Genomic DNA, 72,089 nt, shown 5'->3' with positions numbered 1-72,089 from the left:
GACTTTAGCGAGGCCTTTGATAATATCCTGCATGGGAATGCTATCAAAGCTTGTAGTGGGCTGAAAAATGTTAGGTGGAGTTTAATGCAGCCAAATGTGTGGTGTTGCAATTTAGGAGGAAAAAACAAGGTAGGACTTGCACAGGATAGGGCACTGAGGAGTGAAGTAGAACAGAAGGATCCCAGAATACAGATCTATAATTCCTTGAAGTGACGTCATAAAAAAGCGTTTAGCACACTGGCCTTCATAAATAAAAGTACTGAGTATGTGAGTTGGGATATTATGTGGAAGTTGTAAAAGATGCCGGTGAGTCCTAATTTGGAGTACTGCACGCAGTTTTGGTCAACCACCTACAGGAAAGACAACACTATGTTTGAAAGAGTGCAGAGAAAATGTACAAGGATGTTGCCAGGACTTGAGGACCTGAGTTATAGGAAAAGTTGAATAGGTTAGGATTTTATTCCCTGGAGTGTAGGAGAATGAGGTGAGATTTGATAGAGGTATACAAAATTCTGAGTGGTATAGACAGGAGAAATGCAAGCAGTTTTTTTTCCCCCCCAGAGGTTGGTGAGTCTTCAACTGGAGATCGTGGGTAAGGGTGAAAAGTGAAATGCTTAAGGAGAACATGATGGGGAATTTCTTCACTCAGATGGTGGTGACAGTGTGAAGTGGTGGACGTGTGTTTGATTTCAGCATTTAAGAGAAATTTGGATAGGTATAGATGGGAGGGGTCTGGAAGGCTATGGTCTGGGTGCAGGTTGATGGAACTAGGCAGATTAATAGTTTGGCACAAGCTGAAGGACCTATTTCTGTGCTGTAGTGTTCCATGATTCTATGACAAGCTTTTCACTGTATCTTGTTACTTTGAATCAGAATTAGCTTTAAAATCACTGGCGCATGTTGCAATTTTTTTTGTTTTGTGGCAGCAATATATCGCAATACATGATGGAAATACTGTAAATTGCAATGTTATTAAAAAATTAAATTAGTAGTGCAAAAATGGGGGAAATAGTGAAGTAGCGTTCATGGGTTCACTGTCCATTCAGAAATCTGATGGGAAGTATCCGTTCTCGAAATGTTGAGTGTGTGTCTTCAGGCTCCTGTACCACCACCTTCATGGTGGCAATGCAAAGAGGACGCGTCCTGGGTGAAGGAGGTTCTTAATGATGAATGCTGCCCTTTTGAGGCATCGTCTTTGGAAGACATCCTCGATGCTGGGGAATGAGTGCCCATGACTCAGCTGGCTGAGTTCACAACTTTCTGCAGCTTTTTCTGATCCAGTACAGTGGCCCCTCCATAGCACACCAGTGATGTAACTAGTTAGAATGCTCTCCATGGTACATCTGTAGAAATTTGCAAGTCTTTGGTGACATGTCAAGTCTTCTCAAACTTCTAATAAAATATAGCCACTGTCATGTCTTCTTTGTATTGTACCAATACGTTGGGCCCTGGATAGATCTTCAAAGATGGTGACACCCAGGAACTTGAAACTGCTCACCCTTTCCACTCAACGAGGACTGGTGTGCTCCCTCCACCATAACCAACTTCAGTGTGCTGAAACTGTTCTGATCATAACATGACCTCTAAATTCAGTCAACCTGATAGTGGATGTCAAGCAAAGTTTATGCATCATTCATCTTTTCAAGACAAGGGTATAAAACATTTCAGCCAAAAAACACTTATTTCTGTCCTGGAAGTAGAAGCTTTAAAGTAACCAAATGCACCAGGTCAGCCTGCAGAAATGTTGGTCTGGTTTTTGATCTCAACAGTGAAGGAGCACATGTTTGCCCTACTCGGTTTTGAGAATAAATTGTACTTGGGGATTTCAAGCACAGACTTGCTTTAATCCAGTGTCTGCTTCAATAGCGTCCACTGCAGAGGACCTGTGATGTTCTTCACATGCCAAACATCAGCAAGGCGCTTCGAACAATATGACTGTAGAATCCTCACGTTGACACTGAGAATCTAAACCATACAGCATCTATCAACTGGTGTAATTTCACATTGGACTGATGTGACGTCTGGTATCAAGTTTAAAATTAGCCATGAGCATCACACAAGTTTTGATGAGCAATAAGTCGACACCAATCGGTATTCAAAACTCATTGCCAATTAATCTTAAAAAGTTTTAAGTTTTTCAGATTACTTAACATTTGGATTTCTAACAACCTGCATTCCTTGAACAAACAGGGAATCTCAAATGCAGCAGTAAAGTGCACCTGCCACAGAATTTTTATCCCTTAGACTGTCAAAGAGATTCAGGAGTTATGTTATTATGCAGATACAGCAGGTATTAATTCAAACGAGAACCAATCTTCAAGAAAACCTGTTCTAATGTCAACTGTGATCAGTTAACAGCTTGAAATGAAAAGCACTGTTTTGCAAGTAAACAGTTCTATCTACGAAGCACTGGCTGGCCCACAGCAGTATGCTGCTTAAGAGATATGGTCTGCAAACTGATGTGATTGAGATAGTCTCGTACACATTCACCACACTCAAGACAATGGGGCTAGTTTAATTGGTCTACATCAAATCCAGCACCATTCAATTTATTCTGGCATTAACACATCAAACATGGCCACAAACATATTTGTTCTGTCTAACAATAATTGGGATATTTTGTATACTCAAAGAGTCACCCCTCACAACACGAACTTTGGGTGTCTGGGTTCTCTGTCCGCAAAGCTTATAGACCATCTCTGTGTCACAGCAAAGGTACTCAAACGTGCATAGATGTAATCCGAGTTATGGTGTACACCCATCATAAATATGGAACCATTTATTAGACACACAGTACTGAAGTCAATGATGTCGTTGTAGCTATTGAAATTGCCATCTTGCCTCAGGAAGGAGGTACAGAAGCCTTAAGGTCCCACACAAGGTTCAGGAACAGTTATTACTTCTCAACAATCAGGCTCCTGAACCAGAATGGACAGCTTCATTTACCTCAACTCTGAACAGATTCCACAACCTATGGACTCATTTTCAAGAACTCTACAACTCATGTTCTCAGTATTATTTATTTACTTTTTTTTTAATATCTGCACAGTTTGTCTTCTTTTGCACATTGGTTATTTGTTAGTCTTTGTGTAGTTTTTCATTGATCCTATTGTATTTCTCTGTTCTATTGTGAGTGCCTGCAAGAAAAACAATCTCAAGGTAGTATATGGAGAATTATGCGTAGTTTGATAATAAATGTACCTTACTTCGAACTTTTGAAGTTGCATTGAGTCACTTGCTGTTGTCCCTGTGTTTATGAGTAACAAAACTTAATGAATGTACTTTAATTTTGGAAAGAAGGTCTCCAAGAGAACGCCTGCTTATTGTGATGAAGAAAGACTTGTACCAATAAGCCAGGATCAGGGAGGCTAAAGACAGGTACAGGAGGAAGCTTGAGTGGAAACTCCAGCAGAACAACATGAGAGAGGTCTGGAGTGGGATGAGGACCATCACTGGGTTCCGGCAAACTAGCAACAGAGGAGCTGAAGGCAGTGTGGACAGGGCCAATGAACTTAACCTGTTCTTTAACAGATTTGACATTGTGGCCCCTGCCCAGCCCCCACAAGTCATCTGTTGTCGGCCCCCAACCAACACATATTCCACTCTCCCCTCCTACCCCTCCTCACAGTCCCCCACCCTGCTCTCATGACTATACCACTTCCCCACACGAAACCACCACAGTGGACTTCACAGCTGAACAGGTGAGAAGACAGCTGAAACATCTCAAACTGAGCAAGGCTGCAGGACCGGATGGTGTCAGTACCAGGGTGATAAAAGCCTGTGCCCCTCAGCTATGTGGAGTACTTCACCATGTCTTCAACCTGAGCCTGAGGCTCCGGAGGGTTCCTGTACTGTGGAAGACGTCCTGCCTCGTCCTGTGCCGAAGACGCCGCGCCCCAGTGGTCTCAATGACTACAGACCGGTGGCATTGACCTCCCACATCATGAAGACCCTGGAGAGACTTGTTCTGGAGCTGCTCCAGCCTATGGTCAGGCCACACTTAGATCCCCTCCAGTTTGCCTACCAGCCCCGACTAGGAGTTGAGGATGCCATCGTCTACCTGCTGAACTGTGTCTACGCCCACCTGGACAAGCCAGCGAGCACTGTGAGGGGCACGTTTTTTTGACTTCTCCAGTGCGTTAAACACCATCCGCCCTGCTCTGCCAGGGGAGAAGCTGACAGCAATGCAGGTGGATGCTTCCCTGGTATCATGGATTCTTGATTACCTGACTGGCAGACCACAGTACGTGTCCTTGCAACACTGTGTGTCCGACAGAGTGATCAGCAGCACTGGGTTTCCACAGGGGACCGTCTTGTCTCCCTTTCTCTCCACCATTTACACCTCGGACTTCAACTACTGCACAGAGTCTTGTCATCTTCAGAAGTTTTCCAATGACTCTGCCATAGCTGGATGCATCAGCAAGGGAGATGAGGCTGAGAACAAGGCTACAGTAGGAAACTTTGTCACATGGTGTGAGCAGAATTATCTGCAGCTTAATGTGAAAAAGACTAAGGAGCTGGTGGTAGACCTGAGGAGAGCTAAGGTACCGGCGACCCCCGTTTCCATCCAGGGGGTCAGTGTGGACATGGTGGAGGATTACAAATACCTGGGGATACAAACTGACAATAAACTGGACTGGTCAAAGAACACTGAGGCTGTCTATGAGAAGGGTCAGAGCCGTCTCTATTTCCTGAGGAGACTGAGGTCCTTTAACATGTGCCGGACGATGCTGAGGATGTTCTACGAGTCTGTGGTGGCCAGTGCGATCATGGTTTGCTGTTGTGTGCTGGGGCAGCAGGCTGAGGGTAGCAGACACCAACAGAATCAACAAACTCATTTGTAAGGCCAGTGATGTTGTGGGGATGGAACTGGACTCTCTGGCGGTGGTGTCTGAAAAGAGGATGCTGTCCAAGTTGCATGCCATCTTGGACAATGTCTCCCATCCACTACATAATGTACCGGGTGGGCACAGGAGTACATTCAGCCAGAGACTCATTCCACCGAGATGCAACACAGAGCGTCATAGGAAGTCATTCCTGCCTGTGGCTGTCAAACTTTACAACTCCTCCCTTGGAGGGTCAGACACCCTGAGCCAATAGGTTGGTCCTGGACTTATTTCCTGGCTTAATTTACATATTACTCTTTAACTATTGATGGTACTATTACTATTATTTATGGTACAACTGTAACAAAAACCAATTTCCCCCGGGATCAATAAAGTATGACTATGACTAAGCTTCAGTGCCTCCAGTGACTCAGTTCACAGTCACAAGACAAAGAAGTAGATTTTAAAGTACGTTGAGGCATATTCTAGACCTTAGGACCTAGTAAGTTGAAAGTAGTGGGTAGTAAATTTGGAGGTAAGCAAACGGAAGGGCACTTGGATAGTTGTAAGCCAGGACGTTGCAGAGATGTGGACAAAAAACAGAGAAGAAGAGCATTGATTTCCCTTCTGTTTGTCTCGCATTCTGAAAACTGGTCAGCTTTTCAACTAGGGACTTCGGCCTTGACTAATCCAGAGCAACATGAAAAGCAGGGACCAGTCATAGGGAAGTGCAACCAAAGAATGAGATCATCACTGAATGCATGGATTGAAATGACGCTGAAGACTCTTGACACATTTTAAACACATTACCAGATGGCACAGTACTGCCGTCAGCTGTTTCCTTTTGGGGGTTTAGAGGACAGTTCGCAGACCCTTGAGTACCTTCACATTGTCGAGACACTTAGTACAAGACATGATGAATAATTGATTTTATATATTTTTTCTAGTATGGTTGAAGATTATTGATCTGAAACATTAACCATATTTCTTTATCCATGAATATTGATCAACCTGAGTTTCAGCATATTTGCTGTTCATATTTCTGATTTTCAATATCTGCACCATTTTGCTTTTGTACATGCAGACACATAGTTTTGAAGCTTGAAGTGTGAAAGGTTATATTAAAAATTATATTAGCAAGATGTATATGGGGCAAACAACAAATTTAGCATTTCCAGGAATTATACTCAGTCTTCATCCACATAAAACACACTTAACCTTTACTGATTATTTTAACTGTAATATAGACTGCATTGAATCAGTTTCTTAAAATATTTCATCTTAAACCTCATTTATGTTCCATGTCAATTTTTGTGCCCTGCAGAAATGTAAGTAATTGTTAATGCAAGCTAATGAGAAAACTACTACCAACTATTAAAGAGATCATTAAGAATATCTTGTTCACATATATCAATTTATTTTCATTTATCATCTAAAGCTATCATCTGATTTAAACTCGGTGAATGCCAAATTTAAATTAAGATCTTCACTGTGTACTACTCCTCTTTTAATCTTGATATTAATTGGAGTGTTGAATAATCAAGGATGACATGATCTAAAAAAAATAATGAAAGCTCTTTTTACAAGCTTTAATACTGCACTGCTTTTGTGGACACCTGCTCCTATTTCTAAAACATTAAGTCAGAAAATGGAAGGAGGTCAAGGAAACTGTCTTCTGATGGAACTGCAAGACCTTATGCTCGATAATATAACCTTCTGTATATTGCACCATCTAATTATCAGACAGAAAACTATCCCAACAATAATCAGATTACATTATTTATTCTGCTGTGTTAAATACACAAGTTTTCTTAAACCAAAATCAATGTGTAGATATCCATTATCACATAAAAGCCACAGGTGATTATGTACTGCATCTATCAGAGTAACGTCACTTTATAACATTAAAGGCTCATACTGTATTAAGTGACAACTTTTAGTACAATCAGAAAAAGCTATAAATATTTTGTAGCTCAGGCAGTACGTGTGGGGAAAGGAACAAAAGTTAATATCTGATGTTCAATGCCTTTTTATATGGACTGGGAAAAGTTAGAAAAGAAGAATGGTAAAGGCTTGTTAATTGTGGATCATCTGTCTGGAGAAGGTATACAAAACAGAAGGAAATAATGATGATAGGAGAGAGAGTAAAAACAATGGTACAACTATGAGATACATACACACTGCAATTGATGGAAATCAGAAATAAAAGTGTGCTGGAATGAGATAAGTGATTCTGCAGATGATGGAAATTTTGAGTAATATTCACAAAATGCTGGAGGATCTTACTAACTCAGGCAAACTTTATGAACAGTCCACATTTTAGGCCAAGATACTTTGGCTTAGGACCCTCCCTTTCCAGTCCTGATGAAGGATCTCAATCCGAAATATTGACTTTTCATTTCCCTCCATAGATGCTGCCTGAACTGCCGAGCTCCCCCAACATCTTGTGCAGGGATAACTCAGGCATGATATGCAAAGAGAGAAATAGTAAACGACCTTTCATCAGAATTGATTAGCTCTGATACAAACTGGAAAGGCTAGTAAGCTGAAATTGAATTCTTGATTCAGTCCTGAAGGTTATAATATGTGGTCAGAAGATGAAAAGCTTATTATAATGAGCTGCTTTAGAAGAATGTAAACAGCCAAAGGAAAAAATCAGAAGTGAAGGTGGCCAGTAACTGAAGGCTCAAGGTCAAATGTGTTTCTGCAATTATACGGCACATAGTTAGTCAGCACTTGACGGAATAAGTTATAATGTTTTGGTCTTGTTATCTAAAGAAAAGGGACACAAGTATAATGAAGATTCACTATTGCTAGGATAGCAGGTTTGTCATACAAGATATCTTGTACTCTTGTCTTGACCTATATGGTCAGAGAACAGAAACATACAAAATTCATATAGGTTAAGTGCAGGGAGGATGTTTCCCTAGATCACAATCTCAGAATAGCTAGACCATTTACACTGAAATTAGGAGAGCTTTCCTCATTCAGATTGCAATGAAGAATACTTGGGAGTGTCTACTAGGGAGGATTGTGGAAGCTTATCAATGAGCTCATTCAATATCAAAAACTTACTAGTCTCCACTTTAAGGAAACGAAGGAAAACTGAGATATACAGAAAAATGCACCAGTACAAGTGAATCAGTGATTCACATCAAGATGGAAGGAAGATAAAGAAGTTGCTCTTCCTTCAGAGCAACGTGGTAAGTTGTTGTGTGGAGAGTAGGAATTGGCAGAGATGCAAAATGAAACCAGAGCACGTGGAACAGACTCTTCAGAATGCTGGATAGAAGGGAAAACATGCCTGTCAATGGTATCAATATATATGGCAACACAAGACTGTAGTTTGGAGCAAAACCTGTTGAAGGAATTGAACCAGGTAAGATATGTAGAAGGAAAGTACAGTCAATGTTTCACGACAAAACCCTTCATCTAGACCAGAGGTTCTTAAACTTTTGTTTAAATTCCATGGGCTCATTTGGCAGTCTGGTGAAGTCTATGGACCCTTCTCAGAATAATGTACTTAAATATACAAAATAAAATACTTAGAATTATAGAAGAAACGTATTATATTGAAACACAGCAAAATATTAAAAAGAACAGATTTGTGAAATAGTAATATATGCTTCTTTATTAGCACATTAAATAACAAGACTATACATTTAAAATATAGGCAAGTTAGAAATTAATTTTACTGTTAAGGGCTTATTAGTGTGAAGGCTATTGTTGCTCAATTTGAATAAGTATATTAAATTAGGGGGTGGTCTTTGACAAAGCAGGTCATGTTGGACATCCAGTTGGTTTTGATTTTTTGTTTCAGTGGTTACAAGTACTCAAGATCCTGATTCGCAGAGACGTGTTGTTTGTTGGCTACGTTCATAATTGAAGGAAATGCTAAATTTCAATTCGAAGTTCATGAAAATAAAGGTGCAAACTTCCTCCCCCATCCAGGTTCACGGACCCCCTGGAATCTACAGCAGACCCCCAAAGTGCCTGTGGACCCCAGGTAAAGAACCCCTCATCTAGACTGAGTGGAAGGGAAACTGTCAGTAAATATGCTGGATAATCCATTGGTGGGAGGAAAGCAAGGACAAGGGAAACCCTATCATTGCAGGAGAAAAGTGTGGGAATTGGGTCAGCTACAAAACGTTGCCCGACCTGCCAAGTGACTCAAGCGTTTCTGTTGTTTTTATTGATGTACATACAGATTCCTACCAGTACAGCAGACTGCAGTCAAAGGAAAAGGCAACATCACAGACATCAGAAGTTCGATTTCAATATGTTAGGGAATGGGGAGTCAGTGAAAAACAATAAAAAACATAAATGAGAAAGGACAGAATGTGGTTGTCAGGTAGGGAACGAGGAGAGAAATCACTTCTTGAGCTGATAAAGTGGTGACCGAATTTCAGTTGCTGTGGAGGTGGAGGATAAAGGTGTAAGGTGCAGAGGTAGAAATATGAACCACCAACAATTCATTTTGAGATTACAAGAACAGTCTGGTAGTAGATGTGAGTGTTAAAGCCAAATTCAAGTTTGATTGACTGTAAGTTTGTATCGATCTGAAACCACAAGGTTGTCATAACAAGCCTGTTTGTGAGAGAAGGGTGCTCACTGTAAGATCCTTCAAATGCATTAGCAGAATAGACAAAGTAATGTCAGCATCCTCTTCAAAATAACATACCCAGCTCTGTTCTTCACCAGGCTCAACCAGCATTTTTCATGCCAAACTCCAGATTCCCGAAACAAGCACTCAACTCCAATTTGTATCAGGGTAAGAAATTTCCAGGCGAACTGTGTGAATGCTTCAAGGATAATCTCAAAACCTCCTTGAAAAGAAGTCCAACACTCTCACCAATTTATGGGAAGCTCTGGCCTTTGACATTCAAAATGAAGGAACGTCATCCAGCACGACAGCCTGTTATCTTCGCATGCGAGCATGAAAAGACCACATGCAAGCAGCCAAAAGCACTGCAACATCATGCTTAACCATCATAGGCCAAAACACAAGGCCTGCACCATCCATAGCTGTATCAGATTTGGGCCAGCACTCTTTAGTCAACTCAGAACCCACAAAAAAAGGTATAGGAACATGTCTTCCTCAATCCCAAGTGGAAAATAGACGAAATTTCTCCATGGCTTTGCCAATATTTATCCAATCAAAGCCACAAATGAGGTAAATCCCCTCCCCCCATGTGACTAATGAACCTTGTATCTATATAACGGTTTGTTGTACAATATTTGTTTACCTTTTTGCAACATTTTGACGGAAGTCATTATATAAATGCAGTTTCTTACACAAGGGTTTAAGTGGTCACACTTACAGATCTATCTATGGTACTTGTATTTTGAGGAAAGACGACGACTGGGTGGGGGCTGTTGAAATAAAAAAAGGGTTGGGCAGGCTATTACAGGTACGAACGCAAATAAACAACAGTTTTCAAAACAACGAAAAACAGAAAATACTGCATAGAACGCGTTTTAACGTGAAGTACGTAACGTTAGAATGTAAGGCGTACCATTTCCAAAAACCCATGAGGGTAACTAGAATTAAACAATTTATACACCCTAAAGAAAAACAAACAAGATGCAAACTGCGCAGGTCAGTGTGAGGCCCTGACTGAGTACGTGAAATGCTGGGAAAAAAATTAAAATTCGCATCGCCACAGGTATTAACGGCCATCGACAAACTCACCTAAAGAATGGTCCTCTTTAAACATCCATTTCATGTTGCCCACTGTGTTGGAGTCTCGGCTTGGGGAAAGAAACAAACCCCGCTACAAGGTAACGCTGGGCTCGGCGCTGTATCCAGTTCAGGGGCGGCCTGCCGGTCTCAACCACCCGTCAGCACGGAGAGGGCCGTCTGCCGGGGCCCACCGTATCGAGAGAACTCAGGCAGCTAGCCAGTTTTCAGATATTTATATTATACATTTCACCATTCAATCTGTAAGGTGTTATTGCGGGATAGAGTCAAAAGATCTTTAAGTCTCGTACGATTGATTTGCTAGGAATAATGCACCCCTTTTAATGATATGGTTTGTTCTGGAACATGAGCTCAGCCGTCAAATTGCATCATTCCTGTAACTTTAAAAAGAAAACATTTTGAAACATTTTCTGCCCTTCAGGATGTATTCCTGAATCGGGAGGAAGAGTCTGGCCTGGGAATTCGATGATAGGAGATCCTCTTGTGCTGCGAAAATCAATTATTTGATGCAGCTGTCAACTTCCGCCGGCGATAAAAAGCCATTTAATCTTTAAATGCACGGAAGTCGCATTCAGGCTAAATGGGCACAAGATGACAGCTGGTCCCCTTTGGTAAAGGACATCAGGGCACGTGTTGGGTTTTTACAACAATCTGGTTTGTCTGAGTATGGCGAAGCAGAGTTGTGGTAGAATCGGAATCAGGTTTGTTATCATTGACATAAGTGGGGACATTTGTTGTTTTGCAGGAACAGTACAGCGCAATGCATACAAATGACTACAAAATACAATAGGAATATATTAAAAATAAACGAACAGTGCAAAAAGAAAGCAAAATAGTGAGGCAGTGTTCATTCTCCATTCAGAAATCTACTGGCGGAGGGGAATAAACTGTTCCTAAAATGTTCAGTATGCGTCTTCAGGCTCCTACACCTCCTTATTTATGGTAGCAATTGAGAAGGGGGCATGTCCGAGATGGTGAGGTTCCTTTGCAAGGGATGCCATCTTCTTGAGGAATTGCCATTTGAAGATGTCCTCCGTGGAAGGGAGGCTAGTGCCGGTGATAGGGCTGACCAAGTTTACAACACTCTGCAGCTCTTCCCAATCCTATGAAGGCATTGGAGCCTTCATAGCAGACTGTGATGCAGCCAGTCAGAATACCCTTCATGGTACATCTGTAGGAATTTGTAGCCTTTGGTGACATACCAAGTGTCCTCAAACTCCTAACATATCTGCTGGCGTGTATTCCTCGTAATTGCATCGGTATGTTGGGCCCAGGATAGATTTTCAAAGATGTTGACACCCAGGAAGCTGATACTGCTAACCCCTTCCAGTGCCGACCCCTCTTTGAGAACTGTTGTGTGTTCTCCCGATTTCCCCTTGCAAACCCTGTCATATTGGGTGTATATCCAATACAGTCTCTAACTTCACTGAAAATTGCTTTTTCGTTCAAGATAGTCTTCTGTAGGTCAAATCTAGACTGGATCACCAGTCTTCAACACCACAGATCTAACCCACAGCAGACTGCAAATCTCCTGGTTTATCCAGGGCTTTTAGTACAGGTATTTCTGCTGTGTTCTTGAAGACACAAAGTATTTATCCATAATTATCAAAGTACATGTATGTTGCAATATACAACCCTGAGATTTGTTTTCTTATTGGTGTACTCAGTAAATCCAAGAAACACAATCGAACCAATGAAGGGCACACCCATCAGGACAAACAACTGATGTGCAAAACAACAAAATGGGCAAACAAAAAAAATGTAATCATAATTAAATAAGCAATAAATGTTGAGAACATGAGATGAAGAATCGTTGAGAATGAGTCCATAGGTTGTGGGAGAAGTGCCCAATGTTCCGGGAGAGTGGGACTGAGATAGAACCAGAATGTCTGTGCCCCACAGTGAGTAAATCCTGAAGTCAATGTCACCACTTCTGCCTTTCCTTCAGATGTAAAATGGTATTTTCAACAATTTATTCTCTGACGAATTCTGAGATTGTCCTGAAATGGGAACAAGTTTGATTTTAATTAATTTATAAGTAGTGGAGTTAACTAATCCAAGGCAAAGATTTCATTTACATCTCCGTTCTGTTCTTACTTAGAAGTTGTTCTGCAAAGTACAAGTTTACGGTAACATTATACATAAATAACTGAATATCAATTATTGTTTATAACAATTAAATAGGTTTAAAATAACATTTACAATGTTTAATCTTTTCAGGACATCCGTGTTAACCACAAAATGATCAGTTGATAATGACCTCATCATATAACTCCCTTCTCAGTGAGCTTCATACGACTTTATTTCTACAGTCCTTCCGATAATTGACCTGCTATTTGTTTCTGCTTTTCATTGTTCCATAAGGCCTTTCACATCCTGATTGAATTGTCAAATTAAATGTTTGGATTGTCCGTACAAGAAATGTCAAAAGGATCTTAACACCTGTGTATGACTCTAGCCACACTTGTTTTGGCAGAAGTTGCCTTCCAGGACACGAATGAAGGATTCTTGATGCAGAACATGCACTCTTCCACATGCAGGCAGTACGGCCCGACCTGCTAAGCATGCCAGCATTTTCTGCTTTTGTATATATTGTTGTTTATTGATTGAGGTGAACAATCTCAACTTTATGTTGACATAACCACTATGAAATCAACACCCTCTGCTTTGTCACTATGAAGATAAAAGGCGAATAATTTATAAAGTCTTCCATATTCATTCATATGTATAGCCGATCAAGATAATGTTACAGGATTTGGCCATTTGAACGGAATAGAAAAACTGTGAATGAAATGAGTACCACTACAGAATTTACCGGACACAATCAACATTAACAGAAGCCTAAAATGATTAAAGTGCACTTGTGGCTGAAGTAGTATTTTATAAATATTCATTAGATGGGCTTAAGCTAAACCAATGAAACCCATTGAACAAACTCTATACTACCAATCATATGAATTAAAACAGAAAAGCTACCCACAGTCAAAAGCTTGTAGGCTTATTCACAAAGATCCTTAGAAAAGTAATTCTTCATTTTTAAATCTTTTTTATTAGTTATTATTGAAAATCAACAAAAAATACATTAAAGTAGTCAAATCAACATATCAATATGTACAATAAGAGTTAAAGTATCAAATAACTGATTAACCAATAATAAGAAAAAACAAAATGTTAAAACTATTTTTCTTTGGAAAAAAAGAAAGAGGGAAAAAAGAACCCCTACTAACTAAAACAAAAAAAAACCCTACTGACCGAAAAAAAACGAGAAAAAAAACCCATTGGGAGCACAACCCCAGAGCTATACGCCATACAAGCTTCCATAAAAGAAAGACATCAATCCGCCAACCAAATCCAATTACACAAGAATCAGAAGGGGACCATCTTAATTAACTCAAATCAAATGATAGTAGCGGGCAAAAGAACCCCACCTTTTCTCAAAGTCAAATCGAGGATCAAAAGTTCGACTTCAAATGTTCTCCAAACTAAGACACAACATCACCTGAGAGAACCATTGTATCAAAGTGGGAGCAGAGGCATCTTTCCATTTCAATAAAATAGCCCTTCTGGCCAATAAAGTAACAAATGCAATTACATGTTGGTCTGACATAGAAATACCGTGAATATATTGAGGAATTATACCGAACAAAACTGTCAATTTATTAGGTTGTAAATTAATTTTTAAAGCTTTAGAAATTATAGAGAAAATAGATTTCCAAAACTGTTAAAAGTAATTCTTAGAGCTGTCTTGTACTTAGTCCCAAACAGGGAAACGAATGTGATTTCAGACCATGCAGACAATAACTTTTATTGTACTTTTATGCTGCTTCGAAGGGCATGGCCGTTTCCCTACCTTCAGATGAAGCATCATGTCCCCAGGGAGAGATGCTCAATTTCCCAAGATATGCAAATGGCTTTCCAGTTTGTTACAAGAGGGAGTGGCCTAGCAATGCTGAATGTAAATTTGAAAATTTAATGCAGGTAACCAACCAACACATGTAATTAACAATCAAAGGAATAAACACTAATGCTGTTGGAAGAATCCAGAGTGCCACTCTTTCATTGTTCGGTTTTTCTTTTATTCTGTTTCCTTGCCACCTGATGAGCATGGATGGAGTTTGGAAGGCAGATTTCAGGAGTCTGGATTTGGCACGTGGCCCACTGGAGACAACAGATGCAGCCTTGATATAGAGGAGGTAGAGGGTCAGAAAAAATAATGGAGACACTGAGCGCTCGGTGTTTCCAACTCATTTCTTCTGATTTTCATTTCAACATTTGCAATTTCCTAAGTTTTCTTGATGTTAGGAATGTTGCCCTGTGAGAGGTTGCAGACGTTAATCGCTTTACAGCAGACATGGAAGCAGTAACACTAGTGTTATTTCTCCATTAGGGTGCCTGTTGGTAGTGTCAGAGGCATGCAGTGACAGAAGAAAATAACAAGCAAGTACACAGGTCATGGACTTGTCTCCTCAAGCCTGCCCCACCATTCAACAAGATCATGGCTGATCCAGTCCTACCTTCAGTATCACTTTCACAAGAGATTCTGCAGATGCTGGAAATCCAGAGCAACACACACAAAATGCTGGGGAAGCCCAGCAGGCCAGGCAGCACCTATGGAGAAGGATGAACAGTCAATGTTTCAGGCTGAGAGCCTTCATCAGGACTGGAAAGGGAGGAAGAAGAGCCTAGAACAAGGTGGGGGGAGGGGAAGGAGTACAAGCTAGAAGGTGAGGAGAAGAGATAAGAGGAGGGCCAGAGTGTGGAATAGAAGATTCAATAACAGATAATAGATTCAATATCACCGTAGTGGCAAAAATTGGTCCAAAATCAAAATAAAACAATTGCCACTGGCCCCTGACCCCGCGGAGTTGTTACACTGGTGCGACACGCCTGCAGCTGCACTGATTGCTCCAGAGAGTCAAATTCCCTATTCCAATCCTTTATCAGCAATTAGCAGATATACAATTAAGCATCACTGAGCATTATGTCCACAGCACCAAGCTACAAACTGTCATGAAATGAAGCAAGAATACGTAACTTATCTCCTTTGCATTGAACACACCCCCGTTGATTTGTCCAGTGACCGTAATAAACATAAACACACACAGAATTTCAGTTCATCCGTTGTCGACGTCGATGAGGACCTTGACACCATTATGATGGTGTTGAGACTAGCGCGTGATTTGGATTTAAGTGAGGGAGAGTTGCGCAGCGTCAGCCTCACTCTCTCTTCCCAATTCCCATCTGGATCCAGTGGCAAGGCAGAGTCGAGATGGCTGGAGATGGGACTAGGTGCAGTGGATGACCAGGACGTCTTCTGTGTCTTGTCCTGCTCTACATGTTCCACGACGCTTGCAGAGACCGCCTTCTTGACCGTTGGACCTTCCATTGGTCTCGTCCGCTCAATCCGCCAGAGTCTGTCTTCACATGCTGGGATAGACATCTCCCTGTCTCACCGAGGGTTTGAGGCCCGTTGGCTACCCTCACCTGGTTTAGCCGGCTTGTCGAAGCCGTTGCCCGGGGTGTGGCCACTGTCGCATGCAAACAGCTATGGGGAGCCACAGGTGAGAGCTGAGTGCAGGTGGGGACCAAAGGTGGACAAACCGCCCTGAAAAGGACGCAACACACATACAAGTTGCAGGTGAACTCAGCAGGCCAGGCAGCATCTCTAGGAAGAGGTACAGTCGACGTTTCAGGCCGAGACCCTTCGTCAGGACTAACTGAAAGAAGAGCTAGTAAGAGATTTGAAAGTGGGAGGGGGAGGGGGAGATCCGAAATGATAGGAGAAGACAGGAGGGGAAGGGATGGAGCCAAGAGCTGGACAGGTGATTGGCAAAGGGGATTCAAGAGGATCATGGGACAGGAGGCCGAGGGAGTGTCCCATGATCCTCTCATATCCCTTTAGCCAATCAACTGTCCAGCTCTTGGCTCCATCCCTCCCCCTCCTGTCTTCTCCTATCATTTCGGATCTCCCCCTCTCCCTCCCCCTCCCCTTTCAAATCTCTTATTAGCTTTTCTTTCAGTTAGTCCTGACGAAGGGTCTCGGCCCGAAACGTCGACTGTACCTCTTCCTAGTGATGCTGCCTGGCCTGCTGCGTTCACCAGCAACTTTTATGTGTGTTGTTTGAAATTCCAGCATCTGCAGATTTCCTTGTGTTTGCATTGAAAAGGACGCGGCATGTTCTCCCACCAGAGGTGCTACCCCTCCCTGACACCCCATACACCCCACAACACAGAATACAATGCAGACAGAGAACAGGTACATGGCTCCTACATTCCAGTCCCCTAATTATTATACTATAATAATAACAACTACATGCTACCAAGACACAAGAGACATGAAATCTCAATGTTTACACAAATATATTCTTTGGTAAGCAGTCTATCCTGGATTGCGCTCTTCTCCTGCCAAACCAGGTTGTCCCTCTTGACTGCATTTGGGAAATCTGTCTTGAAACGTTGCTGCCAAAGTTCATCCAAGTCCCATTAACTGGCCGAGTGCAGTCTTTTCCACCATCGCAGTCTCCTTTCAATGGTCCATTAACTGTCCAATCCAGCATTGCTCTGGTTGCACAGGGTCCATCATTAACTTAGCAAATCACTTGCAACATCTCCATTGCCTTAGGTAGATTCATCCCTACCAGCAGCTCAATTTCTGAATCAACTTCCATCAAATAAACATGATTCAGGTGAGACCATTCATGAAGATCTCTCTGACGAGGAACGTACCCTCTGTGGACAGGCATATGTTCCTGTGTATAGATGTTAGGTAGTTCACAATAGTTTTCACTATCCAAGCCAGCCACTTCCAATCCCGAAACAGCGTGGCTACCCACAATGTTCTCTTGAACCATGGTGTCAAGAGCATGCATGTTCCTTGTCGTGTGAAGTTAAGCTTGTTCATGAGGCGCACTGTGCAGAACACTGCTGTACTTCCTTGATCTTGGAAAGCTTAAGTAACCACTGTAGTGTTCTTAGAGTTCATTTGAAGTGGAATTACAGGCAGTTTACAATCATGATCACCAGCCCGAAAAACCATTAGATACCAGGGCGTTACTTGCTACGGTGTTTGCTTCATTCATGGGTAGTTCCGAATCTGCACTCTTTTCATCAGCTCCGGTCTCAGTTTCACTTTCCACAGTGGAGACAAAGCCTCTTCCTTTAGCTTGAATTTGTGACTCAGTTTTTTTTACTTGCTGCTGGCAATGTAGCTTTGTATACTTTCCCAAACACTGGATGTATAACAATCTTCACTTTGCTTTCAATAAAGTCTACAACATCAGTGAAATTAACCTTACGGTTGTGCCTTTCTTGCAGGTCAAACACCGCCGACCTCCGTTCTTTGCCAAGTTCATTGGGCAAGTTATCCCCAACAATCTTCACATTAGCAGGCATGTTCAATTCATGCATGGCCTGCACATCTTTCAAGCCATCACAACAACTTCTATGGAAAAGATTGTAATCTCGAAGGGCTTTCATATCTTCTGATTTGATATACTGCCAAGAAAGAGCATTTTCCACATAGGCCACAGAAATTACGTGCTCATCGCCAAAACTTTCCTGTAGTAAAGCTTGGACCATTAGATATCTTTGCTCCGGTCTAGCCTCCTGGCAACTTTTGACAAGCTCTTCAGGGTAACCTTTATCACCTGAATCACGAGTGTCATCATACCATAAATCAATGTTCCTACAAGTACCTTGTGCTATTGGATATGACGTAGGTTCAGAGAACCTCCTTGGTGCAGGCTGAGAATGAACCCTTGTGGTTCAAACTTGTGCTTCATAGACTTTGATCCTCGAATGTATCCATTTTGTCACTGAGTATTTTGGATTTTCTCTGTTCCACATCAACACAGGAACTCTCACTAGAGAACTGCTCTGCTGGAGCACGCTTAAAGAATTCCAGTCCTTTATTAGCAATTAGCAAACATACAATTAGGCATTATTGAGCATTATCTCAGCTGGCAGCAAAGATATGACCTCCACAGCCTCAAGCTACAAAATAGGCATGAATACGTAACTTATCCCCTCCCACTCATGTGACTACTTACCATAATAAACCCAATAAATGCTCAACTCACAATACATGGCTCCTACAATTACTTTTCTGGCATCCTCCCCAGAGCCACTGACTTCCTCATGGTTCAAATATCTGTCAATCTCCATCTTAAATATATTTAATGACTCCATTTCACATATTTTGGAGTTGAGAATAACAAAGCTTCAAGATGTTCAGAGAAAAGAACTTCATCCTCATCTTGTCTTAAATAGGTGACCCCTCATATGAAACCACAAATGAAAAAAGCCTCTCAGTATCCACCCTGTCAATCTCCCTCAGATTCTTACATAGTAAAGTAATACACTTCATCCCATAACCAAAAAATGCAGGACCACAGAGATCAATGTTTCTTACAGCCCTTTCATCTCAGGAATCAATGAAGTGAACTTTATCTGCACTGTCTCCTATGCAGAAATATCATTGCTTGAGTATGGAGACCAAAGCTATACAGAAGATATATATTGATATGGATAGAAGAGTGACTAACGAATGGAAATCAGTTGGGGGTGGGGCCTAGGGGTTCGAATGTTTCTGTATCCATTCTTTGTGATTTTTCTGCTTCGTGGATGCCTGTGAAGAGTAGGAATTTTGGGTTGTATACTGTATATATTCTCTGATATCAAATTGAACCATTGAACCATTAAATGGTTTATTTCCAAATTGGCAATTGGCAAACTGTGGGGTACCACAAGGATCATGGCTACAGCCCCAACATATTATAATCTGTATGAATTAGCTGAAGAAGGGACTTTGGACAACTTTTCTTGTGTTACAATGATAGATGGTTAAGAAAGTTATGAAAAGCATGTAAAGTACCTTAAAAGGAATATAGATAAGTTAAATGAATTGGAATGATAGTGGCAGATAGCATAGAACATGGAAAAAACATGAGATGATCTGTTTGGAAGAAAGAATGAAAAAACAAATTATTACAGCATTGGTAGCACCATGAACTACATCCAAAATGCTGGAGGAACTCAGCCAGTTAGGCAGCATCAATGAAGGAAAATGAATACTTGATGATTCAGGCCAGGACTCTTCATCACCCTTCATAGATGTAGGGTTACACCCGCACCTCCCTATTTTTATAATCTCTACCCCTCGCAGTAAAGGCAAACATTCCAATAGCTTTCTTAATTACTGACTGCCAGCTAACTCCATATATTAAAATCCCCAGATTTCTTTGTGCTACAGAAACACAAGGGAGACTGTAGATACTGGAAATTTGGATCAATGCATACAAAATGCTGCATTCCCTCTCAGCAAGGCAGGTAGGCAGCTGATTTATTTTCCCTCTCAGTCCTTCTCCTGTCTTCTCCCTGTAACCTTAGATGCCCTTACTAATCAAAAACTTATCAACCTCCACTTTAAATATACCCAGTGACTTGGCCTCCACAGCCATCTGTACCAATGAATTTCAGATAAACAACCCTCTGGTTAAACAAATTTCTCCTCATCTCTGTATCAAAGGGATGTCTTTCTATTCTGAGGCTGTGCCCTCTAGTCCTATACTCTTCCACTAATGGAAACAACCTCTCCACATCCATTCTGTCTAGGTCTTTCTTGAATACATCTACCTCAATACAATCATAATTGACAATTTACAAATTGAACTAAAAACCCTGTAAGTAAAGACAATTCAATCTCTATTTTCCATTACTTTTTGGAAGGAAGTTACAGTGTGCACATTTTAACAAATACCATTTTCAATGTTTACTTCTGGACATTTATTCATATTTGCTTTGCCATGAATCCCTGATCAGTAGGCATGCAACGTCATTGCTGCACATTATGCTCCACTCTGATATTCTCTTCCATTATTTATGACTAATTTCTATGCAGCTATATTCCTTATGTCCTGTAATAGTGAATTTTAGCTCAGGCTGGTGTCAATTTGGCATTGCACAAAACTGCAGGGTAGGCAAGGGCAAGCACGCTGTAGGAGTGGACAGAGCCAGGGGCTTGATCTTGAGGCTTTAGCTCCTTGAGGCTTCACTCAGAGAAAGCAGAGGAAAGAAAAGCTCATGTTTCTTTTGTCCTCTTTATATCTGCTCAGCTAGGGACAGTAGGGATGACAGGCAGGATAGTGAAATGCTCTTCTTGCGAATTGTGGGAAGGCAGGGAGACCTCCAGTGTCCCTGACAACCACTTCTGCAAGAAGTGCACCCAGCTGCAGCTTCTAACAAACCGTGTTAAGGAGTTGGAGCTGGAACTGGATAAATTCCGGAGCATTTGAGAGGCTGAAGGGGTGATAGATAGGACATACTGTAAGGAGAGGTAATTACACCCAAGGCGCAGGACACAGGAAAATGGGTGAGTCAGGAAGGGGAAAGGGGTTAAAGAACCAGTGCAGAGTACCCCTGTGGTCATCTCCCTCAACAACAGGTGTATCACTTTGGATACTGTTGGGGGGGATGACCTAACAGAGGAAAGTCACAGTGGTCAGGTCTCTGGCACCGAGTCTGCCTCTGTGACTCAGAAAGCAAGTGGAGAGAAGAGGCACCCTGTGGTGGTTGGGGATTCGTGAGTTAGGAGAATGAACAGAAGGTTCTGAGGGCGAGAATGAGATTCCCAGATTGCATATTGCCTCGGATATCCCGGATTGAGTCATCAGCATTCTTAAGTTGGAGGGTGAACAGCCAGAAGTTGTGGTCCATGTCAGTACCAATGACATGGGTAGGATGAGTGATAAGGCTCTGCATAGGGAGTTCAGGGAGCTAGGTGCTAAGTTAAAGTGCAGGAGCTCTAGGGTTGTGGTCTCAGAATTGCTACCTGTAGCCATGTGTGAGCAAGACTAGAATTAGGAAAATTACGGTTTAATACATGGCTAAGGAGTTGGTGTAGGAGAGAGGACATAAGATTTTTGGATCATTGAGCTCTCTTCCAGGGAAGGTGGGACCTGTACAGAAGGAATGGTGTGCACCTCAACTGGAGAGGAACTAATATCCTAGCAGGAAGGTTTGTTAATGCTGCACAGAGGAGTTTAAACTAGGGTTGCAAGGGGATGGGAACTAGAATGCCAGAACAGTTAATGGACAGGTTGTGGAGGCAGATGTTGGCAAGACCGCAGACAAAGTTAGGAATAAAGAGGTCGAACATGGTGCGACTAGTGTCCTGAGCTGCCTATATCCCAATGCAAGAAGTATTAAAGGAAAATGTGGATAATAGTGGTAAAGATGAGGTAGCTGGTTTACAAGCAGAGACAATGTGCAGTGAAGAGTGGCTGTTTATAGGGCAAAAGGTAGTCAACAGGATAAACTGCAACATAAAAGGTGGACAAAATCAAAAAGGGTGAATCCAGAATTGAAGGTGTTGTATCTGAATGCGCACAGTATATGGAATAAGGTAGATGAACTTGCATCACAGTTGCAGATTGGCAGGTATAATCTTGTAGGCATCATTGAATCATGGCTGAAAGATTATAACTGGGAGCTTAATATCCAAGGATAGGCAGGAAGGCAGAGGGGGCTGTGTTGCTCTTTTCTTAAGAAATAAAAGCAAATCATTAGAAAGAGGTGACATAGGGTCAGGGTGTGTTGAATCAGCTAAGGAAATACAAGGGTAGAAAGACCCTGGTGGGAGTTGTACACAGACCTCCGAACAGTAATAAGGATGTGGCCTACAAATTACAATGAAAGATAGCAAATGTATGCCAAATAGACATGTTGCAATAGTCATGGGGGACTTCAGTTTGCAGGTCGATTGGGAAAATCAGGTTGGTGCTGGATTCCAGTAGGGGGTATTTCTAGAGTGCCTGCGAGATGGCTTTTTAGAGCAGCTCATGGTTGAGTCCACTCGAGGATCGGCTATACTAGGTTGGGTGTTGTGCCATGAATCAGAGAGAGCTCAAGGTAAAAGAACCCTTAGGGGAAAATGATCACAAGATGGTCGAATTCACCCTGAAATTTGAGAAGGAGAAGCTAAAGTCAGATGTATCAGTATTACAGTGAAGTGAAGGGAATTTCAGAGGCATGAGAGAGGAGTTGGCCAGAATTGATTGGAAAAGAACACTGGCAGGGATGACGGCAGAGCAGCAACAGCTGGAATTTCTGAAAGCAAGTTGGAAGGCACAAGGTATATATATCCCAAAGAGAAAGAAGTATTCCAAAGGAAAGATGACATAACCATGCTAATAAGAGAAGTCAGAGCCAACATAAAAGCAAAAGAGTGGGCATACAACGGAGCTAAAATTAGTGGGAAGTTAGAGGATTGGGAAGCTTTCAAATACAACAGAAGGCAATTAAAATCATTAAGAGGGTAAAGATAGAATATGAAAGTAATTATTAAAGAGGACACCAAAAGTTTCTTCAGGGACATAAATTGTAAAAAGAGAGGCGAGAGTGGATACTGGACTGCTGGAAAACGATGCTGGAGTAGTAGTAATGGGGGACGAACTGAGTACATATTTTGCACCATTCTTCACTGTGGAAGACACGAGCAGTACGGTGGAAGTTCCAGGTGTCAGGGGTCATGAAGTGTGTGAAGTTACCGTAGCTAGAGAGAAAGTTCTTGGTAAACTGAAAGGTCTGAAGATAGATAGGTCACCTGGACCAGATGGTGTACACCCCAGCCTTCTGAAAGAGGTGGCCGAAGAGATCATGGAGGTATTAGTAATGATCTTTCAAGAATCACTAGATTTTGGAATGGTTCCAGGTGGCTGGGAAATTGCAAATATCACTCCGCTCTTCAAGAAGGGAGAGAGGGAGAAGAAAGGAAACTATAGGCCAGTTAGTCTGACCTCAGTGGTTGGGCAGATATTGGAGTTGATTATTAAGGATGGGGTCTCAGAGTACTTGGAGGCACATGATAAAATAGGCTGTAGTTAGCATGGTTTCCTCAAAGGAAAATCTTGCCCGACCAATCTGTTGGAACTCTTTGAAAAATAACAAGTAGGATAGACACAGGAGAATCGGTTGATGTTTTGTACTTGGATTTTCAGAAGGCCTTTGACAAGGTGTCACACAAGAGGCCGCTTAACAAGCTACAAGCTCATGGTATCACATTAAAGATTCTAGCATGGACAAAGCAGTGGCTCATTAGCAGGAGGCAAAAGGTGGGAGTAAAGGGGGCCTGTTCTGGCCGTCTGTCAGTGACTAGTTATGTTCCATAGGGGTGTGCTGGGTCCAATTCTTTTTACATTATATGTCAATGATTGGTATAATGGAATTGATGGCGTTGTTGCAATATTTGCAGATGATATGAAGATAGGTGGAGGGCAGATAGTTTTGAGGAAGTAGAGAGGCTATTGAAGGATATAGACAGATTAGGGGAATGGGCAAAGAAATGGCAGGTGTTGGCAAGTGTATGGTCATGCTCTTCGGTAGATGAAATGAAAGGGTTGACTATTTTCTAAATGGAGAGAAAATACAAAAAAAAAGTGCAAAGGGAGTTGGGAGTTCTTGTGCAGGATTCCTTAAATGTTAATTTGCAGGTAGAGTCTGTGGTGAGGAAGGCAAATGCAATGTTGGCATTCATTTCAAGACGACTAGAATATAAAAGCAAAGGTGTAACGGTGAAACTTTATAAAGCACTGGTGAGGCCTCACTTGGACTATTGTGAGCAGTTTTGGTCCCCTTATCTTAGAAAGGATGTGCTGACATAGGAGAGAGTTCAAAGGAAATTCATGAAAACAATTCCAGGATTGAATGACTTGTCATATGAAGAATGTTTAATGGTTCTGGGCCTGTATTCACTAGAATTCAGAAGAATGCTGTGTGACCTCACTGAAACCCATGGAATGGTGAAGGGCCTTGATAGAGTGCAGCGGATGGTTCCTATGGTGGGAGAGTCTAAGACCAGAGGACACAGCCTCAATAGAGGGGTGTCCTTTTAGAATAGAAATGAGAAGGAATTTCTTTAGCCAGGGAGTGGTGAATCTGCGTAATTCTTTCCACATGCAGCTGTGGAGGCCAAGTCTTTATGTATATTTAAGGCAGAGGTTGATAGATTCTTAATTGTTCAGGGCATGAAGGGATATGGAGAGAAGGCAAGAGATTGGGGCTGAGAGGAAAATTGGATCAGCCGTGATGAAATGGCAGAGCAGACGATGGGCCAGATGGGCTTAATTCTGCTCCTATACAGTGCCTACAAAAAATATTCATACCCCTCCCCAGAAGTTTCATATTATATTGTTTTACAAAATTGAATCACAGTGGACTTAATTTGGCTTTTTTGACACTGATCAACAGAAAAGACTCTTCTGTCAAAGTGAAAACAAATTTCTAACAAGTGATTCAAATTATTTACAAATATAAACCACAAAATAATTGATTGAATTAGTATTTACCCCTTTAAGTATTTAGTAGCTGCATCTTTGGCAGTAATTACAGCCTTGAGGCTGTGTGGATAGGTCTCTATCAGCTTTGCACATCTGGACACTGCAATATCTCCACATCCTTCTTTATAAAACTGATTAAGCTCTGTCAAATTCCATGGGGATCATGTGTGAACAGCCCTTTTCAAGTCCAGCCACAAATTCTCAGTTGGATTGAGGTCTGGACTCTGATTTGGCCACTCCAGGACACTAACTTTGTTGTTATTAAGACATCCCTGTGTAGCTTTGGCTTTATGTTTGGGGTCATTGTCTTGCTGGAAAACAAAATCTTCTTGCAAGTTGCAGTTCTCTTGCAGACTACATCAGGTCTTCCTCTGGGATTTCCTTGTATTTTGCTGCATTCATTTTACCCTCTGCCTTCACAAGCCTTCCAGGGCCTGCTGCAGTGAAACATCCCCATCACCATGCTTCACGGTAGGGATGGTATGTTTTTGATGATGTGTGGTGTTTGACTTACGCAAAAAATAGCATTTAGTCTGATGGCTGAAAGCTCAATTTTGGTTTCATCAGACCATAGAACCTTCTTCCAGCTGACTTCAGAGTCTCCCACGTGCCTTCTGGCAAACTCTAGCCAAGATTCCATGTGAGTTTTTTTTCCAACAGTGACTTTCTCTTTGCCACTCTCATATAAAGCTGCAACTGGTGAAGTATCCGGGCAATAGCTGTTGTGTGCGCAGTCTCTCCCTTCTCAGCCACTGAAACTTGTAGCTCCTCCAGGGTTATCATAGGTCTTTTGGAGACCTCCCTCACTAGTCCCCTTCTTGGACGGACACTCAGTTTTTGAGGACTGCCAGCTCTAGGCAGATTTACAGCTGTGCCATATTCTTTCCATTTCTTGCTGATTGACTTAACTATACTCCCAAGGGATACTAAGTGACTTGGAAATTTTCTTTATCCGTCTCCTGTCTTGGGCTTTTCAATAGCTCTCTCACCAAGTTGCTGAAGTGTTCTTTTGTCTTCATGATGTAGTTTTTGCCAGGATACTGACTCACTAGCAGTCGGACTTTCCAAATGATACAGGTATATTTTCACTGCAATCAATTGATACACCTTAGCTACACACAGGTCTCCAAAACACCTTAGCTACACACAGATCTGCATTTAACTAATTATGTGACTTCTAAAGCTAATTGGCTGAACCAGTGATGATTTGGTGTTTCATTTTAAAGGGGGTGAATACTTACATGATTATTTTGTGTTTTATATTTGAAATTAATTTTGATCACTTCGTAGAGATCTGTTTTCACTTTGACATGAAAGAGTCTTTTTCTGCTGGTCAGTGTCAAAAAAGCCAAATTAAATCATTGTGATTCAATGTTGTGAAACAATAAAACATGAAAACTTCCAAGGGGGATGAATACTTTTTAAAGGTTCTGTATCTTATGGTCTTACGTCTATCTATCTCAATAACACTGGCAAGGACAGGATTGAGATCAATGCATACACTGCAATGGATTAGGAGTATTGTGGTAAATTAGTTTATTACTGTCATTTGTATTCGCTCCCCCCGCCCCCAACTGAGCACATTACACGTAGCATTGCCATAAGCAGCATCTATCATCAAGGACACCCACCATCCAGGTCATGCTCTCTTCTCACTGCTGCCATCGGCAAGGTAATACAGGAGCCTTAGGTACCACACCAAAAGTTCAAGAACACCTATTACCTTCAACCCTCACTTTCCTGAACCAGTGCGGATACCTTAAGAGTCATAGAGTTGACGAGAAGTCCAGCACTGAAACAGGCTCTTTGGCCCATCTAGTCCATGCCAAAACCATCGAAACTGTCTACTTCAACCTGCACCTGGACCAAAGCCCTCCATACCTCTACTATCCATGTACTTATCCAAACTTCTCTTAAACATTGAAATCGAGCTCACATGCACTACTTGTGCTGGCAGCTCATTCCACACTCTCACAACCCTCTGAGTGAAGAGGTTTCCCCTCATGTTCCCCTTAAATTTTTAGCTGTTCACCTTTAATCCATAACCTTTGGTTGTAGTCCAACCAAACCTCAGTGAAAACAGCCTGCTTGCATTTACTGTATCTGTACCCCTCAATTTTGTATACCTCTATCAAATCTCCTCTCAATCTTCTATGTCCTAACCTATTCAACACCCACAACACGCTGGAGGAACTCAGCAGATCGGGCAGCATCCGTGGAAACAACGAGTCGACGTTTCGGGCTGGAACCCTTTGTCAGGACTGTAGAGGGAAGGGGCAGAGGCCCTATAAAGAAGGTGGGGGGAGGGTGGGAAGGAGAAGGCTGGTAGGTTCCAGGTGAAAAACCAATAAGGGGAAAGATAAAGGTGTGGGGCAGGGAGGCAGGGAGGTGATAGGCAGGAAAGGTGAAGAAAGAATAGGAGAAAACACAATGGGTAGTAGAAGGAGGCGGAACCAAGAGGGAGGTGGTAGGCAGCTGGGGGAGGGGGCAGAGTGACATAGGGATAGGGGAAGGGAGGAGGAGGGCATTACCGAAAGTTGGAGAATTCTATGTTCATACCACGGGGCTGGAGACTACCTAGACGGTATATGAGGTGTTGCTCCTCCAACCTGAGTTTAGCTTCATCATGGCAGTTGAGGAGGCCATGTATAGACATATTTGAATGGGAGTGGGAAGCAGAGTTGAAGTGGGTGGCTACTGGGAGATCCTGTCTGTTTTGGCGGACGGAGCGGAGGTGCTCGACGAAGCGGTCCCCCAATGTGCGTTGGGTTTCACCGATGTAGAGGAGGCCGCACCGGGAGCACCAGATGCAATAGATGACCCCAACAAGTGAAGTGTTGCCTCACTTAGAAGTACTGTTTGGGGCCCTGAGTGGTGGCAAGAGAGGAGGTGTAGGGTAGGGTGTAGCACTTGGATGTCCAATCCCTATACACCTCCATTCCCCATGAAGAAGGCCTCAAAGCCCTCTGCTACTTTCTGGATAATAGACCTCACCAGTTCCCCACCACCACTACCCTCCTCCGGTTGGCGGAACTGGTTCTCACACTCAATAACTTCTCTTTTGGCTCTTCCCACTTTCTTCAGACCGAGGGTGTGGCTATGGGAACTCGCATGGGCCCTAGCTATGCCTGCCTCTTCATTGGTTATGTGGAACAGTCTGTGCTCCAAACCTATTCTGGTACTGCTCCCCAACTTTTCCTTCGGTACATTGACAACTACATTGGTGCTGCTTCCTGCACCCATGCTGAGCTCGTCAATTTCATCGACTTTACTTCTAACTTCCACCCAGCCCTCAAATTCACTTGGTCTATCTTGGACACTTCTCTCCCCTTTCCTGATCTCTTGGTCTCCATCTCTGGAGACAGACTGTCCACTGACATTTTCTACAAGCCCACTGACTCTCATAACTACCCCAACTATACCTCTTCCCACCCCGCCACATGCAAAAATGCCATTCCCTATTCCCAGTTCCTCCGTCTCCACCGCATCTGCTCCGAGGATGAGGTTTTCCATTCCAGGACATCTCAAATGTCCTCTTTCATTAAGGATCATGGTTTCCCTTCTGCTGTCATCAATGATGCCCTCACCCGCATCTCCTCCATTTCCCGCACTTCGGCTCTCACCCCATCCTCCGGTCACAACAGGGACAGAGTTCCTATTGTCCTCACCTACCACCCCACTAGCCTCCGGATCCAGCACATTATCCTCTGCAACTTCCGCCACCTTCAACAGGACCCCACCACTAAGCACATCTTTTCATCTCCACCCCTCTCCACCCTTCTCAGCCTTCCGCAGGGATCGGTCCCTCCACGACTCCCTGGTTCACACGTCTCTTCCCACGGTTCTCCCACCTGGCACTTATCCCTGTAAGCGCAAGTGCTGCACCCTACCCTACACCTCCTCTCTTGCCACCATTCAGGGCCCCAAACAGTACTTCCAAGTGAGGCAACACTTCACTTATGAGTCTGTTGAGGTCATCTATTGCATCCGGTGCTCCCGGTGTGGCCTCCTCTACATCGGTGAAACCCGACGCAGATTGGGGGACTCCTTCGTCGAGCACCTCCGCTCCGTCCGCCAAAACAGACAGGATCTCCCAGTAGCCACCCACTTCAACTCTGCTTCCCACTCCCATTCAGATATGTCCATACATGGCCTCCTATACTGCCATGATGAGGCTAAACTCAGGTTGGAGGAGCAACACCTTATATACCGTCTAGGTAGTCTCCAGCCCCTTGGTATGAACATAAAATTCTCCAACTTCCAGTAATTCCTTACCCCTCCCTTCCCCTATCCCTATGTCACTCTGCCCTCTCCCCCAGCTGTCTACCACCTCCCTCATGGTCCCACCTCCTTCTACTACCCATTGTGTTTTCCCCTATTCTTTCTTCACCTTTCCTGCCTATCACCTCCCTGCCTCCCTTCCCCCACCCCTTTATCTTTCCCCTTACTGGTTTTTCACCTGGAACCTACCAGCCTTCTCCTTCCCACCCTCCCCCCACCTTCTTTATAGGGCCTCTGCCCCTTCCCTTTTCAGTCCTGATGAAGGGTTCCGGCCCGAAACGTCGACCGATCTTTTCCACGGATGCTGCCCGACCTGCTGAGTTCCTTCAGTGTGCTGTGAGTGTTGCTTTGACCCCAGCATCTACAGATTATTTTGTGTTTCCTAACCTATTCAATCTTTCCTTATAACTCAGGTCCTCCAGGCCCGGCAACATCCTTGTAAATTTTGTCTGTACTCTTCAACCTTACTTAGAAGTTTTCTGTAGGTAGATGCCCAAAACTGCACACAATACTCCAAATTAGGCCTCATCAATATCTTATGCAATTTCAACATAACATCCCATCTCCTGCACTCAATGCATCCATTTATGAAGGCCAATGTGCCAAAAGCTTTCTTTATGACCCTATCAACCTATGACACCACTTACAACAAATTATGGACCTGCTCTCCCAGATTCCTTTGTTCTCCTGCACTCCTCAGTGCACCACTCTCATTGGTCCTACTGAAATGCAGTTGTCTGCATTAAATTCCATCTGCCATCTTACAGCCCATTTTTCCAGCTGATGCAGAATCCTCTGCAAGCCATGATAGCCTTCCTCGCTGTCCACTACACTCCCAGTCTTGGAGTCAACCACAAATTTGCTTATCCAGTTAACCACATTATCATCCAGATCATTGATATAGATGACAATCACCAAAAGACCCACCGATCCGGTGACACACCACTAGTCATCGGCCTCCAGTCAAAGAGGCAACCATCTACTGCAACCCTCTGGCTTCTTCCACAAAGCCATGTGCAATCCAATTTACTATACATCTTGAATGCCAAGTGACTGAACCTTCTTGTCCAACCTTCTGTGCAGAACTTTGTCAAATGCCTTGCTAAAGTCCATGTTGCCAATAACCACTACCTTGCCTTCATCTACTTTCCTGGTAACTTAACTTCCTCAAAAAAACTCTATAAGATTGGTTAGATATGACCTACTACACACAAAGCCATGCTGACTATCCTTAATCAGCCCACATCTATCCAGATAACTTTCCCACAAGTGATGTCAGGCTCACTGGCCTATAGTTTCCTGGTTTATGTTTACAGCCTTTTTTAAACAGCAGAACAATATTGGCTATCCTCCAATCCTCTAGTATCTCTCTGGTTGCTCAGGACAATTTAAATATCTCTGTTAGGGCTCTGGCAATTTCTGCACTTGCCTCCCATAGGATCCAAAGGAGCACCTTGTCAGACTTGGGGGATTTATCCACCCTAATTTGCCTCAAGACATCAAACACCTCTCCTCTATATTCAGTACAGGGTCCATGGAGTTGATGCTGCTTTGCCTCACTTCTGTAGATCCTGTGTCTGTTTCCCGGGTAAATACAGATGCAAAAAAATTATTTAAGATCTCCCCCACCTGTTTTGGCTCCACACATGGATTACCATTCTGATCTCCCAGAGAACCAATTTTATCCCTTGCAGAATCTCTTAGGATTCTGCTTCACCTTGTCTGCTGGAGCAACCTCATGCCTTCTTTTATCTTGCCTGATTTCCTTTCTTAAGTGTTCTCTTGCATTTCTTATACTCCGTAAGCACCTCATTTGCTCCTACTTGTCTACACCTACTATGCACCTCCTTTTTTCTTTTAACCAGAGCCTCAATATCTATTGAAAGCCAAGGTTCCCCACACTTGTTATCTTTACCTTTTATTCTGACAGGCACATTGTCATACGGGGAGCATTGGGAGCGGACCCAAATGCAAGACACAAACACTGAAGTACAAGAAACAGGACTATGTTTGTCAAGAAAGCAAGGGAAGTGGGGAAGAAATGATGCTGGACATCAACACAGTCCCTGGATGAGACTAGGATACAGGGCCTGGGCTAGGACTTGACTAGGAAAGCGGAACCAGGACAAGGAACTAGGAACTAGGAGTCTGGGCTAGGACTCTGAGCCAGAGACTGTACAGGAACCTGGAACCTGGGTCTTGACTCTGGCTTGGACCCCAAATCCAGGCAAGGGCAAGACGTGGCTACAGCACTGGATGAGAACCTAAAGACTTGACTTGGACTTGGGAGAACAGGAACACAGAGACTCGGTCTTGGCAGAACAGGATCACAGAACACAGAGCCAGGACCCCTCCTTGGGAACAGGACTTGGGGCCAGGGCTCTACACAGAGTCAGGATCCTTCCTAGGGAGCAGGATATAGGGCTGGGATCCATACATAGAACACAGAGAGACAGATCTCCACTCAAGGTAGCAGCAAACGGCCAGACCTACCCAGTGGAGGTGAGAGCACAAAGAGACGGTTCCGAACACAAGGTAGCGGCAAACGGCCGGACCTACCTTGCGAAGGCATGGACATAGAGACAGTTCGCAACTCAAGGTAGCGGCAAACGGCCGGACCTACTTAGCAAAGGCGTGGACACAGAGACAGTTCTCAACTCAAGGTAGTGGCAAATGGCCAGACCTACCTAGTGAAGGCGAGGACACAAAGAGACAATTCCAACAAACCACAGACTCTTCCTTATCTTGACACAGCAAGGCCCCAGTCTTGCTCTGGCAGTTGAACTTGATGGCATTACAGGTGAGGACGCAGGTGAGGTTGCAAGTGAGGCTTCAGAAGGAAGGGGAAGGAACAGTCTAGCCAATGAAGCTGAACCCAGGAGCTATTTATGTAGCCAGCCCAAAATGAGAATCAGGTGTCTCAATTAGAGCACCCAACAGTTCAAGGTGTGACGAGAATACACATAAAATTAAGATGTTTGCTGGCCTGGGTTAGCATCAGTGACATCAGCAAGTGGTCTGCCACCTGCCCTCAGGGGAAGGAGAGATAAGGAACAATGGAGCAGCGTCTGGAGATGTGTAATGAAGGGACGGGGGAGAGAGAGCTGTCTGGAGCAGCTCCCCCCTTTGAACCTTGAACTGTTTGAAGTGATGGACAGGCGATACCCCAGCAGGGGGATAAAAAGGGACCGGTTCGCTAAGGCGACACACACGCCACCCGAGGTAACGAGACCCTGGAAGCGGTACGCCTCTCACGAGTGGTGAGAAGTATCGGACAACGCACAGGGTGGAAAGGTACGATCAGCGGGAACCCGGTGTGTGTCCGCCCTTGCCTGGGTGCCGGGTTCACTGCAGAGGATCGACCGCATCTGGAGGAGGGGTCACAGTCGGTGACCTCAGGTGACATCACCAAGGACCCGCCCAAAAGCTGCTTGTGAGCCATCTCGCCGGTCTGTGAGTGAAGCAGTGTCTGAATGATCAGTTGTTCCTGTTCTATCTCTCTCTTCCCCCACGTTGTCCATCGCCATGGCAACGATTACTGCGAACTGAACTACTAAACTGGACTGAACTTTGAGTCACTTTGAAATTTGGTCATTTACCCCTAGACAACGATAGAGCTTGATTGGTGCTGTTATCTTAATTCTGTGCACATGTGTGTTTATCATCGCTGAACTGTTGCATTTATTATCCTTTCGATTACTGTGTTGCTTGTTTCTTTAATAAAACTTTCTTAGTTCTAGTAATCCAGACTCCAACTGAGTGATCCATTTCTGCTGGTTTGGCAACCCAGTTACGGGGTACGTAACAAAGGGAAAACTGGAAAACCTGGAATAAGGAATGGTGGACCGGACCGTGAACTGGAATGCGGATTTCATAGACCAGACCATGACACACAAACAAGCTTTGTACTCTCAAAATTTCACTTTTGAAGGCCTCCCACTTACCAAGCACACCTTTGCCAGAAAACAGCCTGTCCCAGTCCACACTTCATCCTGATACCATCAGAACTGGCCTTTCTCCAAGTCAGAATCTAAACCCACAATCCAGACCTGTCTTTTTGCATATTTTTACAACTTCACTCACCTCAGCTCTGAACTGCTTCCGCAACCTATGAACTCACTTTCAAGGACACTACAAATCATATTCTCAGTAATGTTTATTTATTAATTATTATTATTATTTTATATTTGAACAGATTGTCTTCTTTTGCCCACTGGTTGTTTGTTGATCTTTCTTTGTATGTAGTTCTTTTTCATTGATTCTATCATACATCTTTGTTCTACTGTGAATACCTGCAAGAAAATTAGTCTCAGGGAAACATAAACACAAGAAATTCTGCAGATGCTGGAAATCCAAAGCAAAACACACAAAATGCTAGAGGAACTTGGCAGGTCAAGCAGCATCAATGGAAATGAATAAGCTGTTGACATTTCGGGTGAAAACCTTTCTTCAGGACTAGAAAGGAAGGGGGAAGATGACAGAATAAAGAGGTTGGGGAAGGGGAAGGAGGTGACAGGTGAAGCCTCACTCACAACATGCTGGAGGAACTCAGTAAGTCGGGCAGCATCCGTGGAAACGATGAGTCGACGGTTTGGGCCGGAACCCTCCGTCAGGACTGTAGGGGGAAGGGGCAGAGGCCCTATCAAGAAGGTGGGGAGAGGGTGGGGAGAGGGTGGGAAGGAGAAGGCTGGTAGGTTCCAGGTGAAAAACCAGTAAGGGGAAAGATAAAGGGGTGGGGGAAGGGAGGCAGGGAGGTGATAGGCAGGAAAGGTGAAGAAAGAATAGGGGAAAACACAATGGGTAGTAGAAGGAGGTGGGACCATGAGGGAGGTGGTAGACAGCTGGGGGAGGGGGCAGAGTGACATAGGGATAGGGGAAGGGAAGGGTAGGGAATTATGGGAAGTTGGAGAATTCTATGTTCATACCAAGGGGCTGGAGACTACCTAGATGGTATATGAGGTGTTGCTCCTCCAACCTGAGTTTAGCCTCATCATGGCAGTAGAGGAGGCCATGTATGGACAGGTGAGGCCTGTTGGGTGGGAATGGTGAAGGGCTGGAGAAAGATTCTGACAGAAGAGGACAGTGGACCACAGGAGAAAGGGAAGGATGAGGGGACCCAGGGGGAGGTGATAGGCAGGTGAGAGGAGGTAAAGGGCCAGAGTGGGATTAGAAAAAGAGGGGAGGAGGAGGGAAGTTTCTTTTTAAACTAGAAGAAATTTTTCCCACTGACTAAAACTGGAGGTCACAGGTTAAGTGTGAAAGGAGAAATATTTGAGGGAAACTTCGGGAACTTTTTCATTCAGAGGGTGGAATGAGTGTGGAAAGAGCTGCCAGTGGACGTGGTGGATGGGAGTTTGATTGCAACATTGAAGTTTGGTGAACTACATAGATGGGACAGGCATGAAGGGCTAAGTGGTAGGAGTAAAGCGTAATAAATTGCACGTCCAAGACCATTTTATACAAGACGCCCGCAAACCCTACTAAGTGGGTATTGACTTCAACTTTATTGACCAGACATTTGCTTACTTTACAGTAGAAATACAACTACATGTCAAATAGGTTACTGGAACAGAATTCCATTGCTCTAAAATGGAGATCAAAAGGTTGGACTAGGTCATGGCAGATGCTCTGTTGAGGAAATTCTAGCTAATCTCGAGCCCAGCCTTATACTTCCTGATTCACCATTCTGATCATAGATTTATTATTTAATGCACAGCCTAATTTTTAAGAATTATTTCATGTAGTTCCCCTGCCCATTAACATTATCTGTTGGGATGTGCTTGTGATAGAACTGGACGAGTCTATAACCCTTGGCAACCTCTCGTGATCCCATCCAGGTTGTGATGCAACCAGTCAGAACGTTCTACCATACGTCTATAGTGACCTGCAAGAGTCTTTGGTGACATATTAAATCTCCTCAATCACCTAATGAAGTAGAACTTCTGGCATGCCTTCTTCATGATTGCATCAATACGTTGGGCCAAGAACGTATCCTTGGAGATATTGACGACCAGGAACTAAAGACAGCTCAGCCTTTCCACCACTGACCTTTCAGTGAGGACTTGTGCATCTTCTGCTGACTTCACCTTCCTGAAGTCCACAATCAATTCCGTGGTCTTACTGATGTTGAGTGCAAGGCTGTTGTTGCGACACCACTCAACCAGCCAGTCTATTTTACTCCTGTACGCCTCCTCATCGCCATGTCTGAGATTCTGTCGACTGAAGTAATCTGTGAATTTATAAATGGGTGCTTGAGCTGTGAAGGGGAACAACAGTGGGCTAAGAACACGTCCCTGAGGTGTACCTGTGTTAATTGTCATTGAAGAGGAGACATCGTTGATCCTGCCTGACTGTGGTGTCTTGATGAGGAAGTCAAAGCACTAGCTAGAGGAGGAATAGGTGCCCAGGTTTAGAAGCTTGATACTGAGGGGATTGATAGTCAAGCTGATATCTAATCAGTTCCATTTTCTCTTCCCTTATCATCAAAGCAAGCTTCATCGGGGATTTTTTTTCTATCATATCCTTAAACCTAAATCTTTCCCTGGTCTGATTCCTGTCTCAGCTATTCATTTTTTGAACTCATTTTATCTCCACAACCTAAATCTTGCTCAATTGACTATTTACTGACTAAATGACTGACAACCTGCCTTTTAAGAGCCTTTTAGTTTTACAACACATTGTCTCCCCTTGTCATTGCCTTCAGGCAGGTCCATCGATCTTGTATCTTCATGTCTGAATTTCTCCATGCCTGCCATACCTCACAGAGAAAGCCCCAGTACATGATATCTTCAATGAACATGGTTAAGATGTATAATCTCACTTCCTGTCTTTCTCTACCACAAGTGGTCTGCCACACATCCTCTAGTGCCTCATTAAATAGGGTTTGCTTTCACTTGGTTTTAATGTTATCTACTCATTATCTTCAGCAATAAAGTTTTATCTTCCTGCTAAGTTATTTTCTTAGCTCTTAGGATCTATTATTTCTTTCCTCTTTCTCATGCTCATGTTATCTACCACTTGGTGACATCAAAATTCAAAGTTTTATATTATCAGAGTACAGATATGTCACCCAATAAACCCCTGAGATTCATTTTCCTGTGGGCATACTCAGCAGAACTCTAGAATAGTAACTATAACAGGATCAATGAAAGATCACCCAGAAGACAACAAACAGTGCAAATACAAATATAAATAAATAAGGGGAACATGAAATAACAAGATACAGACACCTTAAAGTGAGATCATTGGTTGTGGGAACATCTCAATGGATGGGCAAGTGAGTGTAGTTATTCCCTTTTGTTCAAGAGCCTGATGGTTGAGAGGTAGTAACTTCATAAACCTGGTGGTGCAAGTCCTGAGGCTCTTGTGCCTTCTACTGGACAGCAGCAACAAGAGCATGACCTGGCTGGCGAGGATCTCCAATGATGAAGTTTTTAATGTCATGCTGAATTTCCGCAGACTCCTCAGGAAGTAGAAGAGCCGCCGTGCTGTCTTCGCAAATACATTTACATGCTGAGTCCAGGACAGGCCGTATGAAACAAGAACACCCAGGAATTTAAAGTTGCTAACCCTCTCCACTGATAGAAGGATACTACTTATTTTGTTCATTGATTCTGTCCACTCTTTAGCCATCACTGCAGGTTCAGTCAGAGTGACAATAATCCTTATGTCCACTTGACTCTTGCTGAACTTCCAAAAATGTACGAGAGCACTATAAGGATAAATTATTTTAACCTAATTAACAATGCTCAACTAGTACCCGACATTGTATATAGCTCACGAAACGTTTCCTTATTGCCACGGGATTAACTAATCCAACATCTAAAATTTATAAAACAAATTTTCTTCCCTCAAATAAGAAACATTAACAAACTTTAACGCCACCCAGTAACATAAAAACGCACGCAAAATGGTACAGAGCGCTGAACAACGTTACCCGCCTTTCCCGTGACCTGATTGGATGGTCGTGATGATGGAGGCGTTGCGCCCTATCATTGGTCATTATTGTTGTCAATCATGATAATCCCACCTTCCCGCTCTCGCCGGCATCGGTTGCCCAGGGAAGCTATGGTAACCCGCACACACCAATCTTAAAAAAAACTTTATTGAAAACCCTGGTAAAAGATGGCCATTTATGAAGTCTTTTCGCACCCCTCGCTAATCCGGTACAGGACAAGCATTTTCACTAAAGCAACGCTGTTTTTATTGATAGTTTTGGTGCTTACGTACATCTCCCCACTTTTGGTTGCCTACAGGAGTCACGGTGAGTGATATGCCGCTTTTGCTCATGTCTAAAGAGCAGAAGGGTGAATAGCAAGATGTTGTGACTGAAAATAATTATTTTAAATTGTTCTGATTATTATTTCATTTTACGTTCATTATTATTGGTCCAAGCAAGGAAGTACAATAGAAGGCCTTGAAATCCCCGTATTTTATATATGAAGATGGACAAAATGAGAATCAGAATTAATTGTATGCCTCCATGGCTTGTTTCATTGTGGCCCAGCAGTTGCCTCACTCCTCTGAAAAGAACCTGGCCAAGATGTTTGAACTAGTTCAATTGTGAAAAGTGGAATTCTATATAGGAGCTGCAGTAACCTAGTAATTCTACAGAAGTAGATCGGAAACGACCACCTTTGTGGGCCCGTTTGACTGTGCACTGCTGTCTGATTTACTTTGAACATAAGAGTGAGGGTGGAGTTAAGAGCTGTGTTAACAGGAGATTCAATAGTCAGGGAGATGGTCAGCTGATTCTGTAGTTACAAATGAAACTTCTGAATGATAAGTTCCCTCCCAGGTGTTAGGGTCAAGGATATCCAGTGGCTGTAGAACATTCTCCAGGGAGAAGAATAGCAGCCAGAAGTCATTGTACACATTGATAGAAAATGTGATGAGAGAAGAGGATGGGGCAAATGAATGTGTGGCTGAAGAACTGGAGCAGGAGGGAGAAATTCAGGTTCTTGGACCATTGGGATCTCTTCTGGGGGAGGAGGTGACCTATATGGAGGAATGAGTTGGATTTTAACTTAGAGGAGGACTAATATTGTGGCAGGGAGATTTGCAGTGTTACTCAAGAGGGTTAATATTCTGGGTAGCGGGGTGGGACCCAAAGTGAGGCAGAATGAAAAAGCTGAGGTAAGTGTAGAAGCTAAAGCGAGCAATTTCAGTAGGCAGGATAAGTTCTGATAGACAAAACTGCATTTATTTAATACAGGAAGCATGACAGCTATGGCAGATGAACTCAAGGCATGAATAGCTATGTAGGACTGATATTATTGCTAGAGCAGAAACATAACTCAGGGATGGATAGGGCTGGCAGCTCTGTTTTGGGGTAAAGATGTTACAGGGCTAGTAGAGGTGAAGATTAGAGAGAGGGAGGAGTTGCATTTCTGATTAGGGAAAATACAGCCATTCTTCGAGAAGGTATTCCTAGTGAATCATCATGTGAAGCTATATTGGAGGAACTCAGAAAAAGGGAGGGATCAATTTGATAGGATTGTACAATAGGTTCCCCAAATGTCAGCAGGAATTAGAGGAACCAAAGTGTTGGGAGATCGCAGACAGTTGTAAGAATAACAGTTCTACAGCATGGAAATATGCCCTATGGCCCAACTCGTCCATGCTGAACAAGATGTCTGTTCAAGCAACACACATGAAAGTTGCTGGTGAATGCAGCAGGCCAGGCAGCATCTCTAGGAAGAGGTACAGTTGACGTTTCGGGCCGAGACCCTTCGTCAGGACTAACTGAAAAAAAGGTTAGTAAGAGATTTGAAAGTGGGAGGGGCAGGGGGAGATCCGAAATGATAGGAGAAGACAGGAGGGGGAGGGATGGAGCCAAGAGCTGGACAGTTGATTGGCAAAAGGGATATGAGAGGATCATGGGACAGGAGGCCTAGGGAGAAAGAAAGGGGGAGGGGGGAAGCCCAGAGGATGGGCAAGGGGTATAGTGAGAGGGACAGAGGGAGAAAAAGGAGAGAGAGAAAAAGAATGTGTGTATATAAATAAATAACCGATGGGGTACGAGGGGGAGGTGGGGCATTAGCGGAAGTTTGAGAAGTCAATGTTCATGCCATCAGGTTGGAGGCTACCCAGACAGAATATAAGGTGTTGTTCCTCCAACCTGAGTGTGGCTTCATCTTTACAGTAGAGGAGGCCATGGATAGACATATGGGAATGGGACGTGGAATAAAATATGTGGCCACTGGGAGATCCTGCTTTCTTTGGCAGACAGAGCGTAGGTGTTCAGCGAAATGATCTCCCAGTCTGCGTCGGGTCTCGCCAATATGTAGAAGGCCACATCGGGAGCACCGGATGCAGTATATCACCCCAGCTGACTCACAGGTGAAGTGTCGCCTCACCTGGAAGAACTGTCTGGGGCCCTGAATGGTGGTGAGGGAGGAAGTGTAAGGGCATGTGTAGCACTTGTTCCGCTTACAAGGATAAGTGCCAGGAGAGAGATCGGTGAGGAGGGATGGGGGGTACGAACGGACAAGGGAGTCGCGTAGGGAGCGATCCCTGCGGAAAGCAGAGAGAGGGGGAGGGAAAGATGTGCTTAGTGGTGGGATCCCGTTGGAACTGTCCAGCTCTTGGCTTCATCCCTCCCCCTCTTCTCCTATCATTTCGGAACTCCCCTCCCCCTCCCACTTTCAAATCTCTTACTATCTTTTCTTTCAGTTAGTCCTGACGAAGGGTCTCGGCCTGAAACGTCGACTGTACCTCTTCCTAGAGATGCTGCCTGACCTGCTGCGTTCACCAGCAACTTTTATGTGTGTTGCTTGAAATTCCAGCATCTGCAGATTTCCTCATGTTTGCGTTAAGATGTCTGTTCAAGCTAGCCATCTCCCTTTAAACTTTTTTAATCCATGTATCTACCTTAACGTCTTTTAAATGTTATAATTGTACCCTTCTCTACAGCTTCCCCTGGCAGTCCATTCCATATACCCACCACCCTCCATAATTCAATTAGTTTTAAAATTGTTATGGAAAAAGTTGGGACTGGTGCAGAAATTAAATTCCTAAATTGGCCAAGGGAAATTTTTGTTAGCATGGCTGGGAGGATTAAAGAACTCTGGTTCATCAGAGATATTGAAGCTTTTGATCCCAGAAAAGGAGACATACATCAGGTGAAGTTCAAGTTTATTGGCATTCAACCCAGACAAGCATACAGCTGAATAAAACAATGTTCCTCTGGGACCAAGGTGTAAAACCACAATACATATGTACAGCACATAAAATAATCATAACAATGATATTAACAGATAACAAATTTTGTAGATGTACTAGTTGACATAAAATGCATGTACAACATATAGTTAAGTTGACAGCAGTGCAATGGTACTGCCACTCCCATAATTAATGTTTATTGGGTGGTAGCAGGGTGTTCAGAAGTCTCACAGACTGGGGAAGAAGCTGTCACCCAGCCCAACAATCCTTGTTCTATTTTGCATTAGTTTCTGCCTGAGGTAGGAGGTCAAAAAGACTGTGGGATGGATGGAAGGAGTCCTTGTCAATGCCGAGGACTCTGTAAATGTACTGCTTCTGGTATATGTCCTGGATTGGATTGGAGGGGGGGAGGGAGGTTAGAGGGGGAGCCAGCTAGGGTGAAGTGAATCCCTTGAGGTGTAGAGATGTAGGAATCAAGGCACGTCTGTGCAAGTGCATGGACGTCAGCAAGTTAAGACCAGTGGGAAGGATTTAAAACGACACAGTTTTCTCTTCAGCAGTTTGATCGAGGCATGGCTGCGCAAGTGCGTGGACATCAGCGAGTTAGACCAGCGGGAAGAGTTTAAAAAGAAGACAGATTTATAGAGTGGGTGTCAGAGAAGCAGGCGTTGGAATGGAGGGAGTTGGAGTGGGAGGGCTTTGGCTCAACGGAGCTTCGGCAATAACTAGTCGAGGCGAGGTAAGTTACTTGTGAAGAATAGAAACAAGAAGTATGTCTGTGAGGCCGGTGTTCTCTACTGGGTATCAGATGTGGGATGTCCAGGAGACTCGCAGCCTCCCAGACAGCCACATCTGCGCCAGGTGTGTTGGGCTACAGCTCCTTAGGGACCGGGCTAGGGGACTGGAAATGCAGCTCGATAACCTTCGTCTGGTCAAGGAAAGTGAGGAGGTGATAGAGAGGAGCTATAGGCAAGTAGTTATACTGGGGTCTCAGGAGACAGGTAGGTGGGTAACAGTCAGGAGAAGGAAGGGCAAGAGTTAGATACTAGAGAGTACTCCTGTGATTGACCCCCTTAACAGTAAGTACTCCTGTTTGAGTACTGTTGGGGGGACAACCTACCTGGGAGAAGCAAGAGTCTGGCCCTGTGGCTGAGAAGGGTAGGGTAAGGAAGAAGGCAGCAGTAATAGGGGACTCTATAGTTAGGGGGTCAGTCAGGCGATTCTGTGGATGCAGGAAAATAGCACGGATGGCAGTTTGCCTGCCAGGTGCTAGGATCCAGGATGTTTCTGATCACGTCCACAATATCCTGAAGTGGGAAGGTGAACAGCCAGAGGTCATGGTACATATTGGTACCAACGATGTAGGTAGGAAAGGGGAGGAGGTCCTGAAAACAGACTATGGGAAGTTAGGAAGGAAGTTGAGAAGCAGGACCTCAAAGGTAGTAATCTGGAGTAAGGTGGAGGATAAATGCGTGGCTGAAGGATTGGAGCAGGAGCAGGGATTCAGATTTCTGGATCATTGGGACCTCTTTTGGGGCAGGAGTGACCTGTACAAAAAGGACGGGTTGCACTTGAATCCGTGGGAGACCAATATCCTGGTGGGGAGGTTTGTGAAGGCTATTGGGGAGAGTTTAAACTAGAATTGCTGGGGGATGGGAACCAAACCGAAGAGATGGAGGAAGGGGCGGTTGGCTCACAAATGGAAAAAGCTTGTAGACAGTGTGAGAGGGAGGATAGGCTGGTGATAGAGAAGGGATATGCTCAAATCAGTGTTTTGAGATGTGCGTATTTTAATACAAGGAGTATCGTGAACAAAGCAGTTGAGCGTAGAGCGCGGATCAGCACTGGGAGCTATGATGTTGTGGCCATTACAGAGACTTGGATGGCTCAGGGGCAGAATTGGTTACTTAGAGTGCCAGGCTTTAGATGTTTCAGAAAGGACAGGGAGGGAGGCAAAAGAGGTGGGGGCGTGGCACTGTTGATCAGAGATGGTGTCTCGGCTGCAGAAAAGGAGGAAGACATGGAGGGATTGTCTACTGAGTCTCTGTGGGTGAAAGTTAGAAACAGGAAGGGGTCAATAACTCTATTGGGTGTTTTTTATAGACTATCCAATAGTAACAGGGTCATCAAGGAGCAGATAGGGAGACAGATTCTGGAAAGGTGTAATAATAACAGGGTTGTTGTGGTGGGAGATTTTAATTTCCCAAATGTTGATTGGCATCTCCCTAGAGTGAGAGGTTTAGATGGGGTGGAGTTTGTTAGGTGTGTTCAGGAAGGTTTCTCGACTCACTATGTAGATAAGCTGACAAGAGGAGAGGCTGTACTTGATCTGGTATTGGGGAGTGAAACTGGTCAGGTGTCAGGTCTCTCAGGAGAGGAATAGGAACAGACAAGTTAGGAAAGTGTTTAATTGGAGTAAGGGGAAATATGAAACTATCAGACAGAAACTTGGAAGCATAAATTGGGAACAGGGAAATGTACGGCAGAAATGGGGCAAATGTTCAGGGGATATTTGTGTGGGGTTCTGCATAGGTGCGTTCCAATGAGACAGGGAAAGGATGGTAGGGTACAGGAACCGTGGTGTACAAAGGTTATTGAAAATCTAGTCAAGGAGCAAAGAAAAGCTTACGAAAGCTTAAAAAAACTAGCTGATGATAGAAGGCTAGCAGGAAGGAGCATAAGAATGAAATTAGGAGAGCCAGAAGGAGCCATGAGAAGGCCTTGGCGGACAGGATTAAGGAAAACCCCAAGGCATTCTACAAGTATGTGAAGAGCAAAAGGATTAGACACGAGAGAATAGGACCAATCAGTGTGACAGTGGAAAGGTGTTTATGGAACTGGAGGAGATAGCTGAGGTACTTAATGAATACTTTGCTTCAGTATTCACTATGGAAAAGGATCTTGGCTATTGCAGGGATGACTTACAGCAGACTGAACAGCTTGAGCATATGGACATTAAGAAAGAGGATGTGCTGGAGCTTTTGGAAAGCATCAAGTTGGATAAGTCACCGGGACCGGATGAGATGTACCCCAGGACACTGTGGGAGGTGAGGGAGGAGAGTGCTGAGCCTCTGGCAATGATCTTTGCATCATCAGTCGGGATGGGAGAGGTTCTGGAGGACTGGAGGGTTGCAGATGTTGTTCCCTTATTCAAGAAAGGGAGTAGAGATAGCCCAGTGGGTCTTACTTCAGTGGTTGGTAAGTTGATGGAGAAGATCCTGAGAGGCAGAATTTATGGATATTTGGAGAGGCGTAATATGATTAGGAATACTCAGCATGGCTTTGTCAAAGGCAAGTCGTACCTTACAAGCCTGATTGAATTTTTTGAGGATGTGACTAAACGCGTTGATGAAGGAAAAGCAGTAGATGTAGTATATATGGATTTCAGCAAGGCATTTGGTAAGGTACCCCATGCAAGGCTTATTGAGAAAGTAAGGAGGCATGGGATCCAAGGGGACATTGCTTTGTGGATCCAGAATTGGCTTGCCCACAGAAGGCAAAGAGTGGTTGTAGGCAGGTCATATTTTGTATGGAGGTCGGTGACCAGTGGTGTGCCTCAGGGATCAGTTCTGGCACCCCTTCTCTTCATGATTTTTATAAATGACCTGGATGAGGAAGTGAAGGGATGGGTTAGTAAATATGCTGATGACACAAAGGTTGGGGGTGTTGTGGATAGTGTGGAGGACTGTCAGAGGCTATAGCGGGACATTGATAGGATGCAAAACTGGGCTGAGAAGTGGCAGATGGAGTACAACTCAGATAAGTGTGAAGTGGTTCATCTTGGTAGGTCAAATATGATGGCAGATAGTATTAATGGTAAGACTCTTGGCAGTGTGGAAGATCAGAGGGTTCTTGCAGTCCGAGTCCATAGGACACTCAAAGCTGCTGCACAGGTTGACAGTGGTTAAGAAGGCATACGGTGCATTGGCCTTCATCAACTGTGGGATTGAGTTTAAGAGCTGAGAGGTAATGTTGCAGCTATATAGGACCCTGGTCAGACCCCACTTGGAGTACTGTGCTCAGTTCTGGTCACCTCACTACAGGAAGGATGTGGAAGCCATAGAAAGGGTGCAGAGGAGATTTACAAGGATGTTGCCTGGATTGGGGCCCATGCCTTATGAGAATAGGTTGAATGAACTCGGCCTTTTCTCCTTTGAGTGATGGAGGATGAGAGATGACCTATTAGAGGTGTATAATATGATGAGAGGCATTGATCATGTGGATAGTCAGAGGCTTTTTCCCAGGACTGAAATGGCCAACACGAGAGGGCACAGTTTTAGGGTGCTTGGAAGTTGGTACAGAGGAGCTGTTGGGGTAAGTTCTTTATGCAGAGAGTGGTGAGTGTATGGAATGGGCTGCCAGCGACGGTGGTGGAGGCGGATACAATAGGGTCTTTTAAGAGACTCTTGGACAGGTACATGGGGCTTAGAAAAATGGAGGGCTATGGGTAAACCTAGGTAATTTCTAAAATAAGTACATGTTTGGCACAGCACTGTGGGCTGAAGGGCCTGTATTGTGCTATAGGTTTTTTATGTTTCTATAAATGTAGAGAACACAAGAGGGAAATAAGGAGGGCAAAAGGAGTCATGAGATAGCTTTGGAAGATAAGGTAAAGGAGAGCTCTAAGAGAATCTACTAGTATATTAAGAGCAAAAGGGTAACTAGGGAGAGAATAAAGGCTTTTGGGGATCAATGTGGTCTCTATATGTAGAGGTGGTTGAGCTCTTAAATTAATATTTCCCATCTGTAGTTAGTATTGTTACGTAATCGGCAACAATGAATATTAACCGAGACAGGTTTTATAAAAATAACCAAACGTTTATTAGACACTTATAAGGGAAAAAAAAACAAAGGAAAACTTTAACCGCAGGTTAAACAGGTACGCAGCCGTTCATCAACTCCCCTCGGCTCTGGTTCTTAAAGCGTTAAATGCGAAAACAGTTCTTAAAGCGATACAGTCAGATATAGTTCTTAAAGCGATAACTTCGAAAGTCCAACAGTTTTACACATTCAATTGGGAGAGACTTCTCTGGAGAACGATTTCTTCACTGATGCACCTTTACTGCCAGTTCTGTCCACAGGATTCCCGATGCCGAAAATAAACAGTTTAAATCGACTGACCTCAAATTCCTTTTAGAGAGAGAGAGCCTTTGTGCATGAACTCATTGCGCTATTGCAGGAGTTATCTCGATGCAGCTTCTCTCTAACGAAGACTCAATAAGGTCGATCCTTTATTAAACTGCCAACCGATGCCGACTTCTCTCGATCCTTCACTTCGATGAATTCTTCACTCTCCCTTCAAAACTGTTGGAATTGAGTGAATTGGCACTTCCAGCCACAAATTTCTAGTTCAATAATACAAATCTTGTAAGAGAACGCACCATCCATTTTAAAAATGAAACTGCGTCACAAAAACAAACACGCAACAGAAATGGAGGCACAACACGTTCTACCTGGAAATCTACAAACTCAAAAACCCCTTGTGTCACCTGAGTCGACCCTTATATAGTCATAGGGCACATGTCATCAGTGACCTCACAGCGGCGGGAAAATCACATCAGGTGACCTCCAAAAGACCATTACAGCATTCTCAAAAAAAAACAGATCTCCTTGAGCATGTAACAGTGTGGAGAAGTTCATGAAAGCTAGGGAAGAGAATAGTGATGTCTTGAAACATATCCTCATTCCAAAACAGGAGTACTAGTGGCCATGCACCAGTGAGGGCAAGAATAGGGTGATTTAGCAATATGATCCAGTCAGTGTAGTGCCAGTGAACAATGATTACTGGGGCGACATCTTTTGGATAACAAATCTTGCCAATTATTTCACTTTTTCTACACCTTCTGCTTGTTTTTTTATTTGTTTTGATTGTGTTATGGAAACTGTTGGAGGCTGTGACATACAGTTTGGATCTCAATTGAAGGATCCAGTGCTATGCTGTGTCTGGAGAGCTGCCTTGTGGAGATCAGAGATGGGCTGAAAAGGTCTGTGAACACAAGCTGACTTATGGAAAATACCATAGACGAGGCGCTGGGTCATGAATAATTCCATCTCGAAGCGGCAAGGAAGATTGAAGCAGAGGGGTCAGCAATGGGTTCCAATAGCAGCTGGATCGGTGGTGCTCAGACCCAGATCGGCAGTCACTCTTTATGGAAGAACTGAGTTCGTGCAGCTGTTCTCCTTGTATGCAAACAAAAAGACATTTCCCATATTTTGAGATTTATATGATTATTGGTCTGTACTTTACATTGGTTTCCTCCAGTTTGACATTGCTTTCTTTCTCATGGAGGGTGTGTTTTCTGTTAATTTTTTGTGTGCAGGGGGTTGGGGATTTGATGCTACTGTTGCTGTTCTTTCCTGTGAGTGAGAGGGTTGGGAATTGTGTGAAGGGGATTGGGGATTTGATGCTACTGTTGCTGTTCTTTCCTGTGAGTGAGAGGGTTGGGAATTGTGTGCAGGGGGTTGGGGATTTGATGCTACTGTTGCTGTTCTTTCCTGTGAGTGAGAGGGTTGGGAATTGTGTGTAGGGGGTGGTTCATTGTTGTCGTGGCTGTTTTTTTGCTGCAGGCGAGGGGGTGATTTTGAGGTCTGTGGGTTTCTTTTTCATGCCGGTTGGGGGGAGTTGATGTGTTTTCTTTCATCAACACCCATGGTCTTTCTGTATTTAATGGCTATCTAGAGTAGACAAATATTAGCGTTGTATTGGACATGCATATTTTGACAATAAAATGAATCTTTGATCCTATGAATGCACTGCGGAGGGCAGGGTTTAAAATCTGTGGATTATTAAGATCTCTTCAGGGGAAGGTATGGGCTGTACAAAATGGACAGATTACACCTGAACCCGAGGGAGATCAATATCCTAGGGGCAGGTTTGCTCGAGCTGTTGGGGAGGGTTTAAAGTAATTTGGCAGGGGGATGGGAACTGGAGTGATAGGACCAGGGATGTTGTAGTATGTAGTGAGACTGCCAGCAGGAAGAGGCGGATGAAAAGGCAAAATTGCTGTCAACGTGATGAGTTGCAGTATAAAAGGTGGACAAAATCAAAAAGGGTGAATACAGGACTGAAGGTGTTATATTTGAATACACGCAGAATACAGAATTGAATTGAAAATACACGTGGACTAATGTGTTAACTGTCCTGTGCTATAACCAGTGGGATCATCAGTTGATCTGCCACCTGTCTTCAGGAGTTTCGGCCCGCTTATGATCAAGACTCCCTCGAGGTGGTGGGCCAGCAGTGCTAAAGCACCACCTCCCACTGGTGAGCTTAAAAACTTGGCATCTGCCTCTATCAGAGCTGTTGGTCGCTTCCATCCAACAGATAGTCTACTCTTTATCTGTCTATGCAACTACTAAAGGGTTTGCAAAAGACTTATACACTGTCCGACTATCTGCCCCTCTGGACGTACTTGGTCCACACCCATGCTGATCCTTTGTCTGCTGCCTCAGCTACAGCCCTGCTGGTTGACATGATCTCTCTTCTAGTGAAACTAAGGTCACGCAGCCACTTCTGGAAAGTGAACGCAATAAACCCAGGGCAACCTACTTCGAATGGATAGCATGAGACCTTCCACCCTCTGTCTCTGCACTCTGATCTTAATTCTGCATACTTGGTTAACTTGCGCTCATGGGCTTCATCGATGTTGTTTTCCCAAGGGACTGTGAGTTCACCAATAACCACTTCTCTACTGGTGTCAGACCATACAATTATATCTGGATGCAATGTGGTGAAAGCTATTTGCTCCGGGAAACTGCCTTTTCCATCCAGGTCGGCCTTGACACACCAATCATTGGCTGAAGAAAGTATGCTTGATCGTGAGCCTGTGCTGTACACCCTTGACTTGGAGCCTTCTTTCACAAATGATATGCGATGTTCTGTGCAGCATGGGGCATGAGATAAGTTGTGCTGCAGTACTCTCTGCTCAACCGCTTCTGTTACAACTTCGAGAACGTTGTTATGTCTCCAAGTGTACATGCCGCTGGAAAGATTGACTCTGCATGCACTCAAAATATGTTGAAGTGTTCCCTTCTCGCCACAAGCAGCACACCTGTCTGTCTTACCTTCACACCAGGTGCCGAGGTTGGCAGGTGTTGGGAACAGATTGTACGCTGCTCTGCATAGAAAAGAAATGCGGAGCGGTTCCATCTGCCACAGAACATTCCAAGATAGATGTCGTTGTTCAACACTTTCCCACCGGGTCCAAGCCCCTTGTTTGGCCAGGCCAGCTGTTTTAGCTAACCTCTTCTCCTCTTCTACCTCTCGTATTTCTTGTGTTACAAGTTCATGGTACTCCTTACCTGTAGAAGATGACCACAACTTGTGGGTTGTCCATCCAAGTCCCTGGCGGCCTAGCTGGATAGCCCCAACCGTCTCCTTGTGCTTCAATCTAGACTCTGCCTCATCAGCTGCTACATGAGCTAACCACTTCCCGCCTGATCTCACATCCGGCTAGGTGTTCTTGATGACAGGGTCTTTTGAGTCTCGAAGCATCAAGAATGATCTTACCTTGGCTACCTTGACCTCTTCAACAAGGGATTGCACTGGGATGGTAAGCTTTGTCTGGCTACTGTGGATTGCAACATTGGTGAGGCTGCTCGGTACTCCAAGCCACTTCTTCACATACTTGTTGATCTTCCGTTCCATTGCCTCAATGTGGGACATTGCCACTTCATAGACAGTTAGCGGCCACATTATCCGTGGCATCAGTCCATACTGCAAGCACCACAACTTCAACTTGCCAGGCAAGCCACACTTGTCAACAGACATCAGACCTCTGCTGATCTGTTCTCCTGTCTCCTGAACCCTCTTGGTGCCTCTCAGCTCCTCTGTGTACCACCGCCCGAGGCCCTTAACTGGTTGGTCCTGAATGGACGGAATCTCCTCTCCACAAAGGGTGAAATGAAAACCAACTAGCTTTCCTCTCCTAAGAACAAGGCTCCTTGACTTCTTGGTCTTGAACTTCATTCTGAGGGGAAAACTTCATCCGGAAATCATTGTAGTACTGCATAACAAAGTTCCTCACCTTAGCAGGAATCCATAGGAATTCCATCGCAAACTCAAACAGGACATGGGGAACAGAACCATACGCATTTGCAAGATCAAGCCAAACTACAGCCAGATTTCTTCTCAACCCTTTCGACTCCTGGATGGTATGCCATATCATACTAGAATACAAAATAAAGTGAGTCAGTTTGTAGCACAGTTACAGATTGGCATGTATGACGTTGTGGGTATCAGTGAATCGTGGCTGAAAGAAGATTATAGCTGGGAGCTTAATGTCCAAGGGTACACATTGCATCGAAAGGGCAGGCAGGTCGGCCAAGGTGGTGGAGTGGCTTTGTTGTTAAAAAATGTAATCAAGTCATTAGAAAGAGGTGACATAGGATTGGAAGGTGTAGAATTATTGTGGGTAGAGCTAAGAAACTGCAAGGGTAAAAAGACCCTGATGGGAGTTATATACATATCCCCAAACAGTAGTAAAGATCTGGTCTACAAATTACAACAAGAGATAGAAAATGGATGTTAAATGGGCAATGAGAATAAAATGTGAGCCTCTACAAGAGTCATAGAGTGATAGAAAACTACAGCACAGAAGCAGGCCCTTCAGCCCATCTCGTCCATGCCAAATCATTTAATTTGCCTAATCTCAACGGCTGGTGGCGCAGTGACATCAGCGCTGGACTCCGGAATGGAGGTTCCCGGGTTCAAATCCAGTCGGGCCGCTCCCGAGTACGCTTTCCATCCGTGCTGGGTTGAGTGTTGAGCTCGCAACTCGACCTCGTAAAATAAAGAAAAATACTGCAAAGTGTCTGTGCGAGGAGTGGCGCTCCAGACAGCCTTCCGATCCGCGCCTTGTGAGGCATGAAAATGCCTGCCTCTGGCGCCTCAGGCCTGAGTTGATGTCATCATCATCATCGACCTGTACCTAGACCTTAGCCCTCCATACCCCTGTCATTCATGCACCTATCCAGACTTTGCTTAGAGAGTATGTGTCTGTTGAAAAAGTTACTTAGTTTTCCAAGCAAATATATTTCCTCGTAAGTAAAAACTAGTGAACTATATAAGGTTACCTGTAGTTTGTTACTTCACAAATTTGTATAACAAGTTGTACTTCAATTTCTGGGTAAAAAAAATTCTAGGCACCAGGGTGTGTGGTGGCACTTGTGGGTTTGGTTGTTGTTAACTCAAACAACGCATGTATGCTTTGGTGGAATGTGATAAATGAATCTGAAATCTGAAGTATTTTCAGAAATTACAGTGAACAATTTCAATTTGCTTTTCTTTTTTATTTGATTGTATATTAGAGTCTAATTCTTTATTTGTGTGCCAAGTTATTGCTTCTTCGCTGCTAGGCTCTCTAGGTATTATTTCTTAGGCATTCTGCTTTATTTAGTTAACAATTTTTTGCTTCATGATTATCTGAGACCATTGTAGTAATTGTGATAAATATTGTGATACATATTTAAGGGACACATTGGAGTTTGATGGGATGTTTGTAAGATTTTAATTCTAGTTTAAGTTAGTGTGTGATATGTACATGCCATTGATTAAACCCGATTTTGTTCCTCCAGGATTTTGGTTAAAGATAAACACATATGAAGAGCAGCCAAATGTTAGGTTCCAGTACCAAGTTTTAATGATTGCTGCAACCAGTACAAGTGGTGACTTTGTGGCATGGAGTACATTTGATAATTTCAATGATCTACAAGGGGACCATCTTCGAGTTCCATTAGTGACAGTAAGTCATTCAATGTGATATTTATGTCATTAATCTAAGCAAATTCACTGGGAAGAGGAAAGGCATGCTAGATGATCTCAAAGACACCATAATCACAAGAACAGAAACAGATCTAACCATGGTTACCACAGAGGTACTATTCCCCATCACTTCCTAGTGGCTATGGAAGCATTTCCAGAAGTATGGATTCAGTTTATTTTGAAAAACAATGGACATGAACTTTGTTGTCCGGGGGTTGGGGTGGGGGGGACACTGGGGTGTCATCTCATCGTCATCTCTTTCCATTAGGGCAGGCAGGTCCATCTTCTTCTATGTCTGCCTGCCTCGATGTCGAAGGTCGAGGTTCGTCGTCTGCTGTGACTGATGTGGAAGGCTTGCTTGACTGCTTAGCCTCGTGCATTTTTCTGTCATGCAGTTCTTTCTAAGCACTCAAACCATATTGCAAATATGCCCTAAAACGATGTACCCTTTCAAAATTAAAGTCGTACTTTATCATTGCAGCGAAAATCTCACGCAGTTGCATCATGTTCAGTTCCTGGACAACTTCACTTTTGGTCCATTCGCTGCTACATTTGGTTTTGATTGTTATCCTTTCCTCTTCCAATTGCATCAGCTCTTCATCTATCAGTTCTTGATCATGGGATGCCAAAACCTCTTCAACATCATCTTCGTCAACTTCCACAAGCCAATCTCACGTTGTCCTTGCTTCGTTCACCACGATCGAAACGCTTAATTATGTCTAGTTTTACGCTAAGTGTAACACCCTTACAAGCTCTTCCGATACCTTAGAACGCATCTTGCTAACGGCTGCTCACAGGCACGTGTTTAAGCAATGCCGGCTAGAATGCAGTTCCGAATCCGGGGGAGGAGCGATTGCTGAGGGCGCGCGCTGCCTTTTTTCGTAACAGTGAAAACACCTTCTGTTAGCGAAAACGGGGAACTAATGTAGGTCTTTTGTAACAGTGAGGTTTCGTAAAGTGAACGTTCGAAAAGCGGGGGACACCTGTACAGGAAACGGCACCAAAACCCTGTACATGCCCTGCCTCCCAAGATTATGTCAATGTTTTGATCCTGTGAACTGTTTGTAACGAGCAGTATGTGAGTCAGAAACGTGGCTACCATCCGAGTTCGCAGGTGAGTGAAGATGCCTGTTGCCCCGTGGCAGTTGATAGATCCATCCTGGCTGGTCGCCCCAAAGCCTGTTCATATATAAAGGCTTGCCTGAAGCAAAAATGGGCAGTAAACTTCTAAAAGGGAGACCTACATGAATTGGCTTACAGTGGCAACCTGCTTGCAGGTTTCGTTCAAGTAGAGCAAAATTATATTTCATTGGTATGGGCCACACATAAACAATAGAGCGATTCTTCAATGGCATGCAGCAAATCACTTTGCATAAATGTGTAAGCCATGTACCAGATGAATAAAGGACCACTATGAAAATGTCAGACATTGTGCAATTTGGATGTTTGTCTATGTTTAAGCTTTTTTTATTGAGGTAGGGTTTTTCTCAGGGTAGAAATGTCAAGTATTAGAAGCTAGTTCAAAGGAGATGTGCAGAGTGAGTTTTTTAACACAGAGGGTGGTAGGAGCCTGGAATGGGCTGCCAGGGAGAGTGGTGGATTCAGATACAATAATTGCATTTAAGAGGCTGTTAGATGGACTCATGCATGGATCATGTGGACACACAAGAGAATTAGTTTCAGATTCAGATGTATTTATTGTGTGCACATGGAAACAAATAGCAAAATGTGTTGTTTGTGTTAACAACCAGCACATCTGCTGGGGGCAGCCTGTAAGTGTCACCACGTGTTCCAGTGCCAATGTAACATTTCCACAGTGCTCAGCAGAACAGCACAGAACACAACAAAAGAACAGCAAAATTCGCCCTTTTCATCCTTCACACCCACCCACACACACTGATAGTCCTCCAACTACAGGATAAGTCTCCAGTCTCAAGTCTTTGGCATCAGGCTTAAATTTCTCGATTTTCCAGTTGATCTTCAGGTTTCTGTCTTCGGTATCAACCTCCAGACTAGCCAATGACAGGACCCCAATTGGCTCACTGACTGACCAGCCCTTGTGGCCCCTGCATGCACCGACTTTTGATCCTGGGACCTATCAACCTGGGACAGCTTGACATCCACGTATGTCTCTCATCACCTGTCCAAGTCACTGGCCTTTGAGCAGAGTAGAGGCCTGGACTCTGGAATCCTTCATCACCTATCTACGTCGCTGGATTTTGAGAATGGAGCAGAGGCCTTACCGCTAACTCTTCCACATCCATGTCCACAAACTCTTATCTGACCTCAAACTCTCCTCTCTGTCCCCAAAGCCATCACTATGAACTTAAAAACAATTAAATCCAAGCCATGATTAGATGGAGACCACTGCTTGGTGCTATCTTGACTGGAGCTAGTTTAATTTGGCATCATGTTTGACTCAGACATTATAGGCTGAAGGGCCCGTTTCTGTGCTGTACAGATCTGTTCTATAATGCTATGTTACGCTGTTTTAGACTGATATTTTATTTGCTTCTGCATACTCAAAAATATAGTAAGATAAATTTTAAGTCATTTTACATGACATTTTTATAGGCTTTAGAAGAAGACATAAATCAAGATGGGAAGATGGATCTTCTGAATTTCCGCCTAGAGCTTCCACTGCAATCATCAGAGCATGTGTACAGCGTACAACTTCTTTTGACCTTTTCATACCAACTATTTGTAAGTGTATGATAAAGTGGACTTCAGTGTAAGAGAAATGGAACTATATGCATTCTGTTCGGAAATGATATTTTTAGATATCCTGATGTGAAATGTTTTTAGTGATATATTTGGTAATAAATTAATTTTGAATTCTAAAAAGGCAATTTTCATTGTATAGTTCTGAATATTCTAGATCACGAATCAATTGAAACGAGCAAGATCTTTCACTGATTTATCTTATTACCTAAGTATACCGCCTTTAGTGACCTTTTTATATATTCTTGTGCCTTGGATTCATCTATCCCTATGAAAATCCTTTATATAAATTGTATCAATAGTTTGGAAAAAAATTATCTCCTTCCTGCCATTTATTGTAAACTTGTCTTTGATAGCTTTGACTCTTCAAAGACTACTTCATACAGGTGCTCCTTATGAGCAAAAGTTGGAGGAGTAAATGCTTCTCAACCCTTGATGCTGCCTTTACACTACAGATGTCCTCCAACTTCTTTGTTTGTCTGGTACAGTGGCATGCAAATTTTGGGCACCCTGGTCAAAATTTCTGTTACTGTGAATAGCTAAGCGAGTAAAAGATTAACTGATTTCAAAAAGGCATAAAGTTAAAGATGACACATTTCTTTAATTTTTTTCTCTTTTTTCTTTTCTTTTTCAATCTTTTTATTAGTTTCATAAAGATATAAACATGACATGGTAGTAGTACAAAGTTATTGGGAATACATTGTTATAATTAACATGTGTGATTATAAAGCCAAATAATACTTAAATGATAAAACTCGCAATCATATAGGATACCAATGAATAATATAAAACAAAGAAAAATATCTAAATAAAAATCATGAAAAAGGGAAAAAAGATAATAACCCCCCCCCAAAAAAACTAATCTAAACAGAATTAATCAACTAAACTGAAAAAAAGACCTGGGCTGTTTTTAACATCGTAAAAAATGAGAGAAAAGAAAATCTTAGTGTTGACGACTCTGTTGCTCTCAACCAACATTACAGAGAAGTAAAATAAGTTTGGAAATGGTCAAATTACATCATATGAAAATGCCGAATAAATGGCCTCCAAGTCTTTTCGAATTTAATGGAGGGGTCATAAACAACACTTCTAATCTTTTCCAAATTTAAACACAACATAGTTTGTGAAAACCAATGAAATATGGTAGGAGGATTAATCTCTTTCCAATTCAGCAAAATGGATCTTCTAGCCATTAAAGTAAGAAATGCAATCATCCGGCGAGCCGAAGAGGTTAAATGATTTGATTCTATCATTGGTAACCCAAAAATAGCAGTAATTGGGTGAGGTTGTAAGTCTATATTCAAAACCGTTGAAATAATATCAAAATATCTTTCCAATATTTTTTTCAACAAAGGACATGACCAAAACATGTGAGTTAAATAAGCTATCTCGGAATGACATCTATCACATATAGGATTTATATAAGAGTAATAACAAGATAATTTATCTTTGGACATACGAGCCCTGTGCACTACTTTAAACTGTATCAATGCATGTTTAGCACATATAGAGGATGAATTAACTAATTGAAGAATTTTCTCCCATTTTTCAATCGGTACAGTAATCTTAAGTTTTCTTTCCCAATCAGTTTTAATTTTATTAGATACATCAGGACATAAATTCATAATTATATTACAATTAATTGCTACAACACCTTTCTGAGAAAGATTTAAATCTAAATTTTTTTCCAAAATATCCATTGGATGTAAGTGAGGAAAATTAGGAGAAACAGTAATTAAAAAGTTTCTAACCTGTAGATATCTAAAAAAGTGAGATCTAGGTAAATTATATTTATTAGCTAGTTGATCAAAGGACATAAAACAATTATCCAAAAATAAATCACAAAATCGTACTACACCTTTGATTTTCCAATCTAAATAAGCTTGATCCATAGTGGAAGGTTGAAAAAAGAAATTAGATATAGTAGGGCTTGCTAAAATAAATTGGCTCAACCCAAAAAATTTTTGAAATTGAAACCATATATGTAAACTATGTTTAACTATTGGATTATTCATTTGTTTATACAATTTAGAAAGAATGAAAGGAAGCGAAGTCCCTAAAACAGAACCCATTGAAAACCCTTGTAATGAATTACATTCAAGATTTACCCAAAGTGGACTTGAAATTACATCCAAGTCCCGTAACCAAAATTTTAAATATCAAATGTTAATTGCCCAATAATAAAATCTAAAATTCAGGAGCGCTAACCGCCCCCCCCCTCCTTTTTAGATTTCTGTAAATGCCTTTTACCTAGCCTAGGGTTTATGAAGAAATTTTTGAATCAACATTATCAAAAAAAGATTTTGGAATAAAAATTGGAACCGATTGAAATACATATAGAAATTTAGGCAAAATAATCACCTTAATAGCATTGATCCGACCGATCAGAGACAAAGACATTGGTGACCATTTAGTAAACAAAAGTTTAATCCGATCAATTAAAGGTAAAAAATTAGCTTTAAATAAATCTTTATGCTTTTTTGTGATTATAATCCCTAAATATATAAAAGAGTCAGTAGCCAATTTAAATGGTAAACATTCATAAATAGGAACCTGCTTATTTAGGGGAAATAATTCACTCTCATTAAGGTTTAATTTATAACCAGAAAAATTACTAAATTGAGCCAAAAAGCTAAAATAACAGGAATTGATTTCTCCGGATTAGAGATATATAATAACAAATCATCTGCATTTAGTGATAATTTATGTATTTCATTTCTGCGGGTAATATCAAAAATGTTGGGCGAGTCACGGATAGCAATTGCTAAAGGTTTAATATTTCTTTAATATTTTAAGCAAGGTAGCTTTTTTTATTTCCATCTTTTACTGTTTCAAAATAACAAAAAAGGTAAAGGGCCTGAAGCAAAAGTTTGGGCACCCTGCATGGTTAGTACTTAGTAACACCCCCTTTGGCAAGTGTCACAGCTTGTAAATGCTTTTTGTAGCCAGCTAAGAGTCTTTCAATTCTCGTTTGGGGGATTTTCGCCCATTCTTCCTTGCAAAAGGCTTCTAGTTCTGTGAGATTCTTCGGCCATCTTGCATGCACTGCTCTCTTGAGGTCTATCCACAGATTCTCAGTAATGTTTAGGTCAGGGGACTGTGAGGGCCATGGCAAAACCTTCAGCTTGCACCTCTTGAGGTAGTCCATTGTGGATTTTGAGGTGTGTTTAGGTTTATTATCCTGTTGTAGAAGCTATCTTCTTTTCATCTTCGGCTTTTTTACAGATGGTGTGATGTTTGCTTCCAGAATTTGCTGGTATTTAATTGAATTCATTTATCCCTCTACCAGTAAATGTTCCTCGTGCCACTGGCTGCAACACAAGCCCAAAACATGAACGATCCATCCCCGTGCTTAACAGTTAGAGAGGGGTTCTTGTCATGAAATTCTGCACCCTTTTTTCTCCAAACATACCTTTGCTCATTGCGGCCAAAAAGTTCTATTTTAACTTCATCAGTCCACAGGACTTGTTTCCAAAATGCATCAGGCTTGTTCTGATGTTCCTTTGAACCTTTTGAATAGAACTTTTTGACTGCAATAAGCAAAGGAATGTTTGGAGAAAAAAGGGTGTAGAATTTCCTGAAAAGAACCCCTCTTCAACTGTTAAGCATGGGGGTGGATTGATCATGCTTTGGGCTTGTGTTGCAGCCAGTGGCACAAACATCACACTGTCTGTTAAAAAGCTGAAGATGAAAAGAGGATGGCTTCTACAACAGGATAATGATCCTAAACACCCCAAAATCCATAATGGACTACTTCAAGAGGCGCAAGCTGAAGGTTTTGCCATGGCTCTCTCAGTCCCCTGACCTAAGCATTATCGAGAATCTGTGGATAGACCTCAAGAGAGCAGTGCATGCAAAACAACCCAAGAATCTCACAGAACTAGAAGCCTTTTGCAAGGAAGAATGGACGAAAATCCCCCAAACAAGAATTGAAAGACTGTTAGCTGGCTACAAAAAGCGTTTACAAGCCGTGATACTTGCCAAAGGGGGTGTTACTAAGCACTGCCATGTAGGGTGCCCAAACTTTTGCTTTGGGCCCTTTTTTTTGTTACTTTGAAACTGTAAAAGATGGAAATAAAAAAGTTTTCTTGCTTAAAATATTAAAGAAATGTGTCATCTTTAACTTTATGCCTTTTGGAAATCAGTTCATCTTTTACTCGCTTAGCTATTCACAGAAACAGAAATTTTGACCAGGGGTGCCCAAACTTTTGCATGTCACTGTAAGCAGTCTTCCTGTAATGAGTCATGAGTCTCTGTGGATGATGATCATCAGCAGAGTTGCATGGAAGAGCAATCTAATGGACTTGGATATCCTTCTCTTCATCATTACCATCTTAACAACACTGCTTTATTGAGGCATAAAGAAGGGCATGTTGGATTTTTCCGAATCTGATGGCACGCAGCTAAATCATTCTAAAATTAATTCCGATCACTCCATGTGAAATAAAACAATAACTAAGGGCATTGAATGCAGCAAAGTCCTTGGGATTAGATAGCTTTATAGTGAGTACTGATGCCAGCTATTTTACGTTTATCTGATAATTCAGATTGGGCTGTTGATTTGGCATGGTTAAGTAATACTTTCACAGAGTGGAATACTCTGCTGGCATCAGACAATGCACAGCAGAGGTGATTTTCTTAATAATGGGTGTTATTGAGCATTCCACAATCTGGCTATCACATTAGTCCAGTCCTTTCTAACAGCTGTGGAGCATGTTGAGAAGGAGGGATGATGGCAATATCAACAGGACTCTTCTGCCTGGCTAGCTATGACCATTTTTATGTATCACAATTTCACTGATCATGTTACATTATAAATTCCAGTTTAGATTGATTTGCTGATTATCATTAACATCCATGTGAAACAATTACAAATTCTAAAGCCAAAACATCATTCTAAACCATATTTTAAAATCCTACAATATATATGCCTTTGCTCACATTCTGTAATTCTTTCAGCTATCAGAAATCTTGGATTTAATATTAACATAGTTTCGACTGCCATTTGCAGAAGAGTTCAGTATTTCTATCATTCTGTACATGTAATAGTGCATCTTATTTTCATGTTTGAACGATTACCTCCAACTTGAGGCCATTTTCTCAGTTTTCTAGTTATCCAAATATTAAGGCAAGTCTTAAATTAGCCTTTATTTGTTTTCTGTATGTGGCCAATGAACTTAAATGATTTAAACATGGAGTACCTGACTGGCATACAGGAGTGAGATAGATCAGCTGGTCAAGTGGTATTGCAGTAATAATAACCTTGCACTCAATGTCACTCTGACCAAGGACTTGATTGTGGACTTCAGGAAGGGAAGTTGACACACCAGTCCTCGCTGAGGGATCAGCAGTGGAAGGGCTGAGCAGTTTCAAGTTCCTGGGTGTCAATATCTCTAAAAATGTGTCAAGTTTAATATATTAATGCAATTACAAAGAAGGCAGAATAGCAGCTAAATTTCATTAGGAGTTTGAGGAGACTTGGAATATCACCAAAGACTCTTGCAAATTTCTATAGCTGTATCATGGAGAGCATTCTAACTGGTTGCATCACCATCTGGGATTTAGGGGCCATTGTGCAGGATTGGAAAAAGCTGCAGAAAGTTGTAAACTCAGCCAGGTCCAAATATGGGCATTAGCCTCCCCAGCAATGAGGATACCTTTGAAAGATGATGCCTCAGGAAGGCAACAGCCAGAATTAAGGATCCCCATCACCCAGGAATGCCCCCTTCTCATTACTACCATCAAGGAGGTGAAACAGCAGCCTGAAGACATACACTCAACATTTCAAGCACAGCTTCTTCTCTGCCATCATATTTCTGAATGGACAATAAATCCATGAACACTACCTCACTATTTTCCCCTCTCTTTTTGCACTACTTATTTAATTTATTTTTATATATACTTACCATAATTTATAGTGTTTTATTATTATTGCAATGTACTGCTGCCTCAGAACAACAAATTTCACGACACATGCCAGTGATATTAAACCTGATTCTGATATTTTCCATGTTTTGCATTTCCTGCTGCTCTATTAAACTCTGATCATGTAAATAGTTAGTCTTCAATTGTACTTTGGATTTAGGCAGTAATTCCTTAAGCAAGACCTCATGAAATGTTTTCTAAATGTTCATATAAGTGACGAGCACTGACTTCAAGATACAACACCGAGATACAACACTGGGCATCATGGGAGGTTGTTCCTGCCTGTGGCCATCGAACTTTGCAGCTCCTCCCATGGAGGGTCAGACACCCTGAGCCAATAGGCTGGTCCTGGACTTATTTCCATCTGGCATAGTTTGCATATTGTTGTTTGATTGTTTGTGGTTTTTGTATTGCTATATTTATGCTCTATTCTTGATTGGTGCAGCTGTAACGAAACCCAATTTCCCTCAGGATCAATAAAGTATGTCTATCTATCTTATCTATTTATCTTCCCCTGACCATTACTTGAGTCATCAATTCAAAACAAAATCAATATTCATAGTGTGACCTATCTTTACAAATCAGACTGGCCCTCTCAAATTAGATGAAACTTGAGCATTCAGTCACTCTATCTTTAGTTCATACTCTACTCATTTCCTGGCAATAAATCTTGCCTAATTGATTTATAAGTGTCTCTATCTCCTCTCTCACCTTTCTTAAGTAGTGAAGCAATTCTAAAGGAAAAATTCCTGAATTGTGGAAAGCTAGTGTAGTTCCAGTAACCTCTGTTATTTCCTTTAATGCCTTGGGGTGAAAATGATCTGTTCCTTTTGATTGTCATGCTTAGTAACGTTACTTTCTTTATCATTTTATCCTGTATAAATGCCATAATGTTCCTTCCCTCTCTGTATGAAATAAATGTTTACTATATCTGCAATTTCCTTATTTAAAATATTAGTTTTTAGAGCCTGCTGCAGAAACAGGTGAGATAGGTGGGAGGATGATAAGCTCCAAGAACAGCCAAACATAGTGATAGTGAGCAAGAGGCAATCAGAAACTAAGGAATGCAGCGAGGAATGGCAGAGAGACATGGGTCAGATGATTCTGCCCATTGCTTAGAAGCTCATGTTGGGGAATTTGTAATTTTGGCAGAGATTTAGCAATGCAATATATGATGTGGCTGCAGGTGACAGGATGATTCTCATTCTGGTCTTTTGGATAGTTTTCAAAAAAATCAGGAGGGTTTGGTGAAATAATAACTGTTATAAGAAGCCACCCTTTAATGAACTCAAAGGTCAAAGATTCATTTTAAAAAAAAGTGGTGGCACTTTTTGAAGGTACTCAGCCTGTTGTACCAATGCTGCTTTCAAAAGGGCTACCAACTTAATCCCAGCTTCCATAACAAGGTCCGTAGCCCTGCAAGTCGTAGATTTTCATGTGCATATCCAAGTATGATGAGGGTTTCTGTCAGGACTAACATTTGGGTGGCGAGTTTCATACTCAACTGGTGAAAATTTGCCTTCTCCAAAAAAAACAACCGTAATTTATGTTGTGTTCCTTCATAGCTCTGTGTTTTCCAGTCTCTGTGTCATATTTTCTGTAATGTGGTGATCTGAACTGTATACAGTACTTCAGCTGTGGCCTGACTACAATTGTGTGAATCCTTAGTTTAATCCTGCTCTTGTATTGTCTGCCTCATGTGAGAAAGAAAAATAACCCATAAATTGTTTTAATCACCTAAATGATGGAGGCTCATTGAATTGTCACACGAAAAATGTGTTACGATTCCTACCTAAGTATCAATCAGGAATCATCGTGATTTTCTCAGTATGATTGTGAATAAAGTGCATATTCAGAAACTGATGGTATGAAAGAAACCATTCAGCTCATCATGTTCGTGTTAGCTAAAGCTGATCGTGTTAGCTAAAGCTGACCTTAGCTTTCCCTGCTTTTAGACCATAACCTTGCCGGTTATGATTCTTCAAGTACTTATAAACATATCAGTTAAATAATGATTGCACAAGATCTCAGGATTCAGTCTGATGCTGTCAGCTTGATTTCCATTCATTCATGAAACCCTATATCATTAGACAGCTCACATACCTGGAAAATCTATGTTGAATTTTTATATACTGCTCTCTTTCAGAGAGAAGGGAATGAATTCAACTCCCCTAGAATTCAGTACTTCTAGAATACAAGGGAATCTGTGGTGACCATAAGATTTAGGAGCAAAATTAGGTCATTTGGCTCATCAACACTGCTCTGCCAATCCATCATGGCTGATCCATTTCTCTGTCAGCCCCAATCTGCTGCCTTCTTCCCGTAACCCTTCATGCCCTGACTAATCATGAACCTATCGACCTCTGTCTTAAATATATTCAATGACTTTGGCCTCCACAGCTACCTGTGACAATGAATTCCACAGATTCACCACTCTCTGTCTAAAGAAATTCCTCCTCATCTCCCTTTTTTCTGAGGCTGTGCCCCCTGATCCTAGACTGCCCCACCATAGGAAACATCCTCTCCACATCCACTCTATCATGGCCCTTCAACATTCGAAAGATTTCAATGAGATCCCACCTTATTCTTCTGAATTCCAGTGAATACTGGCCCAAAACAATCAATCGGTCCTCACATGGTAACCTTTTCATTCCCAGCATCATTCTGGTGAACATTCTCTGAACTCTCTCCAATGTCAGCATATTCTTCCTTACGTTTGTAGATATGGGGCACAAAACGCCAAACAAGGCCTTCTCAGTGCTTTATAAAGCCTCAACATTACAACTTTTACATTCTAGTCCTCTTGCAAACATTGCATTTGCCTCCTCACAACTGATTCAACCTACAAATTACCCTTTAGGGAATCCTGCATGAGGACTTCAAAGTTCCTTTGCACCATGGATTTTTGAATTTACTCCCAATTTAGAAAATAATCTACATAATCTACATTTTTAATTCTTCCACCAAAGTGCATGGTTATACACATCCTGACACAGTATTCCATCTGCCACTTCTTTGCCCATTCTTCTAATTTGTCGAAGTACTTCTGCAGATCCCTGCTTCCTCAACACCACCTGCCCCTCCATCTGTCTTCATATCATCTGCAAACTGAGCCACAAAGCCATCTATTCCATCATCTAAATCACTGATGAATAATGTAAAAAGAAGCAGTCCCAACAGAGATCCCTATGGAACCCCACTAGTGACTGGCAGTCAGTCAGATAAGGCTCCCTTTATTCCCACTCTTTGCCCCATGCCAATTGGCCAATGCAATCTTTCCTGTAATATCATGGGCCCTTAACGTATTAAGTAGTCTCATGTGTGGCAGCTTGTCAAAGGCCTTTTGAAAATCCAAGTACATAAGATCCACCAATTCTCCTTTGTCTATCCTGCCTGTTATTTCTTTAAAGAATTCCAACAGACTTATCAAGCAGGATTTTCCCTGAAGGAAACCATACTGACTAGCCTATTTTATCATGTGCCTCCAAGTACCCTGAAGCCACATCCTTAACAATCAACTCCAACATCTTCCCAACCACTGAGGTCAGACTAACTGGCCTATAATTTCCTTTCTTCCGCCTCTCTCCCTTCTTGAAGAGTGGAATATTTGCAGTTTTCCAGTCCTCAGGAACCATGCCAGAATCTAAAGATTCTTAAAAGATCATTAATAATACCTCCACAATCTCTTCAGCCACCTCTTTCAGAACCCTGGGGTGTAGACCATCTGGTTCAGGTGAGACCTTTCTGTTTCCCAATTACCTCTTCCCTAGTAATGGCAATTTCACCCACTCTGTCCCCTGACACTTTCGAACTTCCAGCATACCGTTAGTGTTTTCCACAGTGAAAACTAATGCAAAATACTTATTCAGTTAGTCTGCCATTTCCTTGTCCCCCCTTACTACGTCTTCTGCTTCATTTTCTAGCAGTCTGATATCTACTCATGCCTCTCTTTTATTCTTTATATATCTGAAAAAACTTTTGGTATTCTCTTTAATATTATTGGCTAGCTTACCTTTGTATTCCATCTTTTTCCTTTTTTTTTATTTTTTAAGTTGCCTTCTGTGGTCTTTAAAAGCTTTCCAATCCTCTTAACTTTCCATCAACTTTTGCTCTGTTATATGCTTTCACTTTGGCTTTGACTTCTCTTGTCAACCACGGTTGTGTCATCCTGCCTTTAGAATATTTCTTTAGGATGTACCTATCCTGAGTTTTCCAAATTGCTCCCAGAAATTCCAGCCATGCTACTCTTCTGTCATCCCTGCTGGTGTCCTCTTCCAATCAACTTAGGCTAGCTCCTCTCTCATCCCTCTGTAATTCCCTTTTCTCCACTGTTACTGATACACTAACTTTAGTTTCTCCCTCTCAAATTGAAGGGTGAATTCGATCATCTTGTGATCACCTTCCCCTATGGGTTCCTTTACCTTAAGCTCTCCAATCAATTCCAGCTCATTGCACAATACCCAATCCAGAATAGCTGATCATCCTAGTGGGCTCAACCATGAGCTGCTCTAGAAAGCCATCTCGTAGGCATTCTACAAATTTCCTCTTTTGGGATCCTGCAACAACCTGGTTTTCTCAATCTAGCTGTATATTGAAATCCCCCAGGTCTATCCAATTTCAGTTATGTGTTGGAAATGATGGAATATCAAAAATATTTCATGTATTAGCTTGTCAGTACCCAAGGGTATTAGAGAGTGAACATTGCAACTGTTGAATCAAGCTGTATTCTGCAATTGTAAATATGGCTGGAATGTGAGATATTTATCCATTGGAACCATATTGGAGTCTCTGAAACATTTCTACTTGTGATACTCAGGTGAGAAATGTTTCCTGATATCACTTGGTATTTAGGACCTCGCGCTGAGGGCTGTCCTCACCTTTTTGTTGCAGGTCACTTTGTTCTGTGTCATCTATCATTCAAGGAGAGGAACGCTCACCAAAATGTTTGATGACTCGGTGCAAAGTGATTTTTTAATAGCCTAGAAATCAGGACAATATTATACAACACCATTCACCAGATAATTTTGGAAATGTGTTGAGATCTACGGGTGTAATTTGTATTTTTTGATAATCAACTCAACTTCAAATCAGTCATCTGCAAATCTGCAGTAATTGATGGCCCATTTGAATAGCAGCCTCAAGGGTTCTTTCTGTAGCTAAAATGTGCACTTTCCAAACAAGTTGAGCGGTCCATTAGCTGCATTATTGGGGTGTAGTTTGTCACGTCAGTATCGTACACTGGTGCTAAGTGGGCAATACACATTCGTTAGATCCATGTAGTTGTACTCCGCATATTTTCAAACAATGTGCTTTTTAATGTGGCAGTTGGTGTGAACTGTGCCATGAATGTGCCTGTGTGCATAAGCATGGAAAATTCAAAGGTAATTGATCTCAGTGGCACCTAATGGAGCCAAAGTTTGTCATCTTTTACTTTCAGGAAGTAATAAGAAAAACCTTCCTTTCTTGTCCTGGACATTTCATTGGAAACTTGCATCCATAAACATACAGCAGAACATTTTAGTACATCTCTTTCAGCTCATTCTCTTTTCTTTCAAAATGTGATAGTTTGCATTGAAACACTATTTTTTTAATCTCTCTAACTGCTCTTGCTATTATTTCTCCACCTGCTTTCCTTCAGACAGAGCAGCTAAAGTTAAGAAGTATTAATTTCCCTCACTCAAATAGCACAATGCAATTGTGACCCAGTCCAATTGGTCCACATCTGAACAAGTCTTCCCCTTGCACAAAGCAGCGTAACTGAGTACTATAATAACATCATGGTAGCTTAAATCTTTTAACCTTTTGGTTTCAGAGGATGTCGACATTCATTATGCAGAGTATGGCATATGTCCACTTCTCATCTCCCATATCTGGGGCTCAGCTTTCTGTGATTGGTGACTTAAAGCTACATCAACGAGAGCCACTTAAACACAGAGGACTTGACACACGCTACAACGTAAGTCTTTTTAACAAAAAATTGTCCAAAAAGGTTTTATTAAAGCAGTAAAAGTGCTTTAATGAGATAGTTTAGTGAGCAAATAAATGTTAAATTTGATAACCTGTCCATGCAAAATTTAGTAGCGCCCAAAATCCAAAACATTGCGCACTAATGAGCAGACTTTACACAAGGATGGTCCTCCCTTGCAAGTTTAATTTTTATGGGGCATAGAAGAATAATTAGTTGAGTGTCTAGGTTTGGATTATGGCAGAGAGAGGCCTGGACTTTTAAGTGTGGACATCAGAGAGAAGTAGGATGGATAATAAGAGTAAAACTATTGATGGAGAGTTTGCTTTGAGTCATGCAAGGAGGTCAGTGGATAGTAGTGGCATGAAGGTCAGTTTCCTATATTGGGAAGTGGGGAGGGCAGGGCTAGGGCTAACAGATCAATAGTTGGGAATAGGATTAATGTATGCACAATAGATTCTGGTTAAATTGGGGTACATTGGGACCAGTTCATTTTGGCCCATTTAGGCTGTCCTAATTAGCTGAAGTTTCATGGAAGTACTGCTTAACTGAATAACAAATTATGTATTTAAATGAAATACAGAACAAATTAGAACACTACCAATACTACTACAGTACTATAAAACTGTATTAGTTCCTAATAGTTATTGACGGAAGAATTAATCCAGTGTATGCTGCCATGTTCTTTTTATTGATTGTAAATGAACAAAATCAACACAGATACCTAGTGCAGATAATGGACTGCCTTCGACTAATGCTTTTAATAATTGCATCCTAATTCTTCATAGTTACTAACTTTTTGAAATGGAGAAATAATTTCATTTTCACTCCTGGCCATTTGTGACATCTCCAAGCCTGAATGTTTGAAACTGCAGTGAGCAAAACAGTGAGTTCTAAATTGTCTTACTGCTTATTATTTGCCAGCAATCGGTGACAAAAATCACAGCTTTTTGAACCCAAACATATGCAAGTGACACCATTCAAAAGTTGTTTGCTCCAAGCATATTGTAGTGTCTAATGGCCACTTACGTACATGCATCTGATGTTACTTCGAAACTGTTCACCAACAATCTCTTGTCCCAGTTAAACAGCATGGTGTCCCAAATAAATGAAGGAAATCTCAGCCATTTTGTCTATTTGGTTTTGTTCTTTAAGAGTTGTCCCATAAAAGTGTCTGCCCCAATTAACTGTTGGCCCAATTAACTGGAATCCACTGTATTTTGAAGAAGGTGGATGAGGTCATCAGACTGTGGGTCACTTATGTCGTGGGGTGGTTAGTGTATGGGGTATGAGAAGAAAATATCACAAGCTTGTTGAGAAGGGGAAAGTCTGAGGGGGAGTTATTATGACACTTAAGTGTATTACTTAAAAGGGACCAATCCTACATTCTATGTGATAGGTTCAACAGCAACAACCTATTCAGGCATAGCCTCTTTCACTGACAACGAAGCATACCTTATGACTGCTATGAAAGCCGCCTTCTCCATGAATGGTGTGTGTGATCAATGAAAATCCCAGAAGAAGTATCCAGATGTGTATTATTTTTGGAAGTTACTGTCTATGCATTTACGCATCAAATGCAAGGAAGTCATAAAATGAAAATCATAACCTGCAACAAATCCCTGATTTTCCTCCAGGAATTTACTCTGTTTTTTAGTGATTTCAAATTGTAGACAAAATAGTAGCACAATGAAGTTGTTTTTGAATTGTAAATTGGTATATTTAAATGCTATTCCAATCTTATGATAGCAATCAATAGCAATCAGTGTTATGTACTCTAGTTAAAAGTACTGATGCCCAAAACTGTCCTTTTATTCTGACTGCATAAACAGATCCCATCTAGGCAGTCTTATGAAACAGATTTGTATGTGCTTCTTCACTGAATTCTGCATGAAGAAGACTGTATGAAGACAAGTATGTACATGTTGTGCTGTACGCTCATTTGGGAAGATTTTAATTTGGTGTTCAGTTAGAATTTGATTAGGTACAGTTTGTTCATCTTTTGTTCCGGCTGTGAGGTTTAACATTGACTTACAAATTAGAGACAAAATACAGTATGACTTACAAATTAGAGACAAAATACAGTATACGCTCTAAACTGGCACCCAAAGTTAGTTGAAGACAGCTAGTGAACAAAACTGGGAGTTCATAAAGTGATCCTGAGGTTGGAATTGAATGATGCGGATCTGAAAATGTGTTTTTTAAAATTTGGATGGCATTATTGGAGCTAGGACTGTAGAATGAGTGAGAGAGGCTAACTGGATAACTTTAAAAAAAAACAGCAATTTGGGCTGAATAGGTTGCCTTACACTTATGGGGGAGCTAAGTGAGATTCTGAAAGAAACTGATAGGGTGGATTTCTTGAGGAACATTTCTTTAGCTGGGAATAGGGTCTAACCCATGCTTCTATTTCTTATGTTGGCAATTTTAAAAGAAGGTTTGTATTATTCTATCAAAGCTAACTCCAGATTTTCTTTGTCACCACTAATTAACCTTTCCAAATTTCTATATCCTCGTGGCTTACATTCCGACCTCACTTTCAGTGTCAACAGAGCTGGTTATTTGTGTTCTACTTAATATTTTTTATTCCTGCCTTTAAAGCCGGAAGTTAAGGTGTTTAAAGAACTGAATCTTAAAATAAAAGTGATTAAGTAAATGGATCTCAAATCCAAAATGAGGGATAGGGGGATTGAAGGAAGACTGAACCAATGACCAACCTATTGTTATTACTGCAGATTAGCTGTATAGAGCCATAAAAGATATCAAGCATGGATGGAAAAAAAACAAATTAAAAATTAAAAAGTAGGTTATCTTTACTTCACAGCTTTCAGTAGTTAATGATGACAGCCCATTTGCAAGTTCCTTTGACTTGGCAGATATCACTGCATCATATCAAGATAGAAATGGTGAGATTCTTATTACTATAGCATTATTCTTCGAATAATCAAAACAAAATGATCATTTTTGCCCTCTGAATCCAACTTTATTTCTAACTTTCTCTTGCTTTCAGTAACGACTATTCTTGCCAATCAGTATGCTGTGTGGACTCCAGTGAGAGCTGCTAATGTACCATTTATTATTAAGGCTGTCGTGAAATATCCGGTGGAAATTATCACATATCCTTTTTCTGTAAATGCAAACACTGAAAATTGATGTTAAGTAAATTAAATCTGAGCTTACATTAAAACCCAAAGCATTAGATTATAATGGCAATGTTTGTTTCAGTGAAATTTATGTTGCATATAATTTTATTAGGTTTATTAGCACTCCAGTTAACAACACAGAAAAGTGAAGGGTAAGAAAGGATTAGCTGCTTCCTCAGGCCTGCTTCACATTCATGATGGTTTGACGTACATTATTAGAAACCCATCTATCCTCTTCATCAACCAATATGTTTATGTAGTCATCTGGGAGAGGCAAAACAAAGGTGATGAAATTGTTGTAATATTCATTGTAATGAATGTTTGCTGAGCCAGAGGTTATGATGGATTGTTTAAAAAACATTTTGTAAAACTATACCCAGATCATTGCATTCAGTTTAGTCGCCGCACTTTATGAAGTATTTAGTAACATTGAGGGGGATAAGGCACTGGTTTGCTAGAAGGTTCTGGGGATTTGGAGGGTGAAAGAATTTATTGGGTAATTTCTTAAATTTGTTTTAAGGTGTAAATGGTATTTTAAAAGGTAGATATAATAATGTGTTTCCCGTAGAAGGGTGTTATTTAGAAAATAAGGGTGGACAATTTGCTAGGGAAGACTGGATAGCATTTTCTTGCACAAATTTTGTATTGTAATAAGCAAGGGTTATGTAAGTGATTAGAAACAAATGTAGATGTCTGGAATTATGTCTTAAAAAGTTTCAGATGTATAGAATAAGCCTGATTCCAACACATTTATTTACAAAAGTATAAAGCAAAATGCACTTGAAGGTGAAGAACAGTTCAATCATAAATAATTGTATGATAAAACAGGAATCATGGGCTAAATTGTCAATTGCTGTTCAGAATCATTAATTATTACTCATGTCATGAAATTTGTTATTTTGGCAGCAGTACAGTGCTGTTAACCCTTCCTGCAAGTGTTACCATGAATATTTTTTTAAAATTCTGCTGCCTCTGCAAACACAAGTTCATTCTTAAAATTGTCAGTGGAACCATGTGATGAATTGCCTTATCGGCTATGGACAGAATAAATCCATCTTTAAATTTAAACTACATTTTACTTGAATTGTAGTTGTTTTCCATAGCTCTAGTACTTTTCCCACAAATCAAAAAAAAAGTCAAAAACAGTAAGCAAGGTAAAGCTGTTAAGGATTGGGGTTGATACAAACATATAAACATTAATGTTAATGTTTCTTTTTATCAGAACAAATTAATCAGGTGCATTCACATTACATGTTCATGCACCCTTACATTACCAGATGTCCATGTATAAAAATAAGCATGTGATAAACTTTGCATACCAGTGACACAAAATATAGTAGGAAAATATGCTAAAGAAACTTGAAATGTCCCTATTACTGTACCCCTTTACAGAGCATTTCAAAGTTATTTAGCACCTGTCATGATCATTTATGGATTTAGAATCATTTCTGCTCTATTGTCAACCAGATAACTTGTTCCTTCGACATAGAACAGTACAGGACTTCAGCTCATGATGTTGTGCCTGGCAGCACACTCCACGGACTTATCACTCTCTATGTAAAAAAAAAGACAGACTACCTGTGACATTCCCCCTATGCTTTCTGTGAAACAACTTAACGTTTATCTGCCCTGGGACAAAAAGCTTGGATAATTTCTGGCTGTATATGAGTCAGATAATTAATAAAAATTATGGTGAACTTTGTACCTTTAGTAAACTGCTCTAGATACTATTAAGTTAATTTTGTTTTTGATTCATACTGATCAATAATATGGATTCTTATGTGGTTAATATTTCACGAGTCGGCTGTTATTTTCTTGCTATTTTATATTCCTTAATAGTGTTTTTACTTATCGACCTGGTTTCTGGGAATTGATTAAGACTGCGTGGATCCAGTATGTCAGTATTCTTCTTATTTTCTTGTGGGTCTTTGAAAAGATCAAGATATTTGTCTTTGAAAATAAAGTATTAACTACAATAATGATACCGCCATTTAAGCAGCACCAGTCATAGTCAATTAAAAAGCTGGTAAGGAGTTCTAAAACCATAAAAAGTAGTCAACAACAGTACTATTACATCTTGCCACCTGATGAGTGCAAATTCTAACTTATTACTTGCATACCAGTGTGAATTGAATATTAATTAATCTTGCAATCTGCATCAAACATTTGGTGCTAGTCTCCCACAGGAGGCTTCTCCCCCTTTATTTCATCGCATATTATTAACATGTTCTAGTATAGAATAGTTCTCTATCTTTTTATTGATTGCGTCCATGTTTGAAAATTGTTAACATCCTACACAGAGCAATGATGGCAAACAACACTGACAAATAATTGTTTTTGCACTGCTATGGTTCCACTTATCGCAGCAATAATGTTTCACAATTATGATACCTTTTTGTATATAAGTTACATGATTGGAGAGTAATTCCACATTTTATTATCGGAATTGATTAGATTATTAAAAAAATGGGCAGAGCAGAAGAGTTTGATGATACTTTGTATAATACTTTAACTGAACGATTCATATTTTTTTTGGTATATGTTTATGCCTTAGCTTTTAAGGCAGAGATGCACAGAAATATTACAAGAAGGTAGAGAACATAGAACAACAGGGCCAGGTACTGGGATAAGAGTTGAAAATTTCTGGAATTCTGTACCATCAAGGGGTACATAATTCCAAAATTCTAATCAAGAATTCCATTGAGAGGTTGATGCTCAGTAACTGAGCATGTGAATAGATTTTGAGCACAAGGGATAATCAAACCATGCATAACTGGGTGGAAAGGTGGATGTGAGGTAAAGAAACAGCCATTGTTTAATTGAATGGCAAAGTAATGGGCTATTCAGTCTGTTTTCCTCTTTCATAAGTTCTTGCGTCTCTGGAAATGCTAGAGAAGGATTTCCTGTTTTACGGAGTCATTTAAGTCCCTGCATATTGATTTCTTTTAGAGTTTTGCAAAATTGAGATGTGAGCTAACTCTTCCCAGTGGTTCCATTTTACTAGTTACAACTGTATTTGATGTTTTAAATAACTAAACAATTTGGGCTTAAAGTCAAGGAATCCTAAAATGGAATTTGGCAATATGTTCTCTTGTTTATTGAAATTGAGATGAGACATTGAGCATTGTTTAAAGTGGTACAGCAGGGATAGGAATTTTGATCAAGCTAGAAGACTGGTCTTCATAGCCTACCAACATTCTTCACTTGTGTTTGGTAATCATCTTGAAGGAAATAAAAAAAAATCAATAAGCCTTGTGTCAAAATTATTT

General features: G+C 41.8%; 2 protein-coding genes across 2 annotated transcripts in view; one reads left to right on the top strand and one right to left on the bottom strand.

The window, feature by feature from the left end:
* The window catches only part of gabarapl2 (GABA(A) receptor-associated protein like 2), a 17,110-nt gene extending 6,437 nt beyond the window's left edge, over positions 1–10,673 (bottom strand). Inside the window, exon 1 of the mRNA XM_063067088.1 lies at positions 10,519–10,673. Coding sequence (XP_062923158.1) covers positions 10,519–10,552 — 34 coding nt within the window. The 5' untranslated portion in view covers positions 10,553–10,673. The remainder of the gene's footprint in view (positions 1–10,518) is intronic.
* Positions 10,674–37,190: 26,517 nt separating this feature from the next.
* tmem231 (transmembrane protein 231) lies at positions 37,191–70,841 on the top strand. The gene is made up of 7 exons (XM_063067086.1): positions 37,191–37,404; positions 50,880–51,046; positions 53,641–53,769; positions 65,525–65,668; positions 68,502–68,583; positions 68,688–68,793; positions 70,669–70,841. The coding sequence occupies exons 1-7, from the start codon at positions 37,266–37,268 to the stop codon at positions 70,829–70,831; spliced, it is 930 nt and encodes a 309-aa protein (XP_062923156.1). The 5' UTR covers positions 37,191–37,265; the 3' UTR covers positions 70,832–70,841.
* The last annotated feature ends 1,248 nt before the right edge of the window (positions 70,842–72,089 follow it).

Source organism: Mobula hypostoma, chromosome 14 (genome assembly GCF_963921235.1).
Source record: "Mobula hypostoma chromosome 14, sMobHyp1.1, whole genome shotgun sequence".
Taxonomy (NCBI): domain Eukaryota; kingdom Metazoa; phylum Chordata; class Chondrichthyes; order Myliobatiformes; family Myliobatidae; genus Mobula; species Mobula hypostoma.
This window is presented reverse-complemented; position numbering and strand designations above follow the sequence as displayed.

Bases quoted from the DNA above. Each gene is read 5' to 3' on its own strand.
- tmem231 (XM_063067086.1), top strand. From the start codon at position 37,266: ATGGCCATTTATGAAGTCTTTTCGCACCCCTCGCTAATCCGGTACAGG. The intron at 51,047-53,640 runs GTAAGTCATTCA...ACATTTTTATAG, and splicing joins TTCGAGTTCCATTAGTGACA to GCTTTAGAAGAAGACATAAA. The intron at 53,770-65,524 runs GTAAGTGTATGA...TTTTGGTTTCAG, and splicing joins CCTTTTCATACCAACTATTT to AGGATGTCGACATTCATTAT.